At 38.9% G+C, this 72,089-nt stretch overlaps 1 pseudogene; it reads left to right on the forward strand.

The window, feature by feature from the left end:
• Nucleotides 1-803: 803 nt before the first annotated feature.
• Nucleotides 804-48,048, forward strand: LOC133636261 (sorting nexin-27-like; annotated as a pseudogene).
• Nucleotides 48,049-72,089: the final 24,041 nt, after the last annotated feature.

The following is a 72,089-nucleotide window of genomic DNA, read 5'->3' on the forward strand; positions in this document are numbered from 1 at the left end:
ATATATATATATATATATATATATATATATATATATATATATATATATATATATATATATATTATATATATATATATATATATATATATATATATATAATATATATATATATATATATATATATATATATATATTATAAATACTTGATTTCATAATTCTAGCTATATATATATATATATATATATATATATATATATATATATATATATATATATATATATATATATATATATATATATATATATATATATATATATATATATATATATATATATATATATATATATATATATATATATATATATATATATATATATATATATATATATATATATATAGTATATATATATATATATATATATATATATATATATATATATATATATATATATATATATATATATATATATATATATACTATATTCACTACTCATTCATACTATATATATATATATATATATATATATATATATATATATATATATATATATATATATATATATATATATATATATGAAATATATATGAAATACTCGAGTTGGTGAATTCTAGCTGTAAATAACCACGCCCCCAACCACAGCCCCCACTCCCAAGCCCCCCAACCCCCACCCCCCACCCCGGACCAAGCCCCCCACCCCTACCCCCCCACCTCCCGATATTGGAGGTCTCAGGTTGGCAAGTATGCTCATGAATCCCGGCTCCTCTCGGCATTTTCCGCCGCTCTCCGGCCAGTAAACAGCACAGCTGATTAGACTGCTGCGATTAGCATGCTGCTTCTCCCTAGCCCACGCCGCTCTGTCGTCTGTTATCTCGTGTGTTCCTCGCCGCGGCGGATGGCACGGATGTGGTAAACAAATGGCAGATGTCAAGGGACAGTTGGGCTTTCCCTCGTCGCTCCCTCAACACTCGGCGAGTCACGGCACGGGGAGCGGCGATGTTACGCCGGACGCCGGTTGCGGCGGCGGCGGCTTCCGGAGCCCGGGAACCGACGTCACTGCGGGACCGCGCCTCGTCCGAATTGTGAAGTCCGACTCGGGCTATGGCTTCAACGTGCGCGGCCAAGTCAGCGAAGGGGGCCCAACTCCGAAGCATCAACGGGGAGCTGTACGCTCCGCTGCAGCATGTCAGCGCGGTCCTACCGGGGGGTGCCGCCGACAGAGCGGCATATCAAAGGGGGACAGGATCCTTCAAGTGTAAGTGGATTTAATACTTTACTTTGTTAAAAGTGCAGCTTCGGTTTGTGTTTACAGAGTCACGTGATGGCACCGGTGTGTGTGTGTGTGTGGATGAATGCAATGGTTGTACTGGCTTGTTGATAGAGGGCTCGTTTGTTCCCTGAAAGATTGATGCATCATTCATCAGCATTCATCCCACACAGCAAAAACACTCCGCGGCGGATCCCCGCGTAGGTATCGCGCTTTCCGGAACGGAACCGCGAAACGGACCCGCATCGGCGTCCACTTGCTCTTAGGAACGTACGGATCCGCCGTGGCGACGCGCTGCATCCGCTCCGCACCCATGATCAAAGCCTTATTCCGCGGCGGGTGCGCCGTGACGGCGCGCTGCATCCGCTCCGCACCCATGATCAAAGCCTAACCTCCCGCCGCGGACCAGCAACGGACTCATAAAAACCCTGGCTCATCTGGCCGTTTTGGACCCCTTTATCTTATTTTCAAAATCCCTTCTGTTCTTGCTGTAGGATAAAATAGGAAACTAAAAAATTCACTAAGCCCTACTACAGCAATATATGCTTACATATGCATTGCCTTGTATTTTTAAACTAACAATATTGTCAATAGGCAGAAACAGAAAATGGTCAATTCACTCTATAAAGTAAATATATATAATATATATTTAAAAAGTAAATATACGTATTTAATCTATTAGGCTACAACTTCAAGGAAACGCTGCTCCATGCACAGCTAACATATCAGAAAATGAATAACTGGTGAATGACAAGAAGTCCAATAAAAGGTTGTTTATTTATACATATACATCTCTATTCCTCCTGAGGAGGTGGAAGCGGGACTCGTCTCCTCGTTGCCCGATCCCCCGCCAAGTTGAACCACCTGATGGCGTGTTTGGTGACCTCAGCGTCCGTGGCTGACCTTGTCAACACATTTTTACTCACAGCACCTGTAATCAAACAAGATTACAAGACAGATACGTTTATGTTTATGGTAGGAAGCATCCAAAGCCAAGTATGCTTACACAATACAAAATATGTGATAGGTATTAAGGAGATTACATTTGAAAAAAAAACATGACTTAAAGGCCTACTGAAACCCACTACTACCGACCACGCAGTCTGATAGTTTATATATCAATGATGAAATCTTAACATTATAACACATGCCAATACGGCCGGGTTAACTTATAAAGTGACATTTTAAATTTGCCGCTAAACTTCCGGTTCGAAACGCCTCTGAGGATGACGTATGCGCGTGACGTAGACCGGCGAACACGGGTATGCCTTCCACATTGAAGGGTATGCCTTCCACATTGAAGCCAATACGAAAAAGCTCTGTTTTCATTTCATAATTCCACAGTATTCTGGACATCTGTGTTCGTGAATCTTTTGCAATCATGTTCATTGCATTATGGAGAAGGAAGCTGAGCAAGCAAAGAAGAAAGTTGTCGGTGCGAAATGGACGTATTTTTCGAACGTAGTCAGCAACAACAGTACACAGCCGGCGCTTCTTTGTTTACATTCCCGGAAGATGCAGTCAAGATGGAAGAACTCGGATAACAGAGACTCTAACCAGGAGGACTTTTGACTTCGATACACAGACGCCTGTAGAGAACTGGGACAACACAGACTCTTACCAGGATTACTTTGATTTGGATGACAAAGACGCAGACGTGCTACTGTGAGTATGCAGCTTTGGCTTCTAAACATTTGATCGCTTGACCGTATGTGCGCAACTTTTTTTTGCGTATGTACGTAACTTTTTAAAAATATATAAGCTTTATGAACCTTGGGTTAGGTGAACGGTCTTTTGGGCTGAGTGATTGTGTGTGTTGATCAGGTGTTTGAATTGTATTGGCGTGTTCTATGGAGCTAGGAGCTAGCAGAGGAGCTAGGAGCTAGCGTAACAATCACGCAGGTGTTTTTATGCAGGATTAATTTTTGGCATATTAAATATAAGCCTGGTTGTGTTGTGGCTAATAGAGTATATATATGTCTTGTGTTTATTTACTGTTGTAGTCATTCCCAGCTGAATATCAGGTCACCCCGGCTCTCACAGCATCTTCCCTATCTGAATAGCTTCAACTCCACACTAGTCCTTCACTTGCACTTTACTCATCCACAAATCTTTCATCCTCGCTCAAATTAATGGGGAAATTGTCGCTTTCTCTGTCCGAATCTCTCTCACTTCATGCGGCCATCATTGTAAACAATAGGGAACTTTGCGTATATGTTCAACTGACTACGTCACGCTACTTCCGGTAGGGGCAAGCCTTTTTTTTATCAGATACCAAAAGTTGCAATCTTTATCGTCGTTGTTCTATACTAAATCCTTTCAGCAAAAATATGGCAATATCGCGAAATGATCAAGTATGACACATAGAATAGATCTGCTATCCCCGTTTAAATAAAAAAAAATGCATTTCAGTAGGCCTTTAAAGTTACTGGAGGTGGTTAAAATAAGGTGCTTAAACTATGAATTTGTGATCAGGGTATAGGTGTGCAAGAAATCCAAAATCCATCCATAATGTTTAAACAATATCGTTATTTGGTTCCTTGATCAGCGTACTTGTTTGGCTCTGTTGGATGACGGCGGCGGGGGGTTGGGGGGCATAAATAAATATCCATAACCCAACTTTGGGAGGTTGACATTGTTTTCTTATTATATTTGTACTATTGTACTATGTTTGTATTCGTGTAGGCCAGGGGTGTCCAAAGTGCGGCCCGGGGGCTATTTGCGGCCTGCAGGTCATTTTTTAACGGCCCAAGGGCACATTTTTTAAAAATACGATCGAAATAAATAAAAAACATTAAAAGTGGTATTTAAAGAGCAAACAGTTGAAATGTAACAAGAAAATGTAGCAATGTTTACTCTAATCACACAAAGCTGCCATGTAGGCTGTTTCTTTCTTTAAAAACTAATAATGAATCAAAATCAATGTCATTATGAATTATTGACCTATTCAAGGCTTAAGAAGTTTACCTTCGCAATCAGCTGGTCTTGGTTGTGCTTAATAGTTTCCAGCAGGCTAAGGATCTGGGGCCGTACTTATCAAGCTTCTTAGAATTACTCCTAAGAAGTCTGCTAAGAGTTGACTTAAGAGTAAATAAATTATTCGCTGAAAGCTGCACTTAAAAGTTAGTTATCAAGCGTCTTACTCACACTTTCAGCGAAGTGTAGGACTGAATCTTAAGTGTCACACTCAGAGCTGAATTACGACATTACTATGTGCCGTAAACGGAATTTTAGGTGACGTCATTTCTGTGTCCATAGAAATGACCAATCACGGAAGGGAATCCGTTGTCTAAGAATAAAGAAATATCTTGGAAATATTTAAGTGGACAATGGGAGTGTATATTTTGACAATAAACTACAAAATAATACAAAACAAACTAGTCCCCGCCGGCACTCACGCTACCGCTCCCTCTCTTCTATCGCCCACACACTCACTGACGTCACTCACCTCACGGCCACACACATACGCTACTGTCATAACATTTTCTTTCCAATTCATTAATTAGGCAACTAATTTGAAACGGGTGTGGGTGGCTCTATATATACTAGCCCACTGCAGACACATGCAGAAATCAACAAGGAATCGAAAAGTACTAAATCTGTGACAAAAATAATATCCGCTCTGTCTATACGATACCGTTTGATCAGCTGCTCGTCATCAAAAAAAAAAAACATTGTTCCGTTCCCTGAACGTTCGCGCACGTCTCTCTCGCCTCAGTGCCATCCCCTGCTGGCAACTCCTAACCACTTAAGACACCTCTGAAGGTCTCTTAAATATCGTGGAGAGTAGGAGTGATTCTTAGACTTAAGAACGTTGATAAAAAGCTTTTATTCTTAAGTTTGAGAGTAGGACTAAATTTCGCAAATTCTCAGGACTTAAGTGTAAAATGGTAAGTACGGCCCCTGGATTACCTCAGGCGCTGTTGACAAACAGCAGTATAAAATTAACATGTTTCAGTGTTTATCCTCATTACTCATAATCCTGACATTAGCTATTGACCTTAGTTAATGACAAAAGTTATTGACAAAGTTTGAAGAAAATATGTGATTGCTTGTGAATTTGATTTTTTTCCAAAATTTGTGGCACAGAATGACCATCCGGTATTTGCTCACCAGAGCGGGAAATGTTGTCGGCCATTCTTCCCCCTCGCCATGTTGGCCTGTAGGCCAGGCTGGATCCAGGCTCCTCTGTCTGCCACATTTTGAGGGCTGCTGGTGAGGGGGGTGGAGGGAGTCGAGGAGGGACTGCCGTTCCTAGTGAGGTGGGCATTGTGAGAGAGCCATCAGTTAACCATGACTGGTAATACCCAAGGGGCCTATCTATACACTAATATTTCAGAGATCAGTCCCTACCTTGTGTAACTCTCTGCATGTTTAATGCAGGTGCTGGTGAGGGCATATGAATGCGTCCTTCCCCATGGTGAGGTGCTAAGGGAGATACATTGGTATTAAATGGTTGTGATCTGTTAACCATGGTTACTGGATGCTGAGATATTATTTCAGAGATCAGTCTTTACCTAGAAAGTTATCTCCAGTTGAGGAGTCGAGTTGACAAGTACTCATGACTCTTGCTGGCACTCGGCGAGACGGTGGAGCTGGGAGAAGGGATACAAGGAGAGGGGAATATCTTTAGCACTAAGAATGTTAACCATATCTTTAATATTAATGTGGTGGTTTCGTTTTTTTCGATGTTAAGAGATTATTCCTTACTCTGCCTGTGCAATTGGCTTGCCAACCCCAGAGATGCGAGGTCACCATTTCCCGGGTCTTCTTCGCTATCATCCGAGTCCCTGAGACGATGGCTGTTGGGTAACCATATCATTAGGATTATTGCAATACCAAAATTGCCAAATATACATATAGTACAAGCATCTCTGGTCTATTTTTGAATGCTACCGGAAATAACCTTCCTATTACTGTAGAAACATGACAAAAACAAGACGGAACACACTTACACTGGCTTCCTGTTCCTTTTTTCTGGCAGCTCCTCATTCTCTGCCTCAGATTGCAAATCCCAACTCCATGTTCCTCAGTAATGTGACACAGGAGGAAATAGTTACAATCGTGAAAATGTTTAAATCTAAGACTTCAACTGATTGTAACGGAATTGATATGGAAACGATAAAAAAGGTTATTGAAGAGATCTCAGGACCATTGATGTATATTAGTAACCTATCATGTCAAACAGGTAAATTTCCAAACAAAATGAAAATAGCTAAAGTTGCACCAATTTATAAGACTGGAGACAAACATCAATTTACAAATTATAGACCTGTTTCTTTACTTCCACAATTTTCTAAAATCATTGAAAAACTGTTCAATAACAGATTAGAGAGTTTAATAAATAAAAATAGAATACTCGAAGAGAACCAATATGGATACAGAGCTAATGTTTCAACTTCAATGGCTTTAATTGAAATTACAGAAGAAATTACCAATGCAATAGATAGTAAAAAATGTGCGGCAGCAGTTTTTATGGATCCAACTAAAGCATTTGACACAATTAATCACAATATTTTAATAAAAAAACTAGAACGATATGGCATCAGAGGGTTAGTCTTAAACTGGATAAGAAGTTATCTAACGAACAGGAAACAATACGTGAAGCTAGGCGAACACACGTCTACAACGCTAAATATATCCTGTGGTGTACCTCAGGGATCAATATAGGACCTAAATTATTCAATGTCTAGATAAATGACATTTGTAAAGTTACAAAAGATTTAAAGTTAGTATTATTTGCGGATGATACAACAGCGTTTTGTTCAGGAGAGAACACACAGAAGATAATACAAATAATAACATAAGAAAGGAACACATTAAAAAGATGGTTTGACAAAAACAGACTATCTTTGAATCTCAGTAAAACTAAAATAATGCTATTTGGTAACAGTAGAAGAGAAAGTCAAACACAAATACAAATAGACGGAATATAAATTGAAAGAGTAAATGAAACCAAATGTCTAGGTATAATGACTGATGATAAATTGAACTGGAAATCTCAAGTAAAAAATATACAACATAAAGTAGCAAGAAACACGTCAATAGTGAATAAAGCAAAACATGTTCTAGACCAAAAATGACTTCATATTCTCTACTGTTCACTAGTGTTACATATCTGACTTATTGTGTAGAAATATGGGAAATAATTACAAAAGTACACTTCATTCATTAACGGTGTTACAAAAAAGATCAGTTAGAATAATATATAATGTTGGATATAGACAACACACAAATCCTTTATTTATTGAATCAAAGATACTGAAATTCCACGACATAGTGAATTTGCAAACAGCTAAAATTATAAACAAAGCAAACTATAACCTGCTACCCAAGAATATACAACAATTCTTCTCAAAAAAAGAGGAGAAAAATAATCTTATAGAGAAATGTAATTTAAAACATTTGTATGCACGTACAACACTTAAGACCTTCAGTATATCAGTATGTGGAATTCAATTATGGAATGGATTAAGCAAAGCAATCAAACAATGTACTAATATGATCAATTATTTATGCTTACATGTGGAAATAATAATAATAATAGTAAATAAAATAATAATAATAAAAAAAGGTAAATAAAGCATAAAATAGTCTCTAATAAATTAATTAAATAAAAAACAGTATATAAAATATATACATCAGCAAATAACAAAAATATAGATCAAGAAAAAGGATCCTTAATATGTGCAGCAATTTTTCCCACTCACATGACCTCATTTTATATTTTCTTCTACAATTAACTATGCCAAAAAACACAGACACAGCTAGTCCAAAGTAAACAGGATCTCGAGCTCCACTAAAGAACAAAGAAAGAAATAATACACACTCATATTAATAGCAAAGAACGGCTGTTTCCACTCCGTTAACATTACGTTGTTGACTAACGAAGTAACGTTAGCGACCTGGGCCTAAACAACACTGACAATGAAGTAATACACTTTCGTTTCAAGCAGTTGGAAATATGTGGAATATCGTAGCATGTAACCTACACACATTCACAGCGTCTAACAAAAGATAGCCTAAGTTAACTGTATTGAACTTTTTACTCACCGGCTTCACGCGGGAAACTTTCAAATTCTGGAGTTGGGGTCCCCCGGAACACAAAACACAGATAAAAGACAATTTTACAATAGCACGGCCAAAAAATGACCGTCGTTGTGTGGGTTTTTTGACGAATAACACTCTTTTCCACTTTTCTTCGCTCGGGCCTCACCTACTGCGTGCAGCCATTTCGAATTTTTCCTGGATACGTGACGTCAGACGCACGTCCCCATGCAAAGCATTCTGGGAGGCGGCGCTGGAAATAGCCTTTTTTTACAGAATATAAAGTTTTACTGCTAGTCCTAATATCAAACAACGTCATTACAATCATACATAAATGATGATAGAAACACAAAGGCCGATCTTTACTGCGAATGTAGCAATAAATCAATAAATCTATACTTACGTTCGTGTTCCAGCAAAGAAAGTCCAGAAATGATGATCTTGGCTCATGCGCGTACACGCTAGTAGGCGCGTCCACGTCTGCGGGTGCAGACATTGGTCGGCTCAGCGCGCGTAGGCGGAGCCTATAACTCTAGGCGGCGCGCGCCGGTTTAGTTTGTCGCGTCCGCGTATGCGAATCAGACACGAGTCCGCTCAGGATCAGCTGTCTGACCGTACAATTTTCAGAGGCGGAGCTGTATCCTCTAGGCGAAGCCAAAACGAATGTCACAGTAACGCGGGTTGGGCGACTTGAATGCGGATCTGTATAGGAGTCTTCTGCTGTGTGGGATGTCACACTTTAACCTTCTCCATCTTATTTACATCCATGCATCCTGCACTCTCATCAGCATCACTGCCTTTGACTTGCTACAACCATGGAGACCGGCTGATGTTAGCTTCTGTTGCTATGGAGAGGAGCATGTGGGATCTGCATCAAGTGTGTGTGTGTGGGTGGGTGTGTGTTTGCAGTTAAGGTATGCAGAAAGACAGAAGTGTGCTTGCTTCCTTCCCTGATTGGCTTCGCCCTGTCTAAGGCTCCTTCTCATTGGTTGGCTGCTCTTTGCAGATTTGTCGATGGATGGCCCACAGTAACCTGGCAGTTTGGTGACCCCATTATTTCTGTGTCTCATTCCTACCTTTCCCCTGCCAAAACACACATTTGGTAATGCCTTTTCGACTCATGCACAAACTGACTGGAGTGGTTCCGGTAGTATATGTTCATTTGTTTGTAGCGGCCCGTTGCAAGTAAATTTACAACACCGCAAATAGATTTGACACTAGTTGGGCCCTCGCTCAGGTCCCTTCTAAGGTTATCCAGGGTAAATCCCACCTAACCTTATCCTTGTCCACACACACACAATGGTTGTTTAAGACCCTACCACCCTTCCTTCTTGAAAATGGCCTTGCAAATATATGTGTTGTCTTGTCTAATCATAAAAGATGCAGACAAGGCGTATTGGCAGAGTTCTTAAAGTTTACTCCACAAGGTGCTCATCAAAAACATCCCGCTGCCGGCATGGCTAAACGCGGCTACTGCGCATGCCCTTCACTACTGTGGCCTGCTGGGTAGTGGAGTTCTTATGTTACCTAGCTCATAACATCACAATATATATCTGCCTTAGGCCATCTAGAAGGCCTTACTGACAACAACTCGTGATCCGATTGGCTATCGCAACTGTCTATCAACTGTATGTGCCCGTTCACTTATTGACGTTGATTCTGAAGGCTTCGGGCAGATTTGGTAAGCTAACTGAATTTTGATTGGACAAAAACTCTACAACCTAAAAACAACAGTGCTGGATGGAGCATAATAGGACATGAAGATAATATGAATAATTTTAGATTTACAGGGAAAGTAAATAAAAAAATACTTTTATCTTTAATTATGATCATGATTTCTGGTTATGTTAGGCCAGCAGAGAAGGCCTTGGTGACCCTGACGGCACACCACTGGTTTTGACACTATAGTTGGGCCCTCGCTCAGTTACTACGTTTACACTGCAGGCCAAAGTGGCCTAAATCAGATTTTTTTTAAATCGGATTCTTTCCATCTGACTGTTTGCACTGCAAGGAAAATGTGATTTTCATCAGACTCCAGTATAAACGCACACAGACCCCAATGTGGCCTCGACGTCACTTCCATGCGCACTTCAATAAAGTGAAAACAAAGCAAGTTGAGAGGGAGGAAGTCGCTACTACTACAAAATCAAATAAAAGTGGAAATACCTTAAAAATGAGTGTTTTTTTTACATGTAAGTAAATTAAAGTAATATAATGTATGAACGAATGTATGTAATTTAATATATTTGGGAGGGTTGTACGGTATAACGGTATTAGTATAGTACATCAATACTCAATTAATTATATTCGGTACTATACCGCCTCTAAAAAGTACTGGTCCCCTTCCCCTCTCCCTTTTTTAACGGGTATGACGGCGCGTCGTGGCATTGCTGGTTTTACGAGCAGAGGAGCATGTTTGGCAACGCGCAATCACAGAGTACTTACAAGCAGACACGCCTTATCTTGCCTCTGATTGGCCAGTCCGTAATGTTTTGCCCTAACCTTAGCCAATTGTGACTCATCATACAAACACCAATTAACCATGATGGATTTTCTCCGTATGTATGGATGTGCTCATTCATCCAGGTCATTGTATTTTCTCCATATTTTTTTGGGCCTGTTTTCGCAGTCCATTTTCTCTCTTTTTAATTTGTAGCTTTGATGTTAGCTATCTGGTTGAATTCAGGATATAATTTTTGGGGCCATTTATTAAGTAAACATTTTGAAAACAAAAATCTTGTTTACGGTTTTCTGGACAGTACAATGGTGATGCAACAGGGTTTTACAGGGTAGTCACATTATTGTTTGGAAGGGATTTACTAGTATTGACAATCTGCTCTGCATACTTTTGATATTAATATTTGAATATTAGTACTATTTGGTGTCATTTTGAATTTCTGCGGTGGAGCATTGTGATATTTTGTCTGACTTATCTATTTTACATACAGTCCAAGTTAGGGTTGTACGGTACATCTGTACTAGTATAGTATCGCGGTACTAATGAATCGAAAACATATATATACATAACCTATTATTTGTGCACTATTGACAAGCGATGCACCGGAAATTTGGTTGTCTTAAAACATATAAAATAAATAATTACTGATACCGTATTTTTTTATGACCTAATAAAAATAAGGAGCAGTAGAAAAATAAAAGAAATGTAAACATTTTTATTTCAAATGTAACCTTCCTCTGATTATAATCCCCTCAGCTATCAAGTTAGAAAGTAAAGTAAATGTCAACACAAGCATGGAAAACACTCAAACAATGTTAACAAAATTGTAAAGTAGGACATTTAACAATTACCCCTTAAAATGAAAGTGCAAAACTATGGAAACATGTAAGAAATGTGTGATAAAGTGTAACAAAATAGTGCAAAGTGTTAAAAAAGGAAACATAGAGAAACCTCAGAAGAACTACTGTATTGGCTTTTCCAAGATTTCCCAGGTTTTAAACCAAAGGCCGTGGGCTGAGCCAGGACAGGTGGTGCACTTTCAAATGCACTTCTGACTCCAACTTAAGTTTGTCAATAGTAGATATGTTTGCAAAAAGGTCTTGAAGGCCGACTGAAATGATTTGTTTTTATTCAAACGCGGATAGCAGATCCATTCTATGTGTCATACTTGATCATTTCGCGATATTGCCATATTTTTGCTGAAAGGATTTATTAGAGAACATCGACGATAAAGTTCGCAACTTTTGGTCGCTGATAAAAAAAAGCCTTGCCTGTACCGGAAGTAGCGTGACGTCGCAGGTTGAAAGGCTCCTCACATTTCCCCATTGTTTACACCAGCAGCGAGAGAGATTCGGACCGAGAAAGTGAAGATTACCCCATTAATTTGAGCGAGGATGAAAGATTTGTGGATGAGGAACGTGAGAGTGAAGGACTAGAGTGCAGTGGAGGACGTATCTTTTTTGGCTCTGACCGTAACTTAGGTACAAGGGCTCATTGGATTCCACACTTTCTCCTTTTTCTATTGTGGATCACGGATTTGTATTTCAAACCACCTCGGATACTATATCCTCTTGAAAATGAGAGTCGAGAATGCGAAATGGACATTCACTGTGACTTTTATCTCCACGACAATACATCGGCGAAGCACTTTAGCTACGGAGCTAACGTGATAGCATCGGGCTTAACTGCAGACAGAAACAAAAGAAATAAACCCCTGACTGGAAGGATAGACATAAAATCAACAATACTATTAAACCATGGACCTGTAACTACACGGTTAATGCTTTCAAGCCTGGCGAAGCTTAACAATGCTGTTGCTAACGAAGCCATTGAAGCTAACTTAGCTACGGGACCTCACAGAGCTATGCTAAAAACATTAGCTATTCACCTACGCCAGCTAGCCCTCATCTGCTCATCAACACCCGTGCTCACCTGCGTTCCAGCGATCGACGGAGCGACGAAGGACTTCACCCGATCATCGATGCGGTCGGCGGCTAGCGTCGGATAGCGCGTCTGCTATCCAAGTCAAAGTCCTCCTGGTTGTGTTGCTGCAGCCAGCCGCTAATACACCGATCCCACCTACAGCTTTCTTCTTTGCAGTCTTCATTGTTCATTAAACAAATTGCAAAATATTCACCAACACAGATGTCCAGAATACTGTGGAATTTTGCGATGAAAACAGAGCTTTTTGTATTGGATACAATGGTGTCCGAATACTTCCGTTTCAACGATTGACGTCACGCGCATACGTCATCATACATAGACGTTTTCAACCGGAAGTTTCGCGGGAAATTTAAAATTGCACTTTATAAGTTAACCCGGCCGTATTGGCATGTGTTGCAATGTTAAGATTTCATCATTGATATATAAACTATCAGACTGTGTGGTCGGTAGTAGTGGGTTTCAGTAGGCCTTTAATTTCATGTACATCCAACAGTACATCCAAGGTGAACGAAAACACGTTTAACTGCATACAAAGCTATAAACAAAAAACTAAGGCTCAAGTGTTACGTTAGAACTGGTCAAAAACTGTTTTCACCGCCAGTCGCTCAACCCGACATTTACCTAATCAATTTCACCTGTGCGCCCCTATATGCTCTTGTTACAGTTGCTGTAAATTACACAGAATGTAAATGACGGTTTCTAATTCAATAAATTAACTTGCAATATTTTAAAATATATTTTCATGGCAATTATAAAATAATAATAATTTAACTTAATATATGCAGTACTAGAGAAATATAAATAACACAAAAATGGCTACCACAACCATAATGAGAAAAATGTAAGTACAGTAGCACAGTAGGCCAAAGTATTCATCAAGCACCACCACAATGACCAACACCAAAGTGCAGTAGTGCAGTAGGCCTAAGCCATCTTTCAAAAAATGGCTACCACAACTACTCTCTGCCGGTTTAGTGCCAGGAACTTACGGCTATGTAACATTTAATTTGGTCTGTTAATCTTATATAAGTATGGAAATAAATGTATGGTTTGCAGTAATCGTTTTAACTATTATTGGACCAAAATACTATTATTTTTTTAATAGCACATTTGTCATATTTTGTACTTTATTTTATTTATATATTCCTGCACTTTAGTTCCTACCTGTTGTTTTGATGTACCCGACGGAACGGATGAGAACTGAAAAGAAAAGAGGTTAACGCGGCTGAGGACTACGGTCCGTTCGAAAAAATACTGTCGCGGTGACGTTTCATGTTTACATCCACAATTTCTTCGCTCTCTGCAGCAGTCATTTTTACTGCCCTCCATGCAGAGAATAAGCAGGGAGTTAACAAGATGGCGCAACCAAACTTGATAGTTAATACTGTTAGCGTGTCACTCCCACTGATCAGTGATCACTTCCTGCGTTGCTTCGTTACCAGAGAGCGAGTGCCTTTGTTCATGCAATCAACCTTGTCCCGTAACTTCAGGTTTCTTTCGACCAAAATATATATACTTCTCGAACACATTTTCATTGATATTGATGACATGTTTATCATGATATATATTAATATCGTTTTATCAACCCAGCCCTAGATGGTACCGAATTCTGTACTTTTCTGGCACTGACTGAATCCCGCCAGTCTTACCAATTTACGTGAAATCCAACAGTGCCATGTTATGGTCCCTGGGTTGCGTGTGACGTCATGTCCGGTTGCCGACTCTTTGCACTTTGACACATGGCGCTCAAAACGTAAACAGGCTCTACTTTTCCGAAAATAATACATTGGCTTTGCTATTGTCATGCTACTGATAAGGCTTACCGATTTGACATAGCAATTTCAACACCTCCAAATTTGTTAATGAAAACTACAACTAAAATGCACATTACAATTAAACAGCTGGTATGTAATAAGTCCAATACGTACAGTACTAACACTTTTAGGGCACAGCAAAAGACTACAACTGTAATTGAGACTCAGACATGTGATAATAAAACAAGATATAACAACTGGACAGCAGTTATTATAATCAGCTCATTTTTAAATTGTGCAATAAAAAATTATATTTTATTATCAAAAACAATTAATATTCATTAATACACACAAAAGTACAAAAAATTGTACCGTTGAGTATTGGTATCGATTCCCAGGTAAGGTAAAATAAGATAATCCGTTATTTATCCCACAACGAGGAAATTTACAGCATTATAGCAGCAAAGGGCATAGATTGCCAATCAAAGAACTAAGTACACAAATTAAATTAAAATAAGGCTAAATAAAAATAAATATATATATATATATATATACATACAAGAAAAACATTTACTAATTAGATTCAGTGTCTCATTTAGTCATCTGCTTTTAAATTTTGCTTAAAATGTGACTAATCCGTCCAGAAATATTTTTTTTATACATTCATAGACATTTTTTTATACTTTAACTGTGCTGCTCATCAGGCTGTTACAAAAAACAAAATAACTATCATGTTTTTGTCCATTTAAAAGCAAGGACAGGCCAGTGCTGACCAAACAAGTATACTGTTTTATGAAAACAAAGGACAATAGAAATATCAGCAAAAAAACAAACACTGAAGCTATCTAACTTCCTCAAAAAGAAACAAGCATTTTGTGATGATGTGTTTAAAAAGTTGCACACATGTACCGTAATTTCCGGACTATAAGCCGCACCTGACTATAAGCCGCACCAGCTAAATTTAGGGGAAAATACATATTGCTCCATATATAAGCCGCACCCGACTGTAAGCCGCAGGGTTTTGATGTGTAATTACCGTAGTATATAGGGGTTCCTGCTACCACGGAGGGGATTGTCGGGACAGAGACGACTGTTTGGGAATGCAAAGCGTCCCATTTATTAACAATAAATCTTTCAATCATTCAATCAAACTTTCACATCTTTGACATGGCGAACAGCATTCATGCAGAGTACAAATAATACAACGGTACAAAGTAATACAAAGTGCTCGCCTGTACATTATCAAAATAACCAGCCTACCGGTATATGAAAAGTCAGTCTTTAATCATTGTGTCATCGTCTTCCTCATGCGTACTACAACCACCGAAATCCTCTTCGTCGGTGTCGGAGAAGAACAGGCCGTAAATAAGCCGCACCCTTGTATAAGCCGCAGGGACCAGAACGAGGGGAAAAAGTAGCGGCTTATAGTCCGGAAATTACGGTAAATTGTTGATTATTGATTAACTGCTGGCCTTTTAGCAGGTTAATTAAATTGGGATCCCAACTAATGAGTTGTTTATATCTTCTTGTTTAGATGAAGAATTAATCCTAATCCTCACTCAGGTAAAAAACTAAATAAAATCAGTGGCCGCAAACGAGCGTCTTTTTGTGTCATTCTTGCTATCTCCGGGCATAAGTTAAATGTCAAAGTTGACAAACTTCTCCGTTTATGGCCACAACCTTATACTTGGTGCGCCACAACCGCTGACTGTGCTAATAAATTTAACATTTTTAAAAAGTACCTTACACAAGCATAATTAACTTAAAGCACTTATTGATACATGTACACAATTATTATGCTTTGACCTAAAATACTGGTCAAAATTGTCCAAAGATGTACTGCACTAAAAATGTGAGAGATTTTGCATTTAATTAACAAACATTTGATTAAAAAAATTATTTGACACAAAAAGCACACACTCTATGGTGGTAAAATAAGTGTAAAAGGTAAAAAAAAAAATTAAACTAAAGACAAAATATAAAAAATGAATTGTGTTGTTTTTTATATTGCTATTTTTATTCAAATGTATTGTTATTACTATTATTTTACTTGTTGTGGTTTGTTTATATCAGTTTTTTAACTATTTAAAATAGAGTTTTGGTGGAACAAATACTTGTGTTTTCAAATTAATGAATAATCCTGTAATTAATCGTGATTACAATATCAATCATAATAATCATGATTATTATTTTTGCCGTAATTTTCCAGCACTACTACAAAGTAGGGGTACATGTACTTGGAATCAGATGTTTCCGTATGGAACTCTATGATATGGATAAAGTATTGACTAATACACTTCTGTGGGACCTCTGTTGTGTTCGTAATAAAGTAAGATAATAACAACGTTAGTAAGGTTACTTTTACTAGTAACACATTATCTAATTAGTTACCTTTATGTATGTTAGCGATACGCTTAATTTAACATGGTCGGCTTCTCTTGATGTGGTTGTATGTCAACAAGACAGTGTCAGAAGCACGGCAAGTTCAATGCAGGTTTTACTAATGATAGCAACGACAAACATCACCAACAACTTGATATCAAAAAGGAGGCAACATCACACAGCAAACAACACACTTGTTAGTATACACACACATACACACTACTACCACAAGGGAATAATGAACAGCAGATCAATGATTGAAGTGACAAGCCTGCAATCCTACAATACCGGTTTGTGGGCAAGAAGATATGACAGCCATCAAAAGACATTCAATCTCTTTATTAACCAGAGGCAATAACACAATCCAGTAAAAAGATACAACAGAGCTGCCGTCACTGCAGGCAAATTGCCGCTGCTAAGCTAACAAACACAGCTGAGCTAAAATGCTGCTGTAGAAGCTATATATTGGAAGTTATGTTTTTTAAAGTAAGACATTAATTACTTTCCCTAGTAATCAATTACATTTATTAAAGAGTAATTCCGTTTTTTGGTCAAGAACCAGTAACTATAATTATTTGTTTTTTAAAAGTAATTTTCCCGAACACTATATCTTTGTGACTTATTTGAAATTGTTGAAAAATACTACACAATGGGGCCTTTTGAGTTTTGCACTGAGTCATGAATAAGAAACAAAGAAACCCCTGAAAGGTAATGCTCAGCAAATGCAGAAATCATTACCTTGAAAACGGCGATCAACTGACTACATGATGCAGTGGAAAAGACAAAAAGTGCTGAAGCTACTGGACCAAAAGTCACTATATCAGGTGCTTAAAGGGTCGTAAAGGTGCTGCCAAAGTGCTAAGTCTGTGCTTTGCGATGTAACAAGTTTTTTTTTTGTCACTCCACCTGCAAGTTGCCTCACACGCCCTTGCCCGGGTTACTCTGACTTTATTTTCCTATATCCCCACAGAGAGCTTGAATAAACTCAGCAGACCAAATACGACTGACACCAAATCAGCTGCCTGTCACAAGTTCCACTTAGAGCCATTTCCTGTTTGTCTGTGTTCCAGCTGACTGTTGCAAAGTGTTTGCCTCCACACTATTATGAAACCCCAACACAAAACAGAATGATAGTAAAAAAAGGTTTGTTGAGACTTTCTTAAGCATTAGAATGCGAAGGTGCGTCCAAACCTTTAACAGGTACTGTATATACTAGTTTAGGAGGAAAGCATTGCACATGGAAACTTTTACATAATCATAAAACCCACCATGTTTGAACTAACATTTGAACATTCTTAGCTGTCACTTAAGTGTACAAAGAAGTTAATCGCTGTTGTTGGAAAAATATCAATACGTTAAAACACTATTACACACGCAACTTAAGCTGTAGATCAGTCTTCTATTAATAACCCCTGTTAAGGGCTTGTCCATGTTTACTCTGTAAGTGTTTAGCAAAAAAAGCCAAAGAAAAAGCAACATGTTGACACAGCTGCCTGAACACAGGTCCGACGGTGGTTTTGTGTGACTTTAACGCACTGCTTCTCAATTATTATTTGTTACACCCCTTTCCAGTCCCCCCAGGAAGAAGAAAACATTTTGCACCCCTCACTCCACTCTCCGTTGCATATATTAATAGTATAATTTGTCTATAAAATTGTTATAAGTACACATCTGCATAAGGCTGAAACGACGAGTCGACGTCATCGGTTACGTAAATTCGTCGATGCCGTTTTTGTGCGTCGACGCGTCGCATATTTACGTCACACTACCGTCATGGCGAAGCGCAAAGCAGACGATGCGAGCGGTGCGAGCGAGGGAGAAAAATCACGGCAAAAGTCGTCAAAAGTGTGGGAGTATTTCAATAAACGGCCTAATAATGTTGTTGTATGCACGCTGTGTCGAGCGGAAATGGCCTATCATAGCAGCACAACGGCTATGAACGAACGTTTGAAAAGAAAACCATCAACCATCAACTAGTCAATCGTCCGCGCGAGTATACGTTGTCATCATTACACAAAAACATGAATGTGTCATTTGTATCTGCTAGGGGTGTAACGGTACGTGTTTTGTATTGAACCGTTTCGCTACGGGGCTTTCGGTTTGGTACGGGGGTGTACCGAACGAGTTTCTAAGCTAAAGCTAACTTTAGCTGCTAAAGTCTTAACAATAACAAGCTGCTTTGCTCCTTATGCTTCTGTCTCAGCACGCAGCATTGTCCCACCCACACAACCATCTGACTGGTACACACGAAGCATTATCAGCCAATCAGCAGTGCGTATTCAAAACGTTACCAGCCAATCAGCAGTGCGTATTCATAGCGTATGTAGTCAGCGCTTCAGCGTGGAGCAGATAGGTGTTTAGCAGGTGAGCATCAGGCAGCGGACTCTCCCCAAATGATAATAAACACCTCCCAGTCAACTACTAGTAACATCACTATGAGCCCGTTGACCTTCTAGAAACTTAAACTGCAGCTCAGCTCACTCGCAGTCCTGGCTTGAGGTGAAGGCTAATTAGCTCTCAGTTCCAGCCACATCGACCCCTTCTGAGCGCCTATTTTCAGCTGCTGGGAACATTGTAAACAAGAAAAGAACCAGAGCATGTACACATGCTAACCTTTCTTCATTACAACTGTTAGTCACTCACTGGAATGAGTAGAATTGGTTATTGTGTACTGTGTTGGACTGGATGTTTATTTTGCACATTTTAAAAGCAATACTTAATGTTCACAGTGCTCCAGAATATTTAGATTGACACTTTTTTGTATTGGATGTTTATCTTTATTTTTGCACATTTTAGCAAATAAGCAATACTTTCACTTTTGTTGAAATGTTTACACTGTTGTTACAGAATATTTCGTTTTGCACTTTTTTGTATTGGATGTTTATCTTTATTGTTGCACATTTTAAAGCAAAATAAGCAATACTTTTACTTTTAAAATGCTTATACTATTGCAGAATATTAAGATTTGCACATTAAAAAGCAAATAAGCTAATTTTAATTTTGTTAAATGTTAAAAGTTTTAAATGTTTACATTGTTACAGAATATTTAGTCATGTTGTTGTCAATGTTGACTGAGCGGCCATACTTCTTTTTTTTGTAAATAAAAGCCATGCCTTTTGAAAAAACTGGCCTACATTTATTTTTTCATCTTCATTTTGAATAAAAAAATAATCGGTAAAAGGAAAAATAATCTATAGATTAATCGAAAAAATAATCTATAGATTAACCGATTAATCGAAAAAAATAATCTATAGATTAATCGATAGAAAAATAATCGTTAGCTGCAGCCTTACATCTGCATAACATTGTATCCTTGTTAACATTAAATAAAAAGAAATACCTATAGATCAACTCGCGGGTCGGCGTGGTTCGTTTGGGAGAGCGGCCGTGCAAGCAATTTGAGGGTTCCAGATTAGATCCCCGCTTCCGCCATCCTAGTCACTGCTGTTGTGTCCTTGTGCAAGACACTTTACCCACCTGTTTTTAGTGTCACCCACACTGGTTTATATGTAACTTTGATATAATAATAATATGTAAAGCGCTTTGAGTCGCTAAAGAAAAGCGCTATATAAATATAATTCACTTCACTTAATAACAAAGAATAACTTTATTAACAATATTATAGTAATCTGTAACAGAAAATATTTAAAGTGTATTAATTTGCCTGAAAAAAAAAATAGTATCATTATTTCAGCTATAACATTTTTTTGATTGACTTGAACCATTTTATGCCTTAAAATGTAATACATACACTCAATAAATGATAATACATTCAAATTGATCAACAATATTAACCCAGAAGCACAACAGTTGAAGTACTTCAACCAACAAAACAAAATGAAAATTTAATTTGTGATTTATTTACTTTTTTTAAATCAAAATGAGGAAGTCAGGATTAATGGCTATCATGAGCACGTTTTGTAGTGCACAACTTTTCAAAGTGGCGTTTGAAGCATCATACTGATAAAGCATGGTCTTCTGGGTCACACACCCAGGGGGCCCCACCCCACTATTTGCGAAGAACTGCTTTAATGGCATTGTTTCACAATTTTCTGGGGTCAACTTTGAAATTGTACAACCTGAGATGTGTTGGTCAATGGCGGCACAGCTCTATGCGCAACTAAAATAGTAGATACATTATTATTATTTATTCTTTATTTTTTGGGTTAGGGTTAGGCGCTGTAATTACTTTCCGGATGCACTGTATATGTGTACGTATGTATGTATATATCGTATACATACCGTATATACTGTATATATAATGTGTATATATATAAATACATACATACACTACCGTTCAAAAGTTTGGGGTCACCCAAACAATTTTGTGGAATAGCCTTCATTTTTAAGAACAAGAATAGACTGTCGAGTTTCAGATGAAAGTTCTCTTTTTCTGGCCATTTTGAGCGTTTAATTGACCCCACAAATGTGATGCTCCAGAAACTCAATCTGCTCAAAGGAAGGTTAGTTTTGTAGCTTCTGTAACGAGCTAAACTGTTTTCAAATGTGTGAACATGATTGCACAAGGGTTTTCTAATCATCAATTAGCCTTCTGAGCCAATGAGCAAACACATTGTACCATTAGAACACTGGAGTGATAGTTGCTGGAAATGAGCCTCATATACACCTATGTAGATATTGCACCAAAAACCAGACATTTGCAGCTAGAATAGTAATTTACCACATTAGCAATGTATAGAGTGTATTTCTTTAAAGTTAAGACTAGTTTAAAGTTATCTTCATTGAAAAGTACATTGCTTTTCCTTCAAAAATAAGGACATTTCAATGTGACCCCAAACTTTTGAACGGTAGTGTATATGTATGCATATATACATATGTATATTCTCTAGGTCAGGAAAAAACAGGGAGGCTATTTCATCATCATGGCGCCGATGAAGGCTGCCTCGGTGCTTTCGTGCGCTTTGTTTTGTTTGTTTTTGTGCATAAATTGTGTTTCCGGGTGCTCTTACACCCGTGAAGAGCTACTGAACATCAGATCCACCATCCCTATGGACTTGTTACCGGTCATCTTAGCGTCAGCTGCGGATTTGGTCCATTCTGCGATCAAAAGAGGGAAACCGCATCGACGAGGAAAGAGAGCGGGCGCACTTGTCCGTCTTCGCGGACGGGGATTACGCACGCCTCTACCAGGCTTCTTCCTCTCCAACGTCCGCTCACTTGCCAACAAGATGGACAAGCTAGCGTTGCTGATGAGAAGGAACAAGGACTTCTGCTCATCATGTGTGTTGTGTTTCACGGAGACTTGGCTGAGCGCAAGTGTCCCGGACAGCGCGCTTCAACTGGAGGGCTTTCATCTCCTCCGCGCGGACCGAGACACGGCGCTCTCTGGCAAAAAAAGAGGCGGGGGACTATGCTTCTTTATCAACAATAGCTGGTGCACAGACGTGACTGTCATTTTTAGACACTGTTCTTCCTCTCTGGAATATTATTTCATCCACTGTAAGCCCTTTTACTCACCGCGTGAGATTGTTTCATTCATTCTCGTGGCTGTTTACATCCCGCCCGGCGCGGACGTGCGTGACGCTCAGCGCGCGCTCGCAGGACAGATCTTACATGTGGAACGGTCTTTTCCTGACTCTCTTGTTATCGTGCTTGGTAACTTTAACAAGGGAAATTTGAGCCAGGAATTACCAAAGTATAGACAGTTTATTAAATGCCCGACCAGAGAGGAGAACACGCTGGATCACTGCTACACTACACTGAGCAAGGCTTTTCATGCAGTCCCGCGCGCTGCTCTTGGACTATCAGATCACGTGATGGTGCACTTAATCCCTTCATACAGACAGAGACTGAAACTGGCTAAACCTGTTATGAGGAACATTAAGTGTTTCACCGCCGAGTCTGTGGACGAGTTGCGTGCTTGTTGGGAAACGACAGACTGGGAGGCAATTGGAGCGGCCACGAACAATCTGGACGAGTATACGGACACTGTGACCTCATACATACAGTTCAATGAAGCGCGCATCATTCCAACGCGCACCAGGGTTTGTTATAACAACGACAAGCCCTGGTTCACACCCAAGCTCCGACAGCTGCGCAAGAAGAAGGAGGCTGCGTGGAGAAGCGGGGACCGAAGTACATACAGAGAAGCGAAGTACCACTTCACCAGGGAAGTGGAGAAAGCTAAATCTGTGTACTCTAACCGTCTACAGGAACAGTTCCGCTCCAATGATTCTGCGGCAGTTTGGAGAGGTCTAAGGGCCCTTACGAACTATAAGCCCAAAACCCCCCAGGCCCTGAATGACCGGACTCTCGCTCAGGGCCTCAACACACATTACTGTCGTCATGAACGGCCTTCAGCTCATCAAAGCCATGCTCCCCCCACCATCACCCTCCCCACCAATGCCAGCACATCATTAAAGGAGTTAAAGGACTCAAAGGACTCCAATGACATCACAGGACTCCAAAAACATCATAAGACTGTAAAGACCCTCTCCATCAAAGAAGAGGATGTACGCCGGCAGTTCTTGAAGCTGAATACGCGGAAGGCCCCCAGGCCGGATGGTGTCTCCCCCTCCACTCTCAGACACTGTGCGGACCAGCTGGCTCCTGTCTTCACTGACATTTTTAACACCTCTCTGGAGCTATGCCGCGTGCCGTCCTGCTTTAAGACCTCTACCATTGTCCCTGTCCCCAAGAAAGCACGGATCACAGGACTAAATGACTACAGGCCGGTCGCGCTGACGTCTGTGGTCATGAAGTCCTTTGAGCGCTTGGTCCTGCCCCACCTCAAGGACATCACCGCCCCCCTCCTGGACCCACTGCAGTTCGCCTACAGAGCCAACAGGTCTGTGGATGATGCAGTGAACCTGGCCCTCCACTTCATCCTGGAGCATCTGGACTCCCCAGGAACCTGCGCTAGGATCCTGTTTGTGGACTTCAGCTCTGCCTTCAACACCATCCTCCCTGGACTGCTACGAGACAAGCTCTACCAGCTCAGCGTGCCCAACTCCCTCTGCAGTTGGATTAATGACTTCCTGACAGACCGAAGACAGCACGTACGGCTGGGGAAGATTGTCTCGGACAGTCGAACCACAAACACTGGTACTCCTCAGGGCTGTGTACTCTCCCCCTGGCTCTTCTCCCTGTATACAAACTGCTGAACCTCCAGTCACCAATCCGTAAAGCTGCTCAAGTTTGCGGATGACATCACCCTCATGGGGCTCATCTCGAATGGCGATGAGTCCGCCTACAGGAGAGAGGTGGACCGGCTGACGTCCTGGTGCAGCCTCAACAACCTGGAGCTGAACGCCCAGAAAAGAGTGGAGATGATCATGGACTTCAGGAAAGTCACAGCCCCACCATCCCCCCTCACCCTGATTGACTCTCCCACCCCCGTCCCCATTGTGGACTCCTTCCGTTTCTTGGGCACCACCATCACCCAGGACCTCAAGTGGGAGCTGACCATCAGCTCCCTCATCAAGAAGGCCCAGCAGAGGATGTACTTCCTGCGGCAGCTGAGGAAACTTAAGGTGCCGACAGAGATGCTGGTGCAGTTTTACTCAGCCATCATAGAGTCCATCCTGACCTCCTCTATCACAGTGTGGTTCCCCGGCGCCACAGTCCAGGATAAGAATAGACTGCAGTGCATCGTAACGTGCTGCTGAGAAGGTGATTGGCTGCAAGCTCGCATCCCTCCAGGACTTGTTCTCCTCCAGGACCAGGAGGCGTGTGGGTCGGATCACAGCTGACTCTTCTCCCCCTGGACACACGCTATTCTCCCCTCTCCCCTCAGACAGGAGACTACGCTCCATCCTGACCCACACCTCCCGCCACCTGAACAGTTTTTTCCCCTCGGCCATCAGGCAAATTAACAATAACTCCTAACAGCAGCTCCTTGAATTCCTTGAATCCCTTCTAAGTCTATCTGATAGCTCAGTCACAGCTCTTTTTTATACCAAATATGTGTTATATGTGTTTTATGTCGCACGTTTGCACCAAGAAAAATTCCTAGTTTGTGAACCCGTTCTCAAACAATGGCAATAAAACGATTCTGATTCTGATTCTGATTCTGATCCCTACAAGCCTGTTTCGCAGGTTTCCCTGCTCTTCAGGAGAGTTTATTGAAGCGTCTGTGGTTGTTACATATATATAGGGTACATTACATGGGGGTGTGGCCATTGCAATACAGTAGTGCCTTGCTTCTGTGCCGGCATGATGAGACCAGTTTGTTGCGTTTGTCTAATGTGGACATGCTGGGGTGGTATATAATAAAAAAATTTTCTTTCAGGCACAGGTTACATCTTTTAGTTGCAGTGTTGTATGGTGAGATATATGTAACAATTCACCATGTAATAGCTTAATCAATTTTATTGTCTTTAAGAGTCCATATGTATTTGCTCAGCTATGTAGAGTTCTTGAGTTGGGGCCTACGGAATGATGCTGTGTGGCTGTTATAACGGGTTTTAAAGGTGTTTTCTGTGAGTCCAATCTATGTCTCCGTGTTTAAGGTGTCCTTGCAGGTGACACTGGCTTGGTAATCAACTGATGTTTTTAAACGGTTTCCGTTAAGTGTGCAATTAAGCCTTTGTCTGCAATTGCAGTTATGTGTGGAGTTATAGTCGTTAGTGGTTGCTTGTCTGTGTGTGCTCAGTTTATCTATTTTATGGTGAAACGTAGTTAATCTTAGAACCGTAATCCAATGTACACCAAATTATAGATTTTGAATCGAAAATTGTTTTGACTCGAGAATCAATTCTGAATCGAATCGTTACCCCCAAAAATCGAATCAGACCATGTGGTGCCCGAAGATTAACAGCCCTAGAATTTACCTCTCTTGACTGCTTCTCTGTCCTCTTTCAAATAGTAACGGAGTGAACGTGGAGGGCGTGACGCACAAGCAGGTCGTGGATCTGATCAGGGCCGGTGATAGCGAGCTGGTTCTGGCTGTGCTCTCAGTTCCGCCTCAGGAAGCGGACTGCCTGGACCTAGGAGACGACAGCTCGGCCCAGTTCTGCTACGACTACTCAGACAAGCAGGCCGTCCCCATCTCTGTGCCCAGCTACAAACACACTGAGCTCAACCAGGAGAAGTTTGTGGTAGGCGTGTGGCTCTTTTATCACAGAAGACAATGTGATACGTAAACCAGGGGTCCTCAATTACATTAGACCAATGGGCAGAATCTTTCTTGGCAGACACTGTGACAGAAGAAATAAGTGCTTATTAAACTTTAGGGCGTGTTGGTGGAAGCGTGTTACGGCAGAAAGTGAGCAGTTATTAACAGGAAATTAACAAGTAGATTAATAAGAGTTTAGAGCAAAGATATTATGAGGGCAACTAAACACAGGTGCTCTGTTGCTGTGTAGTAGCGGTCCGGCGTACACTTAAGGAGAAGGCGGATTGATCCGTAGTGTCCATACCAAGGGTAGTATCAGTATACAATTGGTACTAGTGATTAGATTGATATTTTCATTTCAGCAAAGTAATTGTTATTATTAATGTTCACAAATTTAGGGGATAAGTCCTTGGACACAGGAGAATTTCTGATTTAAATGAGTAGTAGATGGTCGTTTTTTGCTTTAGAGTTTGTTTAGTTACTGTGTATTATTGTTTTGCTCAAACGATTGTATGTAATAAAAGAGAATAAGGAATAGTTTAAATGTTGTAACAAATGAGAAGAAGGAAATAGTTTAAGGATGGGATAGGATACAATAGACTTTATTTATCCCACAATGGGAAAATTATGTGGTTGCAGTGCAGATACAAAAAGTCCACAAAAAAAATCTAAGGTAAACTCATGAAAACAAAAGGGAAACATCAAAGAACACAAAGGACATTGAAGACATCAAAATAGCACAGAGCTGATTCAACAGGCTGACACTTCAGCGGTCCATTTCTACATACAGCTACAAAAGTAAAACAACAAAAATACTAAAACAAAGACCAATAAATAATGCATATTGCGTGTATATTATTGCACCGTGCATAGATGAACAACAAAACAAAATAAAACAAAACAAAAACACCATTTCAACACCCATATACACCATCGCCTGCTGTGGTGGGTGCAGCACAACCAGTATCAGGAACAGACCCAACAAAGCAACCAAGAGAGCCGACTCCATACTAGGCTGCCCACAAGCTCTCAGACAATTTTCAGTCCACGCAGATGAGTGAGAACCCGTCCAGGGAGACCGAAGTGTCATATAGATGCTCATTCAGCCAGGGCTCTGTGAAGCTCGGTCAACTCGACGCTCAATGATAGCTCCGCTGCCCCATCTTTTCCTCCGTTCTCTCCACGCGGACTCCGGTGTGGCCAGCAGCTGGTCTCTGGTGCAAACAAGGCCATGGCCAAAGGCTCCCCAAAGGCAGATCCGAAAGTTCACAAAAAGCACTGCAGAAGTCACAAAAGTGCCACCCGTTGTTGCTTACTACCGAAGGGGCCCGCACCAAAAGGCATAAAACACATGAAAATAAGAGGGAAACATGAAGAACACAAAAGGGCGTTAGAGGAGGTCACAACTACAGCGTCGCCATCTTGATTTTATAAAAATGTTTTATAATATATTATTAAATAATTTGTTGATAAGGTTACCCTTTTTTCTGATTATCATGGGGATTACAATTCAGAGGTAACACAGGTGATTGGTATCAGCCAATCTTGCTCATGGACGATCGAAATTGGCAGCAAAAAACTGATTGAAACATTCCTGAAGGAACAAAGGGTCTTTTCCCCCTAATCTGTAAAAAACTGATTTTCTTATATTGAGGTCTAGAGCTTTACACATGCAAGTCAGCAGGTGGCGCCCAACGACTACTGGAGTCCGAGCTTTTCATCCTGTCACCCACACAAAACAGAAATTTAGACTCTTAAGTGTCACATAGGTTGCTAGCAAATTAGCAAAAACAGAGGAGGCATTAAGATGCTAACTTGAAGGTAATAGTGATCAACGAAGAAGTCATCGAACAATGATATTTTTTCTACTGCGTAATAATGTTGAATAGTAATATAAAACAAAATAACTAGCGTATTTTCCGGACTATAGAGCGCATATAAGCAGAACCCATTACATTTATAGATTTTTTTTTTTTTCTTACATATACACTGTATTAGCCACACTGGACTATAATTCACAGATATATACAGTATATGTTGCGAAATGAGTTATTTACATAGAAAGACTTTGTAATTATTTATTCACATACCTTAATTGTTTCCCAAAGGTGTCTGTACCACGTTAGTAAAAGGGCTGATCAAACAAAATCATTGTCATGGATCCACCAGCTGCAGAAGTGAGCTCTCTAATCAGCTAAACAGACTCAATAACTCCACGGTGATGTTTTTGGTGAATTTACTAAGGAATTTGGGAAACTGAAACAATTCAAAAATAATGCCCTTGTAAGTTAATAATACTAACACAGACACTCGTAAAACGTGTTCGCATATTAGCTGATGCTAACGACGCTCACCTGATAACCTTATGATAGCACGTACAAATATGCATAAAAACACTTCTACAGACATCACACAAGGGACTGTTCAGTCGCTATGAATTGTTTTAGTTATACTGTAAAAAATTACAAATGTTGCTTGGAGAGATGAATAAAGAATTCATAAGAGTAGAAACGCTATGGTTGATTAGAAGATGGAATGGCACTTGTAGGTGCGGTTCAAAGCTTTAAAGAGCAGGAAACACTGTAGGCATTCACCTAACAGTACCTGTCCAAAAGATGGTGCCATAACACAAACAATAACACACTATTTCAGAGTGTTTGCATGTGTTTCATGAAAACTATCTGCATTATGGACATCAGAAGAAGAAAAAAGCCATACATTAGCTGTACCGTTTTATAAGACGCAGAGTTCAAAGAATAGGAAAAAAGTAGCGGCTTATAGTCCAGAATCCACGGCAATAATAGTAATAAAAAGCAATTGCAGAAATCAAACCCCTCAACCTGTTTTCCTTGATACCGAGTACTCTCTGCGTTTTAGTACACAAACTGCGCTATTGGAGGAAATCGGTGTATATTTATACCCAGGATATTTTCTTCTCCAGGTATATAATGTCTACATGGCGGGAAGGCAGCTGTGCGCCAAACGCTACCGGGAGTTTGTGATTCTTCACCAAAACCTCAAGAAAGAGTTTGCCAACTTCACGTTCCCCAAGCTCCCTGGGAAATGGCCATTTACTCTGTCCGAGCAGCAGCTTGATGCACGGCGTAGAGGCCTTGAGGAATATCTTGAGAGAGGTGAGAAGGCTCCTAAAAAAGAAATCTACATCTTGGTATTTACTGACTGTATTTCTTGTGCTTGTGGTCTGCAGTGTGCTCTGTGAGGGTTATTGGGGAAAGCGACATCATGCAAGAATTCCTGTCTGAGTCGGATGAGGTACGAAGGAATGATGACGCTTTGTGTCTTTAGCTGCTTCCTCAACAAGTCTTTCCCCCCAGAACTATAATGGAGTGTGGGATGTGGAGTTGAGAATAGCAATGCCTGATCAGACCACACTCACTGTGCGGGTTCGCAAAAATTCCACCACAGACCATGTCTACCAGGTACCAAAACAACAACAACAGAGAGTCCTGATTACACTACTTATCAGGGTCATTCTGTATAATGTACTTTCTATCTTTCAGGCTGTCTTCATGAAACTAGGGATGGATAGCATCACGGCTAGCTACTTTGCACTGTTTGAGGTCATCAACCACACCTTCTGTGAGTCCAAACTTAATTGGGCCCCTTTTATATGGATACAATGCAACAGTACATTTGTAATCAGACCTTTCGGTACAAAAACTTTGGCGTTCCTCGTGAAATGCGTAAGCGAACAAAGACAAGTAGGTAAGATGAAAGCAGTGTGCCACCATTGTTCAGTGGAGATGGGAAACTGAACTACAAACCGGAACTACACTTCATTCACTATAATGTCCGATATCGGCGGGAAAAACAAGTATGGATGATATCAACTTGCATCCTAAAACCTTTGATACAAGCAGACCTGCAGCACGTTGTATTTGTGCAAAGCTGGACAGCCGGTTAACATCTAAATGTCCTCCAATAATTTATGTATTACTAAATGTCCTCCAACAAGCACACAAGGTTGATGTTTTCGTCTACGTGTTTTAATTAAGCAATTTACAAAAGGTAAACATGGTAGGCTATGGGCTACTAGGAGCTAGCGGCTATGCAACAGCTAAGCACACAAGCTAGATGTAAGTAATATTTGTATGGAAGTATTATTGTAGCAAAATTATTTGCAAACGTGTATCTCAATCTGTGCGCATATAATCCAATTTGCGAGTGTGTGTACCAATTTGTGTGTCTGTATATCATATGTGTGTTTATTCAGATCCACTTGTCTGTCTGTGCCTAATCAGAAAGAACCCTCGATAGGCTGTCTACTTACACGAGACTTTTGCGACACTTCTGCCGTCTAAGATTTGAGTGCGTGCATCCAGATGTGTGAGCATGTAATACAACTTGTGCGCGCGCATTCAGACGTGCGTGCATGTAGCACAATATGCGTGTACGTATCTGAGGTGTACCGACATTTAACCAACCACGGAAGACACCACGTAATTTAAACCAATCAGAAACCACGTACAGTTGAGGTGTGCGAAAGGGAGACGCCATCCCACCTAATGTTGTTTCTGAATGGTTTAAATTGTGTCGTGTCTGTGGTTGGTTAAATGTAGCCACAGTGGATTGATGGTTTGGTCTTAGATTGGGTATTTCGATCTGTCTGTGCAGCGATTTGACCATGTAAAAAGAGTTGTCTGTCTGGAACTCCCCCTTGCCTTTATTTATACTCGCCACTAGTCGGCGCCTAGCAGCCACTGATCATGTTGTTCTGCATTGAAGTCAACAACAATAGACCACTCTCGTACACTTGCTCAGAGCTGCCAAGCTTCACGCTTTGAGTGTGACAGACACGCAATTTAACCATTTCACACGCTATATGTCACACTTGACATTCCTTACGCTTATATTCCTCATTTACTACTCCAATTTTTTTCATAATGATAAACTTTGGTTCTTGCAGCTTGCCGTGGTTCGAATAACTATGATTGATTGATCGAAATACCCAATCTCAGACCAAGCCATTAATCCACTGTGCCTACATTTAACCAACCACAGAAGACACTACGCAATTTAAACCAATCAGAAACAACGTAAGGAGGGTCTTGGCGTCTCTCTTTTACACGTGACAGCTGTACGTAGTTTCTGAGTGGTTTAAATTGCGTGGTGTCTTCCGTATTTGGTTAAATGTAGGCACACCTTAGATACGCACACGCAGATTGTGTTACATGCATAAGTTGTATTACACGCTCACAAATCTGGATGCGCACGCTCAAATCTTACACGGCAGAAGTGTAGCAAAAGTCACATGTAAGTAGACAGCCTATTGCGGGTTTTTTCTGATTAGGGACAGACAGACAACTTAAAACACATGTACGCGGATCTGAATACACAGAATCAGATGATATACAGACACACAAATGAGTACATGCGCACGCTAATTGGATTACATGCGCACATATTGAGATTAGGGCTGCAACTAACGATTAATTTGATAATCGATTAATCTGTCGATTATTACTTCGATTAATCGATTAATAATCGGATAAAAGAGACGAACTACATTTCTATCCTTTCCAGTATTTTATTGAAAAAAACTAGCATACTGGCACCATGTTATGGACATTGGGGGTGCAGCATACACCAATAATAACACAGAAATGTAACTCATCAGAACTGAATCAGATATTGTACACGTTTCTGTTGTGAATAATAAAGGATTCATTTTAGGCTGCCTCTGAATAATAGCATGAAATATTCCAGCACCTTCATAAGGTTTAGTTATACCAGGGGTCGGCAACCCGCGGCTCCGGAGCCGCATGCGGCTCCTTGACCACTCTGATGCGGCTCAGCTACATACATGCCGACCCCCCCGATCTTCCCAGGAGATTTATGGATCTCAGTGTCTCTCATAGATTACTCCCAGGGAAAAATAATCCTATTTACACTCTAATTACTAAATAAAGGGCGTGCCCTAATTGCACTGCAGTAATTGTCCTCTATAGCATTTACATACAGCCTGTCAGTCCAGCCGCATGTTGTTATTCCTTGCACACACAGGGGACAGCAAAGCATACTTACTCATCAGCCACACAGCTTACACTGACGGTAGCCGTATCAAACAACTTTAACATTGTTACGTTACAAATATGCGCCACACTGTGAACCCACACCAAAAAAGAATGAAAAATACATTTCTGGAGAACATCCCACCGTAACACAACATAAACACAACACAACCATTACCCAGAATCCCATGCAGCCCTAACTCTTCCGGTCTACATTATACACCCCCGCTACCACCAAATCCCCCCACACATCAACCCCCCCCCCACCCCCCCCCTTCCGTGCGTTGGTTGAGCGGAAGAGTTAGGGCTGCATGGGATTCTGGGTATTGGTACCGTCAGTGTAAGATGTGTGGCTGCTGAGGTAGTAGCCTTGCTGTCACTTACGTGAGCAAACTGAAGCTGCATTCTACATGTGGTCAAGCAGGTACACTGCTAGGGCAGACTGTAGAGGGCGCCAATTGCAGTGTCATCACGCTCTGATATTCGGGAGTCTCCCGGGATAAATGAGAGGGTTGGCAAGTATAACATCAAATTTCCACATTAAAGTGCGTGCTGGTGCGTGTGTCGGAGACCCCTGGTTAACATAGCACAAAGCATTTAAGCTTTGTATGCGGTGTTTTTCATTTTAAATTTTAGAAATTTTTTTGTGGCTCCCATTACTTTCTTTAATTTGTGAAATTTGCCAAAATGGCTCTTTGAGTGGTAAAGGTTGCCGACCCCTGAGTTATACTAAAGCGTCACTCAAATCTAAATATATTTATATAGCTTTATCAGCCCGGCTACATTGATCCATTATGAAACCAACCTGAGATATTTCTGTCCGTTACGTTTATTTTGAAATTGGTAACCGTGCGTTTTCTCTCTCAAAACGGAGTCAAATGTGCCGGAGACACATTATCAGCCCCGCGTTGCAACAAAGGCATAACTTTAACGTTACTCACAAAAAAGCTGAACTCATGAATGCTTGTTGCCACTATGGACTTAAAAAGTTACGTACTGTGAGTTATTCCCTTCATCCATGGCTCCAACATGTTTCTTCTTCAGGTGCTCCAGAAGCTATGTTGTACTTCCGTGCCATTTTGCAGGAAACGGTCTTCTTTGAAGTCTTTAAAGTAAAGTGTTCCCACACTTTTGATGACTTAGGTCGTACACTTTTCTCCATTGAAGCAATAACCTCAAGATGTTTCTCCGCTAAACTATCGGTAGTGTTTTCCTGTGGCATTTTTCAAATTTTTCCAGCAAAGGAGACTCCGTCGTCACGTGAGCTGCACATGACACATCATTGGCTAGCTTACGCCACCTCATGAGACGTAGCCTAACCGCCGCCCTGGCGCTGTTTTGTACTGTTTTTGTACTTATTTTGATTATTGTTTCTCAGCTGTTTGTAAATATTGCAGTTTATAAATAAAGGTTTATAAAAAAATAAATAAATAAAATAACCAAAAAAATAAAAAAAATAAAAAAAAAGCCTCCGGGCATGCGCATAGCATAGTTCCAACGAATCGATGACTAAATTAATCGCCAACTATTTTGGTAATCGATTTTAATCGATTTAACCGATTAGTTGTTGCAGCCCTAATTGAGATACACGTTTGCAAATAGTTTTGCTACAATAACACTTCCATATAATTGTCCTAAATTGAACAGCTGTAGCCTAAAACACACTATTTGCAAATAAAGAAAAAATATGAAATAATTATGGTTGCGTATTACTTATACATACAAAGTCTCCAAAGTACATGCGTTATAGAAAGTGTCCAGTAACAATCGTGTCCGCATCACTCCACTAACTGAGTGATGAGTTTAACTTAATCAATTATTGTGACCTTTATGTGTCACCAATAACAAATTACCACTTCACTTAAAAAGCATGAGTCTGTTATTAGTTTTTTTTTTTTTATACTTACCATTTTTATCTGGGCGATTTCACTTGATCAAGTTTTTTTTAATATTGTATACTACAAAATATAAAAGTATGTTGACTCATGCTGATATCGCATTGGATTAATATCAATATCGGCCAATACTCAAGGCTCCACTTTCGATATCGCATTGGAAGTGAAAAAGTATCTTTATCTTTGGCTTTGTTCGCATTGCAGGTCAATTCCGATTTTTTTTCCCATAATTGCCCTATATCTGATTTTTTTCATGTCAATGTGAACAGTACAATTCTGAGTTTTTCAAATTCGACCCGGGCCTCTTTCTTATGTGGACATCAATCGGATATGTGTCTCCGACCAATACCTCATCAAAAAGTGCTACGCTTCATATTGCACACCCAAAATAGACGGTTGCAGAATAGTTAACAAATGAGCAAAAACAGGCGAAAATAATATCCTTTAGGAACTCACGTCTGTGTTCCACCATTCCTGTCTCTGACTGCTAGCCCACACACTCTTCGGAGCAGACATCGAAGCAAATGACTCGCAAACTCCGTAACTAACTATCCTGTAAACGTAGCAGCACCTGTGACGTCATGACGTTTGGTTTCATTACATTTGGACTATCGCAACTAACTTTGTTGGAGTGACCCAGGCCTCACTCGCTTGATTGCAGTTTGTCCAAAATGCTGCTGCTCGCCTTTTAACTGGCACAAAAAACCATAAACACCATACCCCCATTTTAGCATTGTTTCACTGGCTCCCAGTTCATTTCAGAATTCATTTAAAATGCTATTGTTTTTAAATCTCTTAAAGGATTAGGACCACAATATATTTCAGACCATTTAAAAATCTACTCCCCAACAAGGTTTCTGAGGTCTGATGAACAATTGTTGTCCTTGTTGTCCCAAAAACCTGATTAATATCCAAAGGGTATGTGCATTTTCGGCTTTGACTCTGAAATTTTGGAAGGATATCCTTCTGGTTATTCGGACGTCTTCCTCTGTAATAAGTGTTAAATCATGTCTTAAAAACATTTTTTTTAATCATTGGCTTCTAAACCAGCATGAGAATGCTGCATGTGTGATCTTAATCTATTTTATTTTATTTGTATGTATTTTATGGGTTTTTTCAGTTAAATGTTTCCTACATTTGGCTGTCCTTAATTTTTTATCCTGCTTTTATGTGTGTTTTAACTACTGTGCAGCACTTTGTGAAACCTTTATTGTTTTTTTAAATGTGCTATATAAATAAAATAGATTGGATTGGATGACGTCGTGACTTCATGCGGGTCAGATTACGTTCACAATAGACATCGCATTTTTCTTGTAATATGAACGATTACATAAAAAGATCGGAATTGGGAAAAAATATTCATATTGGACATCCTATAACCTGCAGTGTGAACCTAGCCCAAGGGTCGGCAACCCAAAATGTTGAAAGAGCCATATTGGACCAAAAATACAAAAAGAAAATCTGTCTTGAGCTGCAAAAAATTAATAGCCTTATATAAGTGTTATAATGAAGGCAACACATGATGTGTCTGTATTAGCTATAACAGCCTACTATGTGTCGCAGGCTGACTCAAATCTTCATTCACAGAAATCTTGAAATGTAATATTTATTCTACACATTTTTACAACATTGGAAAACCTTAGTAAAACGGAGGCTTTTCAGAGGTTGAGATAACACCTGGAAATGACTGACCTAGAATGGCCAAAAGTATAGATGTGTGTTTCCAAGTTAATGGAAACGGCAGGCTGTTTTCTTCAAATGAATGCATTACAATCTTTGCAAGCCGGGTAACGTTTGCTGTGGTCTATAATGGCACACAAACAACTATTAGAAATGCAGTCAATATTACATACAGATATGTCATGAGACATGCAAATATAAATTAAATACCCAAAGGACATTAGTAAAGGAAATTAAATGAGCTCAAATACCTACAAATGAGGCATAATGATGCAATATGTACATACAGCTAGCCTAAATAGCATGTTAGCATCGATTAGCTTGCAGTCATGCACTGACCAAATATGCCTGATTGGCACTCCAACAAGTCAATAACGGCAACAAAGCTCAACTTTGTGCATTCACGCACAGTATAAAAATTTGGTGGACAAAATGAGACAAAGAAGAAGTGGTATAAAACACGTCTTACTGTGGCAGCATCAGAGAAAGTTGTACATGTAAACAAACTACAGTGAGTTCAGGGGCCGCCTAAATTAGCTTGTTTTATGTACCCTGTGCAATGTTTAAAAATAAAGCATGAATGTGATGTTCGTATTGCTTAGCGTATATTAAGCTACATCGGATTGTCTTAATAACTAAGTGGCCGAATATATTTTTCTCTACGCTAGTTTCTTTTTCTTTCCATTTCATGATTTTGTTCATTCTCATTTTAAATCCTATTAAAGATGCTTACACAAAAGCATAGCAGTTTCAGGTTTTACATTTTGTTCTCCTACTGTACAGATAATGAGCCAATCCGATATGAACCAAGATTACCGGGTAACGTTGCAACGCTAACCCGTTTTTTTGCTGTTGGTTCAGTACGCAAACTCGCCCCCAATGAGTTCCCCCACAAGCTGTACGTGCAGAACTATACCTCGGCAATCCCAGGAACCTGCCTCACCCTGCGGAAGTGGCTCTTCACTACGGAGGAGGAGAGCTTGCTCAATGACAACCAACTTGCCGTCTGTTACTTCTTCCACCAGGTGTGTGTCTGCATGTGTGTGTGTTTGTGATTGTTTTTCTCTCCATCTGTAAATAGATCCTATATCATTTTGCAGGCTGTGGAGGAAGTGACGAAAGGTTCCGTCAAAGTGGAGCAGAAGTCCTATCAGCTACAGAAGCTGGCAGAGCAGCAGAAGATGTCCATTGTAAACACTAAAGACGTGAATAACGACTACTGCAGCTTTTAATGTCGGCTCCACCTTATTTATGATTTGGAATATGTCATCCTGCAGTCCCTTGAATGACAAGCTCGTACTATTTATGACAGGCAAAGCAGTACTGCACTGTAATTTTGAGTATTTGGCAAAAAGTACAGAAGGTCTTGCTGTTTTTATGCACATTAATACACGACTCACAAAATGTTAAGCATATTCAGTTATCGGGTGGAATTTCAGGATTAAGATCAAATGTATAACAAGTTAATTTGACCTATTCTAAACTTTTCAATGACCACGGTTTGTGTTTCAGTACTTTTTGCACTACTCGATGTTTTAGGATCTGAGCTGCAGAATGCACATCAGGTGATTTATTTTATTTATCATATTCAATAAGTCGCTGTGTATTTGGGTTGCAACCTGCCCATGACTCTAACACTCTGAGCTCAGTGGGTGAGGTAATGTCGACAAATTAGGTGTCGTCTTGTCAAAATATAAACAGCATGATGAACATTATTGGCCCATTCATGAATCACACACATGCTGTGCATTTTGCTATTCAGCTCCATGGAACTTGAAAAGACAGCTTTTGAGCGCCTCTTGTGTCAAAAGTGGAACAAACAAGTAAGGGATATAATAAGAGTTCCATTACGTTTGGCTAGGGATAGAGATGGGTACCGTTCACATTTAAACCGATACGGTACCAATTCCCTGTACACCTAGTAGCGCTGAAATCTTTGGGCACCACACGATTCGATTTGATTCTTGGGGTTAACAATTCGATTCAGAATTGATTCTCGATTAAAAAAAATTCTCTATTTAAAAAAAACAATACTTTAATAATATTGGGTGTCAGTTCTATGATTAACTATATTCCTCCATAAAATGGGTAAACAGCTGTAATAAAAGTATTTCTTAAGAAAAATAAATCTGGTTTTGTTTTAATGAAATTCCACCCAAACATGTTATAAAGTCAAATACAAATAAAGCAACAAGAGAAGTTTTTAACACAATTTTTTTTTTAAATACATTTTGGATTTAGTTTTTTAATCGAATAAGAATCATTACAAAAAAGAATCGCGATACCTTCAAAAATCTTTTTTTTTTCACTCCTAACATTTGGAAATCGATATCTCAATGGTACAAATTTTTGTTACTTTTGTGTGTGTCATTATTTTTGTTTTTGTTTTTGGTAATAATACTTTTTTGTATTGCAACATTAAAAATAAGCTTGTGTAACTAAGCAAATATTTTCAAGTATATTTCTGTCATAGTGTTTTCTGACAAGTAAGCATGTAAACAATTACAGTGTGAGGAACTAATAATTGACGCTAATAATGAAGAAATTATGAAATAAAAGAAATCAGAGGAGGGAAATTGCGGGGACAAATGGGGGATAAGAGAGAGACAACAACAATAACAACAGAAGAACATCAGCAAATACGATATGTACAAATATAATACCAAAAATTATAGCAAAGAAGCAGTTAATGAAGTAAATATTAATAACACAGAACGGAAAATTAACATAATTGCACTACAGATGGAGCAATAAAAATACCAATAGAAATAACACTATTGGTAATAAATAATAATAATTACCTCTATTATCAACCATACAATTTTTTCAAATGCAAAAATACATACATGCAATGATAACTTTTATTACAAAAGAAAGCAGACTAATTGAGGGGAGAAAAAAAGAAGCAAACTATATTAACCTTGTACATTGTTATAGTACCAATAGGTTAAGCTTTATCAGTGTGCCGTGTTTTACCCAGCATTATTTGATGGTTAACATGCCTGTCAGAATGTGCTTCCACTATATGATGTAAATATTAGCCATTCTACAGTGGCAGCGTTTTTTTAATGTCTAAATTGACGTTTCGAAAGTTAAGGTAGCATATTTTGACAAGACTCCGCTATTATGCAATTGGTAGCTTTTTTTCGACGAAGCAGCTCATTTCGACAGAACACCGGCAAAGTTAAGTTCATTTTAATTAATTGTTCATTTAATCGACTTAACTATCAGCAGGCCTACAATTTTATGACTTTTTAAATGCCTGATTAATTTAAAGGGGTCCTGTTATGCAAAACCAACTTTCCGTACCTACAGGTACCTGTTTTTGTGTACTTAGGATCTGCATGAGTCCCGAAAATTTGAAATGAAACCTTCCGGGAACATGTCACTATTGGATTTTACGTGAATCAGTGCCTGGTAGGACTGGCGGGATTCAGTCGGTGCCCAAAAAAAATACCGGATTTAGTACCCTTCCCTAGCTAGTGGCACATATTACTGTAGTCACATCGTTAAACAGTAAATTTTGCATAATAGATTCACTTTAAAGCTGAAATTCAGTACTTATTTACATTTAGATATTTCAAATCCATAGTGGTATGGAATTAAACCTTTTTGTCCAAGACTTTTTGACATATGGCATGCAGTGATTTCAATGCTGGTTTAAGATCAGTGTGTGTTTTAAAATGGAAAATCCAATAAATGTTTTTGTGTCTTCTAGTATCTGAATCTGTTGAGGGGCTGCGAAGGCTACAATCAAATCTTGTTCCCTCACTGCTCCTGTGACTCCAGACGCAAGGGCCACGTCATTGCGGCCATCAGCATTCAGCACTTCAAGCTGCATGCCTGCAACGAGGAGGGGACACTTGAGGTAAGGGCAGCTGTTTCTTTAGGTAGTGTGCGACACTAAAAATCTATTTAACTATTGGTCTTCCTAATATTTTGACTTCAGCTGCTAAATAATACTATGTTTGAGGAAATGTTACACTGTAAAAAAAAAAAAAAAAATCTGCACAATTTATGGTTAAATACTGGGAGTTGTGGGCAGCACGGTGGAACAGGGGTTAGTGCATGTGCCTCAGAATACTAAGGTCCTGGGTTCGTTCCCGGGGTCTTTCTGTGTGGAGTTTGCATGTTCTCCCTGTGACTGCGTGGGTTCCCTCCGGGTATCCCGGCTTCCTGCGACCTCCAAAGACATGACCCACTGTATCTAGTATCTGCAAAATGCCTGTGTTTCCGAGACATGTGAGCGGTCCGTGAGGATTTCAACTTGAAAGTATTGGTACAACCTTTCACTAGACAACTCACAACATGGCCTTCCGCAACAAGTTCCTTCAAGTGAGCTGTTAAAAATTAGCCATTAATGTTCCGTATCTGCTTGCAACCAGTTCCAACACACTTAAACTCACAGTGTGGTTCTTTTCCATGCAGTTTACAATGAAGCACATAGACATACCCTCTCAATGTCGAAAACCACTTGCCACAAAAATACAAGAAAACATGTTGTTAGCCAAAAGTTAACTCGGCTAATGCTTGAACACAAACCCTAAAACAATTAAGGTATGCAGTAAATTGAAATGTACAATCGGCAAAATATTTTATTTAGACAGAATAATAGCGCAATTTTTTGAGTATTTGTATGCTTGTGACATTACAGTATTTGTAAGTGGTTTGTACAATTGTTCATTATTTTCACAGTAAAGTCATGTGTTTTCTACATATTATAACCATAGTCATTTAGGTTATCTACTGTTTCTTGGTTTGCAGGAATCCACTGCATTTACTACTGTGATAAACTATTTTTGATTTTACGGTGTTTTACTGTTGCTATTTAGCAATTGCTTGCTGCAGTTTTTACGGTAATTTTTTTACAGTGTAGCACTGGTATCGATTTACAAACCCAATTGGTTCTTGGACAGGGTTCAAAATAAAAAAGTTTGAATATTGAAGCAAATTTCTCCATTAAAAAAAACTATGTAAATATGAAAAAATGGGTTCAAGCCTCGACAAAAGTCCATATTTCGGTAACAGTTTGTACACTTTTAACACAATAGAAAGCGGGGGAGGTGGATCCACTCATTTGTAGCCGCCATGCACAAATATTGTCACTAGCCCTGTGGTGCACTCACAGTTTGAAATGACAAAAGTCCTCAACTTTGATAGCCAGGCCGGTACAATGATTAGAAATAAAAAATAAAATCCCCTTTTAACTTGTTGGTTCATTTTCTTCAAGTGTAGCGGAAGAAAAGGGAAGGGGAGGTCAATGTCGACACGCTGGTGATGCTTCCTGGATCTTTCAAACCACACATCACTTGTGCATTGTTTTCTTTTGACTCATATTAAGCTAGCACAGCTAGAAACATATTGGAAAAAAGGCAAAAATGCTAAGCACACATCTAGCACAGTAGCTAACAGCAATGGATGTGCTGACAGGCACAAAATGGCTGCCGAGTTGTATGAACCTACATAAATCGAGGTTCCACCATATTGCAGTTTTATGCAGCAGTAATTAATGTTATCCAATGGGTTACTATGTCATTACAATAGAATGGATCAGTCAATTTCACGGTTCCTTCTGTCCGTTTGTCAGACACAAACGAACACACTCTAATGAGTTTATTGTGTTTCAGAACCAGGCGATAGCCTTTGAGTGGGGGGAGATGCAGAGATGGGACACGGACGAAGAGGGCATGGCCTTTTGCTTTGAGTATGCGCGCGGGGAGAAAAAACCACGCTGGGTGAAGATATTTACACCTTATGTGAGTAGACGGCTCTAAGGTTTTGATCTTTTTTTTTTCTGTCCTACATCTAGAACCGACCTCTGATTTGTCCTTTTAGTTCAACTACTTGCATGAATGCTTCGAGAGAGTTTTCTGTGAGCTAAAGTGGAAGAAGGAGGTAAGAACAGTCCACTTGTGACACACAGTACTGGCTCTCATTTACACAGAACAATTCCCGAATATATGGCAATGCAGTGGCGCTCTGCTTATGTCGACAGTCAATATGTCGGCTATCTTATAAAGTCTTGGTTAGGGATGTCCCGATCCAGGTTTTTGCACTTCCGATCCGATACCGATGTTGTTTTTGCACTTCCGATCCGATACAGATACTGGCCGATACCGGCCTTATCCGAGCATGTATTAAAGTTTAAAGTTATTTAGCCTACTTAGTTGTCAGATTCATGTTGAAAAGGGTTTTAGTACTCTTGATAACAACTAGCCAGCTGAATTAGGTGAGTTTGAATAATACACAATGGAGATGTTGACGTGCAGAGTTTCAAGCACGCTTCATTTTCTAGCAGGGGACTTTTCAAATGATGCTACATATTAGCAGTAATGCTACTTTTTATAGCAACGCTTTTGCCCCACACTTGACAAATTACGGTTGTCTGTTCGACATATTCCCACTTGAAGCCAAACCACTGCCAGACGATAGACCCCCTGCTGTTTTTTGGGGGAATTAATTAATTCTTCCTTCATTATTACCGCTCACACGGCTGCGCTAGCATCACAGCTAACTTTAGCCATGCTGCTACCTCTCTGCTCCGCGAGGGCGTATACGTACAGTATGTGACGTATGACGTGACAGTATGTGACGTATGTAGAAGGTGCGCTTGTCTGTCTGTGAGAAGGAGACACAGGAAAGAGCGAGGAGAGCCTGTAGTGTAATGCCAGCAGCTAAAAGCAACTGCGTGAGAACGTATACTCGAATATCACGATATAGTCATTTTCTATATCGCACAGAGACAGCTGACATTTTTACCGGTAACTTTTAATTCACATGGCCGTCTTAACGGTTAGGACACAGACCTGTGTATGTGTTGAAGGTGTGCTGGAAAATGCGGAACGGAAATTAGGGAGCAGCAGAAAAGTGGAATGTATTATTTAAATCGGTGCGTTGGAAAACACGGACCATTTTTTTTTTTAAACTGGATCTGGATCGGCATTTTCCCATGCCTTGCCGGTACGCATTTTTTGGCAAATATATCGGTGGCTGATCCGATCCAAATATCGGATCGGGACATCCCTAGTCTTGGTTCACCGTGGTCTTAAAGGGGATGATTTTCCACTTTTTCTGACTGATAAATGTTACAATTTTTACATGTTAAAAAATACCAAAACATCAGAGTAAGTCTCTGGATACAAGAAGGCTTTGAGGGCAAAATACAACTTATTTAAATGGAAGCCAATAGTAGGGATGGCTACACGGGCATCAATTCACTTAAAACCAACAGTGCCATGTTACGGTTTTGGGTTGTGCATGAAGTCGTGCCCGGTTTTCAACTCAGCCAGTATTTTACACTGTGGCATTTGGCGATCACTCGAGCAGAGCAAACCTCGAGGTAATTTTGCAAATGCCAACGCCAACAAAGAAATTGACTCAAAAAACGCTCCAACGTAAGTAAACTAAAACGTATCTTTTCCAAAAATGCGCTACCTTGATGCTAATAATAATTGACGTTGCCATTAAAACTTTACTGATTAGCATTAGCGATTTTATATGGCAATTTTAACACCTCCAAATGTGTTAATGGAAACTTTAACTAAGATGAACGTTAAAATTAAACAACTGGTGTGTAATCAATAGAATACTTACAGTATTACCACTTTTTAGGGTGCAACAAAAAAAACAGCATCAATTTATCCACCACTGCCATCAAACGTCTTGGAGTTGCAACTGTAATTGCAATGTATTGTCATACTTGCAAATGATAAAATGATGATAATAAAACAAGATAACTGGACAGCAGTTACCATAATCCGCTCATTTTTAAATGGTGCAATAAAGAAATTAGATTTTATTATCAAAAACACACAAACAAAAGTACCGAAAATTGGTACCTTTTCATTATACATTATCGGTTCAAATGTAAACGATATCCATCCCAAGCCAAGAGTACCGTAGCTTTTGTTTTTTTTAGTTATTGTGCACACACTACTTGATTTTGTTAAAAAATATATTGTATTTAGCATTCAATACCATAAATTTAATACACAATCTGATTCACAATACAAGCAAATTCTAAATTAAATACAGTATGCCAGCCGGTGTTTCTCAAACTTTTTTCACTTTTTTTCACTAAGTACCACCTCAGAAAACACTTGGCTCTCCAGGTACCACATAATGATCAACATTAAAATACAGTAGCGTAGTAGGCCTAAAATATTAATTAAAAACAAGGCAGAGGTTTTATCTAACAAGTATACAGTATTTCATAGTTTGGCCATGTAACATTACACACAGTTTGAAAAGTAAAACTGTGTTTGAACGTTCAATTAAGTGATAATTTGGCGTACCGCTAGGTGGAGCCCACGTACCACTACAGTTTCAGAATCACTGCAGTAAGCTTTCTAAAAATATTTTATGTTTTATAATCTACTTTCAAATAATCGGATCGGGACTGGAAATCGGATCGGCTCCGAGGCCTAAACCGAGATATCCTTAATTCCCTGGTATCAGATTGTCTCACTTGGAACAGTGACTGAAATAGAGGTTCTACAAACAGTATCTTTTTTTGTCTATGGACAAGGGAAAGGATCCACGGTGAGCTAATTAAAAAGGGAGTCATCATACTGTAGTTAAAAAATAACCTGCTCGAATAAAAGTTATAGTTGTCCACAGGTGGAGGAGGAGGCCACAGACCAAGACAACAGGAACTGCTCCAACGATGGCATGTGCGGCAAGGTAAAGCTCTGCATTTTTGTAGGTTACAATGCCCTTTACGGCACGAGAAGGACACAGTCCTATTTATGTTTGTGAGAGAGCGAACACACCAAAGTAAAACAAAATTTTAAAAATTGGAGCAAAATCGTTTTGTGGCGGTTCAAATTTAATTGCGGCAGGCCCCCACAAATACTGTACATGAGTCTATGGAAAACAATGCCATTTCCCCCAATTTAATTGATCTCTGCTTAGCGCTCGAACACAAACGTCAACCTTCTAATCAAAATGTATGATAGTTGTTTGTGCAGATGAAACAGGAACAATAATGTGAAACAATGTATTAACGTTTTACTGCTTAGCCAACGTAATTGCCGTCCTCTCACGTAGCTCAGACCTACTTCCTGTTCCAGTCTACATTCTGGGTGATGTAGTATAAAAATATTTACGTCTTTGTTTACCTGTATTAATATATTTATTCAGGGTAAGGCATTTGGGAAAAGATTCTCATTTGCAATGATGACCAAGCAAAGAGGCAACATTTTCATGTTAGATGTTGACGTGTGATGATAATCTCTCATCATCTCTCATTTACCAACAAAAATGGTGGGGTTTCTTTCTGAAATTACAGTATAATCAATTATTACTATTATTAGTTATGATGAATTAAAACAGTACAGTCATTTACCAATGTGCTGCTTTTACTGCCATCCAGTGTCTACTTTTAAATCTGTGTGGCATAAAATGTCAATACAGTATTGGTATTCCGATTTCTGTTGAAATACTGTGTTTTTTTATGGTTAAGGTTACAAGGAACTCTATAGACAGGAGTTCTTAACTTTTTTTTTTTACCTCGGGCCCAACTTTTTAACTACAGAGAGGCCTGGGGCCCACTCAAATATTAACACTAAATTAGTTATCTTAATAATAATTATATCTGATTATATCTTGTCAAATAATATGAAAGCATTTGTTAATCAAGTCTTAGGTCAGACTGATTACAAACATAAACACAATCAAATATACTGCATAAGAAGGGACTCATAAAAGCTGATGAACAAAAATAGATTTACATTCAATTATGCAGTGCTAAAATAAATAAATTCTGAATAAATGAATAATAAATGATAATGTATATCTTTCTTAACTGAACTGTGCAAATTAAAATACAGCTTCACCACTTTGGTCATAATTTTTGCGCTTAAAAAACTTTTCTATGACTTTAACTCCAGACTTATTTTGTTTGTTTGATATTGTCATTACTGCCACAAGTGGTGGAAAAGTGTATCACAACTGAGCACCGCTGTGGCGCATACAAACCACAGCTTAGAAACATATATTTTTTGGCGGCCTAACCCTATGGTTAAGAAACACTGACTTAAAAGGGCTGTTTGCAACATTTACACAGATGCCTAGAGGGTGCTAACTTTCCAATGTATTTGACACAGTATATTCCACCCTCTTACAGCTTTTCGTACGTATTGACGTAATGACGTACGTACGTAACATATGCTTGCGCTTTAGCTTTAGGTGTTGTTGGCTAATAATATAAATTTGGATAGCTAGCGTTAGCTGTCATTGAATGAATATATATCATGACAACAACATTACTACAAATTGTTCCTTGCCTGGACTGCTTTTCTATGTGTGCACATGTTGACGAGACCGAGTGAGTGACCGGCGTAAACACCAATTATTTTATTCAGGCCGGTAAAAAAATGTATTACGTAAACTTTGTGATTGTGAAAAATATAGACAATTGTCAAACAAGTGTGTTCTGTTGAACCACTAATGGTAACATAAGCTAGCCGGTGGTGTTCTTGTTATATGTTTTTTTTTGAAAATGTTACAGTGAGCAAGTTGCAAACATTGATAACAAATTCATAAAATCAGAAGTTAATTCAATATTATTAAAACAAAATAAACCGCAAAATATGGCAACTTTTGTGCAACTTTTGCGCAACTTTCCAAAAAAGCTGCTGTCATTTCAACCCTGTTTAGACCACAACAAATTCTAGAGGCACTAATTGTCGGGTGCTATTAATGTGTATTTCTGGTCTTGTCATCCTCGTCTGGACGGAAGAGTGACACGGCAGTGTGGCTGGATCAAAAGAGACATCGGAGACGCTTTACTGAACCAAAAGTTCCTTTATTACAAGCGAGGGTCATTATACAGGACTGCAGTTCCTGGAGGAGGTCAGGTCAAAAAATTAGGCACTCCTAACTTGGAGTAGCCAAACCATCAGTTTTATATTCCTCCTTCCTGTCTGTGGGTGTGTGCTAAGTCAGGACAGCACACCCTGACCATAAAAGGAGATGTTCGTGTGTAAGTGTCTGGAAAGACAACAGATGCAGGTCGTATCTTAAATGCTGGCATTAAGCCCAACATGTAGTCTCTTCTCACGGATAGGGCCATCACCTTTGCATATCAAGGTCCAATTTTATTGCCTTTTCTTCCGCGAGAACTAATCCAATCCACACACAAATGTCAATACTAAAGGACCCTATGTTATTATGTGCCCAAACTGAAATACTTACCATTTAAACTGGTGGTTTGCCTTCTCTCAGATTAATATAAACATTCACCATATGCAAAACATAATATGAGTTAATTAATTCACTTCACTATTTACAATGTTATTTTTATCAACCAAGCTACCGGTACATGTTGTTACTACACCTGAGCATGGCGACAATAAAGACTTTTTAAATCCTTCTACCCGTTTGTTTGCCGCAGAATATCTTCCAGCTGTTGAGGCATCGAAGGGATGGAGGCGCCCGGCGAGAGAGATTGTTACCTCTTGACCACACGCCAGCATCCCCCACTCTGCTTAGCCCGGCACTTCTGTAAAAACTCAAGAGACATACAAGTCAGCATTTACGCTCCTCTCCACTCCACATTCATGCGAACATCTGCAAAAGAACAAAGCATATAGTGAACTCCTGCACATAGTCAGGAAGGACTTGAGTGAAACATGGACAAAGCGAGGTAAGTCAACCTCATAGACTAAAACCACAGTCCTTACTGGATGGAAAAAGGGAAACAGTTGACAAGGAATCATCAAGCAGCGGAACATTTTGTCAATCATTTGTTTAGTTGTGTATTGTGTATAGGAGAAGATAGGAAGATGTGAGCACACAGACCTCTAAAATGGCGCCACACTCTATCTACAAATGTTTAAAACCTACAAATGTGTGAGGTGACATTTGTGATGGTTATAGTAAACGCTTTAAAACTTTTTTTTTTAAATGCACCCCCTAAAAACTGCTGCCCTGGGCAATTGTCTAGCACCGCCAGTGCGCATGAATATGCACACCCTATACGACTGAAGCACCTTTTGGCTCACAACAAAATATTATTTCACATGGACTTAAAGGTTTCATATTACAGTATTTTTCAGCAATGTTAAGCAAGTCTAAGAAGTCACACAGGATTGTATTGTCCAAAATGTCTTCTTGATGCTGGAATTTAGACATGTTGATAGTGCTTTAGTGTGTGTCTTTAGCCTTAATGCTAATGCATTGTTTGTCCACGCCTGTCTCCAAGAAGCACTATTGTGCACTTTATCCACTTTTGACATATACACTGTAACTCAGCACTTAAAGGGGAACTGCACTTTTTTGTGGAATTTTGCCTATTGTTCACAATCCTTGTGAAAAACATGTTGTTTTTTTGAAATTGTTTAAATGCATTCTAAATAGTAAATAAATGCTTTCAAAAGTCCGCTTACAATTGAGCCTATAGGAGTCGCCCTTAAAAAAACATTCAGACACCTCCAATAAGGTTTTATATACATGCTGTTAGTTGGCACATTATAGTAACATTCACTTTTTTAGAATCACTGATTACTGCTCACTGCAGACTTCATTAGAGCCAACAAACATAATAAAACATCACTTACTGTACAAGGTCTGCTGTCATTAGGATGCCGACTGATAGATGTTCATATATTCCTATTTACAAACCCCTTTTCCATATGAGTTGGGAAATTGTGTTAGATGTATATATAAACGGAATACAATGATTTGCAAATCATTTTCCAACCCATATTCAGTTGAATATGCTACAAAGACAACATATTTGATGTTCAAACTGATAAACTTTTTTTTTTGTGCAAATAATCATTAACTTTAGAATTTGATGCCAGCAAGACATGACAAAGAAGTTGGGAAAGGTAGCAATAAATACTGATAAAGTTGAGGAATGCTAATCAAACACTTAGTTGGATCATCCCACAGGTGAACAGGCAAATTGGGAACAGGTGGGTGCCATGATTGGGTATAAAAGTAGATTCCATGAAATGCTCAGTCATTCACAAACAAGGATGGGGCGAGGGTCACCACTTTGTCAACAAATGCGTGAGCAAATTGTTGAACAGTTTAAGAAAAACCTTTCTCAACCAGCTATTGCAAGGAATTTAGGGATTTCACCATCTACGGTCCGTAATATCATCAAAGGGTTCAGAGAATCTGGAGAAATCACTGCACGTAAGCAGCTAAACCCGTGACCTTCGATCCCTCAGGCTGTACTGCATCAACAAGCGACATCAGTGGGTGAAGGATATCACCACATGGGCTCAGGAACACTTCAGAAACCCACTGTCAGGAACTACAGTTGGTCGCTACATCTGTAAGTGCAAGTTAAAACTGTCCTATACAAGGCGAAAACCGTTTATCAACAACACCGAGAAACGCCGTCGGCTTCGCTGGGCCTGAGCTCATCTAAGATGGACTGATACAAAGTGGAAAAGTGTTCTGTGGTCTGACGAGTCTACATTTCAAATTGTTTTTGGAAACTGTGGACCTCGTGTCCTGCGGACCAAAGAGGAAAAGAACCATCCGGATTGTTATAGGCGCAAAGTTGAACAGCCAGCATCTGTGATGGTATGGGGGTGTATTAGTGCCCAAGACATGGGTATTTACACATCTGTGAAGGTGCCATTAATGCTGAAAGGTACATACAGGTTTTGGAGCAACATATGTTGCCATCCAAGCAACGTTACCATGGACGCCCCTGCTTATTTCAGCAAGACAATGCCAAGCCACGTGTTACATCAACGTGGCTTCATAGTAAAAGAGGGTACTAGACTGGCCTGCCTGTAGTCCAGACCTGTCTCCCATTGATATGGGAAGAGGCACTTTTAAAAAGAGTTGTAGTTAGACATTTGACACACCGAGCGAGCAGCAGAGAGTAGCTATCGTTAGCTTCTGTGCTAAGCCGCTAACAGTAGTGAACAACATTAGCAGAGGAGATTAGTGAGAGTCGCTACAATGAGAGCTATAGGTTCTAAAGCAATTTTGTGTAAGTGTAAATAAAGCTGTAGTAACTCACCAATCGCCAAATGAAGTCGCTTTCCAAAGCATTGCATAACACGGGAGTCGAGAAGTTGGCATTTGACATTGACATTGACAAGTTGACATTTTTTTTTTTTTTAACTTTGATGCACGTTATCATCAGACAAGCCGCCGTAAACACGCAAGGGGCGGGGGTGAGCCAAAGAGGATGCCCTGTGCTTCGCCTTTCAAGCGCAGAAAAGAGCAAACGGCCGTAACAAAGGCACATCAAAAATACCGGTTTGGCAGTATGATCTCAAATACATACCGCTTTCTAAAATATACCGGTATTAACTATATTACCGCCCAGTCCTAATTTTTGATTTATAATAAAGTTTGACTAGCAAGAAAACGAGGAAGCAGCTCATCAGTCACTTATTCACAAGCTCGCGACCAGGGCGCCGCTATGAATAGTTTGTCTGCGTTAGCGCTTATGATAACAATATCACTAATACTTGGTTAATATTCAAGTCACAAAATGTAAATAGAGCTTTGTTGGCTTTTTTGGGACGTCTTTTATTGGGTTTTATTGGCAAATTTAGAGTACCTCCCATTGGCTCTGCTGTAAGCAGACTTTTATTTACAAGTTAGGAAGTTATGAAAAAAAAAATTTTTTTCTTTTTAAAATACATTTGTCGCCATGTCTTTTATAATAATTATGACAATAACCAAAATTCTCCAAAAAGTGCAGTTCGCCTTTAATAAATGTCATATATCGCATACTAGGGCTGTCTTCAAATAGTCAAAGACTCTATTTGGAGAAGTCTGATATTGAACCCCCCCAGTCCCCTCAGTGGAAGGAGGGCAAGTTAAAGGGGAACTGCACTTTTTGGGGGGAAATTTGCTGATTCACAATCCCTTTGTAATATACAGCAAATACAAGGTGACTAACAATGCAGTAATTGGAGTACACTATTCCTCCCATAAAGCCCTCCCCCCAAAAAAACCCCACCAACAATACTCTATTTACATCTCATGATCTGAATATTAATCAAGTATTAGCGATATGATTCATGTAATCATATCGCTAATACTTGATTAATATTCAGGTCATATTCAGCGCTGCGATCACAGAGAGCTAACTATCTTATGCTGCTATATTGACATACTAAACCCTGCAGCACGTCTGAGTTAGTAGAAGTTAATTCTATATGATAAATTATGCCTCTCACCTGGATAGTAGAAGGATGTGGCCGTAAACCGAGTGGTTGGTCAACTTTGACATTCAACTTTGACCCAGAGATGGTGAGAAAGACATGAAAAGTCGCTCGTTTGTGGCACTTTTAACCCTTCGTGAGGATTATGATTAATTCTTCATCTAAATGGGAAGATATAAACATCTCATCAGTCAGCATCCCAGTGAGATCAGACATTGTACAGAAAGTGATTGTTTTATTATGTCCGTAGTATGTATTTCTTGTTCAGCACTCAGCAATACTGCTACACAATTCTTAGTGTTTGTCGTTGAAGGGATAAGCAAATGTGATGCGTCTGTAAAATTAATACCGCCATTCTGCTTAAATTAGCAAAATATGTAAATATTACATTTTATTATGAAAGTTACTACATACATTTTTTACTTATAGCATTTATATAAAACAATAATGGAGGCTTTTGCATGTTTTTAGAGAGCTTTGTAGGCGGAATAGAGGACCTCCCATGCGTTCCATTGTTAGCTGACTTTTGCTAACGTTTATTTACGAGTAAGAATGCAAAAAAAAAAAAAAAGGACGTGTTCTTGTCCTACATATGAATTGTGAATGATAAACAACATTCTAAAAAAACTGCAGTTCCCCTTTTAAGTGCCTACTTTCACTGCTCTTTAGTTTGCAAGGGTAATGATCCCTCCACAGTTTCACATACGGAAATGTTGTTACTTTCGCTATTTAGTCAAGTTCTAGGTCCTCTTGGTGCTGCGCCAGAGCAAGATTCTCACAAACTTTTTTTTAAGTGGAAGAAGTTGCAAATCAGATCTTTGTTCACCTTTTTTTTTTAAAATAATTCCTTTTACAAATATATGTTATTATCTTGGAATATCCAGCACCCCTTGCGACCCCGAAAAGGACAAGCGGTAGAAGATGGATGGATGGATGGATGGATGGAATATATACACATGCTTGAGCGCATCCATGTGACTTTACTGACACGTAGTGACCAGTCAGTATACACCACTAAAGGGATGTCCTACGTTTTTCCAAATAATAGCGTGCAGGGGCATTTTTTATATTTTTCATTTTCAAAACCAATACAATATATGTATATACCGTATTTTTCGGAGTATAAGTTGCACCGGAGTATAAGTCGCACCGGCCGAAAATGCATAATAAAGAAGAAAAAAAACATATAAGTCGAACTGGAGTATAAGTCGCATTTTTGGGGGAAATTTATTTGATAAAACACAACACCAAGAATAGACATTTGAAAGGCAATTTAAAGACCTACTGATTTAAACGGGAATAGCAGATCCATTCTATGTGTCATACTTGATAATTTCGCGATATTGCCATATTTTTGCTGAAAGGATTTAGTAGAGAAAATCGACGATAAAGTTCGCAACTTTTGGTCTCTGATAAAAAAAAAAAAAAGCCTTGCCCCTACCGGAAGTAGCGTGACGTTGTCAGTTGTTCACTTCCTCATATTTTCCTATTGTTTTCAACGCAGCTAGAGCTATTCGGACCGAGAAAGCGACGATTACCCCATTAATTTGAGCGAGGATGAAAGATTTGTGGGTGAGGAACGTTAGAGTGACGGACTAGAATGCAGTGAAATAGATATCTTTTTTCGCTCTGACCGTAACTTAGGTACAGGCTGGCTCATTGGATTCCACACTCTCTCCTTTTTCTATTGTGGATCACGGGTTTGTATTTTAAACCACCTCGGATACTATATCCTCTTGAAAATGAGCGTCGAGAACGCGAAATGGACATTCACAGTGACTTTTATCTCCACAACAATACATCGACGAAGCTCTTTAGCTACTGAGCTAACGTGATAGCATCTGTCTCAAATGCAGATAGAAACAAAATAAATAAATCCCTGACTGGAAGGATAGACAGAAGATCAACAATACTATTAAACCATGTACATGTAACTACACGGTTAATAATTCTCAGCCTGGCAAAGCTTAACAATGCTGTTGCTAACAACGCTAAGGCTAACTTAGCAACTTAGCAACCGGACCTCACAGAGCTATGATAAAAACATTAGCGCTCCACTTATGCTAGCCAGCCCTCATCTGCTCATCAACACCCGTGCTCACCTGCGTTCCAGCGATCGACGGCGCGACGAAGGACTTCACCCCAACACAGATGCGAAGGCGGCTAGCATCGGCTGGCGCGTCTGCTATCCAAGTTAGTCCTTCTTGTTGTGTTGCTACAGCCAGCCGCTAATACACCGATCCCACCTACAACTTTCTTCTTTGCAATCTCCATTGTTCATTAAACAAATTGCAAAAGATTCACCAACACTGATGTCCAGAATACTGTGGAATTATGAAATGAAAACAGAGCTACCGATACTCCTGTTTCACTGGCTACGTCACGCGCATACGTCATCATCCAAAGGCGTTTTCAACCGGAAGTTTAGCTGGAAATTTAAAATTGCACTTTATAAGTTAACCCGGCCGTATTGGCATGTGTTGCAATGTTAAGATTTCATCATTGATATATAAACTATCAGACTGCGTGGTCGGTAGTAGTGGGTTTCAGTAGGCCTTTAAAATAAATAAAGAATAGTGAACAACAGGCTGAATAAGTGTACGTTATATGACGCATAAATAACCAACGGAGAACGTGCCTGGTATGTTAACGTGACATATTATGGTAAGAGTCATTCAAATAACTATAACATATAGAACATGCTATACGTTTACCAAACAATCTGTCACTCCTAATCGCTAAATCCAATGGAATCTTATACGTCTAGTCCAGGGGTCGGCAACCCGCGGCTCCGGAGCCGCATGCGGCTCTTTGATCACTGATGCGGCTCAGCTTGTCACGGCCAGGGCGCAATGGAATACGGCCAGGGCGCATTGGAATGCGCCCTCATCCTTGCGCTCTGCTAGTCAAACCTCGGGACACGCCCACGGCCGCGCACATCCAGGGACGCGCTGCCTCGTCTCCGTCCTGCAGCAGCCGCCAGCTGCAATCATTCACCGGCAATCAGCGCACCTGCCTGTAATGAGGGAGCTGCCTTCATAAGCCTGCTCAACCTGCCATCACGCGTGGGGATTTAGTCTTCTGTACTGTAAGCCGACACAAGCTTTATGCTCTCTCACTCGCTTGCTCTCTCTCTCTCTCTCTCTCTCTCTCTCTCTCTCTCTCTCTCTCTCTCTCTCTCTCTCTCTCTCTCTCTCTCTCTCTCTCTCTCTCTCTCTCTCTCTCTCTCTCTACGTGTCCACCTGATCTTGAGATGGAACTGGCTGACAACCGACAAAGACATGTGGGTGTCCAAGTTAACAGCGGACCTTGAAGATGTTTCACGCCAGAAGGCTGTTCTTGCTCAGAATCACAAATGGTGTGATATTGAAAACCTCCCCAAACCAGACAAGCTTGTGTTCGAAACATGGAACGCTATCCCCCACTTTTATGTGAACATGAAAAAGTATGCACTTGGAGTCCTGTCGATCTTTGCACCCACATATGTATGTGAGCAGGTGTTCTCCAACATTAACTTTATTAAAAACAAACATCGCACACGCCTCACAGATGAGAGCTTACAATCCGGTGTGAAGATAAAGGTGACGTCATACAGCCCTGATGTGGAGACAATGTGCGCTGCGGTTCAGGAGCAGAAATCACTGTATAATCATACTTGCCAACCTTGAGACCTCCAACATCGGGAGGGGGGGGGTTGGGGGCGTGGTTATTTACAGCTAGAATTCACCAACTCGAGTATTTCATATATATTTCATATACAGTATATATATATATATATATATATATATATATATATATATATATATATATATATATATATATATATATATATATATATATATATATATATTTTATTATACATATAAATAAAATAAATATTTGAATTTCAGTGTTCCGGTGGCTATCCAGTAGATGGCAGTATTGTCCTGTTTAACTTCTCCGTTCATGATGAGTATATCATTTCGGCCACCGTGTTCAATGGAGAAGTCTGTTCTACAAAATTTATAGTCAACATACACCTTCCCCTTCGAACTGTCCTGGATGAACTGAAATTCTTGTTTCCATTCGTTTTGGAACTTGCAAGCGTATTTCTTCATCTTGCTCGTCGACGGCGTCGCCATGTCTGTAACTTCGTCGTTCTTCTGCTTCGTCTCCTTGTTGTGTGCGCAGTTGTGCACTCTACTCTCTAAAAGCCCTAGATGTTATGACGTCATTGGGCAGGCAAGCTGTCTATATTGTGGGAAAGCGGACGTGAGAACAGGCTGTCCCCACTCAGGTCCGCATTGAGATGGAGGGGGCGTGGCCTCCAGCTCCGGCTGAATACCGGGAGTTTGTCGGGAGAAAATTTCTGCCGGGAGGTTATCGGGAGAGGCGCTGAATACCGGGAGTCTCCCGCTAAAAACGGGAGGGTTGGCAAGTATGGTATAATAAATATTTTAATTTCCTATAATTTTGCATATATTCACATTTTTTAATTGTTCAGTGAAATAGACATTTTATTATTCAAGTTGGCAGCTGACTGTCAAAGGAGGCCGGCACAGAGAGAGAGGACGGCATTTTTGGTTCTCTGCCAGTGGATAATTTAAGTTCGGCGTTTTGTTTTTTCATTACTACAAGGAGGACTTAAATTGACATTAAGTATTTTACTTAACCTTCAACCCGCCGTCTTTTTCGGAGTTAAAAACGTTTTGTTGCATGCAGAAATTGTATTATATATTATATATCTCTCATTGATTTCATAAATGTAACCCATAATAGTTTGTTTATACATAGCACAAAGCAAAAAAAAAAAACGTTATATGCAGTGTTATTTCATTTTAAATTTCAAAAGAGTTTTGTGGCTCCCATTGTTTTCTTTAATTTGTGAAACGGGTCAAAATGGCTCTTTGAGTGGTAAAGGTTGCCGACCCCTGGTCTAGTCTCTTACGTGAATGAGCTAAATAATATTACTTGATATTTTACGGTAATGTGTTAATAATTTCACACATTAGTCGCTCCTTAGTAAAAGTCGCACCCCCGGCCAAACTACGAAAAAAAACTGTGACTTATAGTCTGAAAAATACAGTATATATTTTTCCTAGTTTGCTCCCTGGGATCAGGAATAAAATTTGATTATATATAGTTTTTCAAATACGTCATTTATTTTCCATTCAACATTTAAATCACTAGACCAACTTCAGGTCTGTTGATTTATAGTCCTTGTTTTATATTTTATGTTTTGTTTTTTTTACCTTGTTTTTTATAGCAAACACACAAAATATGCAACATTTTCCCCAAAAAATATTTTATAGTGGAATATATGATGTGAAGTAATTGGAGCCCTAAATAGGTCAATAATTAACAACGACATTGATTTTAATTCATTATTATTTTTTGAGCAAAGAATAATTGACCCTAACGGAAGATTTATTTTATTAAATGGTCACATTACATCCTACCCAGTAACTTTTTTGAATATCTATGGACCAAACACCGATGACTCAAACTTTTATCATAGAGTCTTTGGTCTACTTCCTGATGATAGCTCCTCTCATATCTACATTGGTGGGGATTTTAACTGCCTTTTGGATCCCACTTTAGATAGATTGTCAACTAAATCTCATGTAATTGCTAACTCAACTAAAACCATTAATAATCTTATGAGATCAAGAAATATCATAGACATATGGCGAACAAAACATCCTAATAAAAGGGAGTGTTCATTTTACTTCGCTGTACACAATTCTTACACAAGAATCGATTACTTTTTAGTGGAAGCCTCTGCCCTCTCCAATGTCAGTAATCCTGAGTACCACAGTAGAGTCATCTCAGATCACAGCCCTGTGAGTCTGCAGATCCAAATTGATCTCCTTAAAACCAAACAAAAATGGAGATTTAATCCACAATTATTGTTATATGAAGATTTTAAAGAGTATATGAACAAGATTATCCAAGATTTTATTGAGGTGAATGATAACGGAGAGGTCTCAGACTGTACATTGTGGGAAGCCCTTAAAGCTACTGTGAGAGGATATAACATTTCATTTGAAAGCTCAAAACAAAGAGAAGCAAAAAAAAAAAAAGGCAAAAAGAAATGGAATAAATTCATATAAATTCTGTTTTGCAGTCTGACTACAATAAGATGCTGAAACTGAAAAATGAATACAACTCTCTTCTTCACGGGGAAGTATCTAAACTCTTACTGAAAAATAAACAAAAACATTTTGAAACATCTGATAAACCACAAAAACTTCTGTCTAGACAGCTCAAAGGAGATCAAGCCAAAGCTACTATCCACAAAATATGCTCAAAAACAGGTGAAACATGTACAGATTTACAGGATATCAATAATGTTGTCACACCTGGGTGAAGTCTTGTCTGGGTTTTGTCTGGTTTCATGTTGTCTTGTCATTTCCTGTTTTATTTTGAAAGGTTAACTCTCCCTCTCGTTTCAGGTCACTTGCCCTTCCTCCTGTTTCACTGGTCTGTCTCTCCTGATTGCCTGATCGTGTCCACCTGTGTCATCCACCCTCATGTGTATAAATGGCTCGTCTTCCTTCTGTCCTGTGCCAGAGTTTTATCGTATGTTTTGTGCGAACCTCCAGCGGTCCATGTTCACAGTCATTGCCACGTTCTTTGTACCCTTTTTGTCAGGTAAGATTAGTTGTTTAGAATTGCCTCCCTTGGAGCGCCTTTTGTTGTTTTTGCATATTGTTCTCTTTGCAACCTTTTTCCCTCCGCAGCTGGAGCGTTTTGAGTTCATTGAGATTTTGTTAGTTTAGAGATTAGGTAAGCTCGGCTTTTGGTAGCCTGTTAAGTTTCTTCCCTTTTTGACCCTTTCCCTTGTTTATAATAAATATTTGTTGTCAAACTCCTGCATCTGTGTCCAGAGTCCTGTTCCGGTCTTGACAAATGTCTTTAAAGGCCTACTGAAATGAAATTTTTTTATTCAAACGGGGATAGCAGATCTATTCTATGTGTCATACTTGATCATTTCGCGATATTCCCATATTTTTTGCTGAAAGGATTTAGTATAGAACGACGATAAAGATCGCAACTTTTGGTATCTGATAAAAAAAGGCTTGCCCCTACCGGAAGTAGCGTGACGTAGTCAATTGAACATATACGCAAAGTTCCCTATTGTTTACAATGATGGCCGCATGAAGTGAGAGAGATTCGGACCGAGAAAGCGACGATTTCCCCATTAATTTGAGCGAGGATGAAATATTTTTAAATGAGGAAAGTGCAAGTGAAGGACTAGTGGGGAGTGGAAGATGCTGTGAGAGCCGGGGGTGACCTGATATTCAGCTGGGAATGACTACAACAGTAAATAAACACAAGACATATATATACTCTATTAGCCACAACACAACCAGGCTTATATTTAATATGCCAGAAATTAATCCCGCATAAAAACACCTAGGTGTTTGTTATGCTAGCTCCTAGCTACTAGCTACTAGCTCGAGCTAGTTATAGCGGGTAATATGGACGGGATCCCGTATATATAACCCGCCAATACAATTCAAACACCTGCATAACACACACACTCACTCAGCCCAAACAACCGTTCACCTAACCCAAGGTTCATAAAGCTTATATATTTAATCAAAGTTACGTACATGACCCGCACGTACGGGCAAGCAATCAAATGTTTGGAAGCGCGCGGGTGGGACCTGATATTCAGCTGGGAATGACTACAACAATAAATAAACACAAGACATATATATATATACTCTATTAGCCACAACACAACCAGGCTTACATTTAATATGCCACAAATTAATCCTAATGCTAGCTCCTAGCTCCTAGCTACTAGCTCGAGCTAGTTATAGCAAGCGATCAAATGTTTGGAAGCGCAGCGGTGTACTCACGTTATCGCAACTGTGTATCCAAATCAAAGTCCTCCTGGTAAGAGTCTCTGTTGTCCGAGTTCTTCCATCTTGACTGCATCTTTCGGGAATGTAAACAAAGAAGCGCCGGCTGTGTACGTGTTGTTGCTGACTTCCCTCGCAAAATAGACACTTCGCACCGACAACTTTCTTCTTTGCTTGCTCAGCTTCTTTCTCCATAATGCAATGAACAAATTGCAACAGATTCACCAACACAGATGTCCAGAATACTGTGGAATAATGAGATGAAAACAGAGCTATTTCGTATTGGCTTCAATGGTGTCCGAATACTTCCGTTTCAATGATTGACGTCACGCGCATACGTCAACCCTCAGAGGCGTTTCGAACCGGAAGTTTAGCGGGAAATTTAAAAATGCACTTTATAAGTTAACCCGGCCGTATTGGCATGTGTTGCAATGTTAAGATTTCATCATTGATATACAAACTATCAGACTGCGTGGTCGGTAGTAGTGGCTTTCAGTAGGCCTTTAACTACTTTTATTCAGAATTATATAAATCTAGTTCAGCTATATCGGTTAATGATTTAAATGATTTTTTTTACTCCATTAAACCTACCTCAACTGAGTCCAAATCATCAGAACTCTTTAGACCAGGGGTCCCCAAACTACGGCCCGCGGGCCGGATCCGGCCCCCCAGCATCCAAAATCCGGCCCACAGGAAGTCCCAAGTTAAAAAAAAAAAAATATATATATATATATATATATATATATATATATATATATATATATATATTTTTTTTTTTTTTTAAATATTTCCTTTCTAATCCATTTTCTACCGCTTGTTACTCTTGGTGTCTCCTAGTCGCTCAGGCAAATCATATTGTCTAAAAATGAATTTTCCCATCGATAACGTGACAATGTTAAATGTTGATGAACATCAATGTTAATTGATGTTAAATGACAAAACGGATTATAAAGACAATGTATATATATATATATATATATATATATATATATATATATATATATATATATATATATATATATATATATATATATATATACACAGTCTGGCTCCCAGCCAAAATTTTTTAACCCAATGCGGCCCCCGAGTCAAGAAGTTTGGGGACCCCTGCTTTAGACAATACTATTTCAACTGAAGAACTGCTAAAAGCACTGAAATCTTTCTCCGTGAATAAAAGCCCTGGTCCAGATGGATTTGGTGCGGAGTTTTATCAAGCTTTTAGTGAAATACTGTCCCCTATAATACTTAGAATGTTAAATGACTCTTTCGTAAACAATAAACTTCCAAGCTCCTTGTATGAAGCTCATATATGTATATTACCAAAAAAGGGAAAAAATCCACTCGATCCAGCCAATTATAGACCTATCTCCCTGCTCAATCTAGACCAGGGGTCACCAACGCGGTGCCCGTAAGGACCAAATGAGTAGCCTGCTGGCCTGTTCTAAAAATAGCTCAAATAGCAGCACTTACCAGTGAGCTGCCTCTATTTTTTTAATTGTATTTATTTACTAGCAAGCTGGCCTCGCTTTGCTCGACATTCTTAATTCTAAGAGAGACGAAACTCAAATAAAATTTGAAAATCTAAGAAAATATTTTAAAGACTTGGTCTTCACTTGTTTAAATAAATGCATTATTTTTTTTACTTTGCTTCTTATAACTTTCAGAAAGACAATTTTAGAGGAAAAATACAACCTTAAAAATTATTTTAGGATTTTTAAACACATATACCTTTTTACCTTCTAAATTCCTTCCTCTTCTTTCCTGACAATTTAAATCAATGTTCAAGTAAATTTATGTGTTTTATTGCAAAGAATAATAAATACATTTTAATTTAATTCTTAATTTTAGCTTCTGTTTTTTCGACGAAGAATATTTGTGAAATATTTCTTCAAACTTATGATTAAAATTCAAAAAAATTATTCTGGCAAATCTAGAAAATCTGCAGAATCAAATTTGAATCTTATTTCAAAGTCTTTTGAATTTCTTTTAAAATTTTTGTTCTGGAAAATCTAGAAGAAATAATGATTTGTCTTTGTTAGAAATATAGCTTGGTTCAATTTGTTATATATTCTAACAAAGTGTAGATTAGATTTTAACCTATTTAAAACATGTCATCAAAATTCTAAAATTAATCTTAATCAGGAAAATTTACTAATGATGTTCCATAAATTATTTTTTTAATTTTTTCAAAAAGATTCGAATTATCTAGTTTTTCTCTTCTTTTTTTCGGTCGAATTTTGAATTTTAAAGAGTCGAAATTGAAGATAAACTATGTTTAAAAATTTAATTGTCATTTGTTTCGTGTTTTCTCCTCTTTTAAACCGTTCAATTAAGTGTAAATATCATTAATTATTAGTAGTAACATAGAGCTAAAGGTAAATTGAGCAAATTGGCTATTTCTGACAATTTATTTAAGTGTGTATCAAACTGGTAGCCCTTCGCATTAATCAGTACCTAAGAAGTAGCTCTTGGTTTCAAAAAGGTTGGTGACCCCTGATCTAGACCATAAGATTCTAACTAAGGTACTCGCAACAAGGTTAAGCAACCACATAACAGAAATTATTCATCCAGATCAGGTCGGTTTCATCCCGGACAGACCTTCTTTTGGCAATGTACGGAGATTATTGAACGTGTTGTACTCTGACTGCAAAGGAAACAAAAAGGCAGCCGTCGTGACTCTGGATGCTCATAAAGCTTTTGATTCAATTGAGTGGGCTTATCTATTTCATGTTCTCAAATTATTTGGGTTGGGAGAAAATTTTATAAAATGGGCTAAAATAGTTTATTTTGCACCAAAATCATATGTCATAACCAATAATGTAATATCGGATAGTTTTGAATTGTATCGCGGCGTGAGACAGGGCGACTGCCTTTCGCCCTTACTTTTCAATTTGGCCCTAGAACCACTGGCTATTGGTTTAAGAATTAACTCTAATATTAAAGGGTTTTCAGTGGGCACATCACAGAGTCTCATCTCACTTTATGCAGATGATGTACTTGTTACATTTACTGAGCCAGAAATAGCATTACCACTTCTTTTAGAATATGTAGACTCTTTTGGTAGAATATCTGGTTATAAAATAAACTGGTCCAAAAGCGAGCTTATGTTCCTAGGAGATAATGTTAAGATCAGTCAAAACCCAGTTAAAGTTGCAGAAAACTATATATCCTATTTCGGCTTAAAAATATCTAAAAATTATGAATCATTACTAAAATGTAATTTTACTGAAGCCTTTGAGAAACTGAAAGTGTGTATAGAGTATTGGAAGACCCTACCGCTCTATGTTAGGTAAAGTGAATGCTATCAAAATGATTACCGTGCCAAAATGTATCTATCTTTTTCAAAATTTACCAATTCTAATTCCTGCAGATTTTTTCCAAAAACATGAATCTTTAGTTCTAGATTTTGTGTGCGGATATAAAAAACGCAGAATATCCAAAAAGCACTTATTCAGATCTACGAAGGAAGGGGGACTGAGTCTTCAATGTTCAAAAATTATTATTGGGCATCAAATCTGAACGCATTGATCTATTGGAAGATGGGGTTCCCAAAGAATGAATCACTTAATTCTGCTCCCTTGTGGCTGAAATTAAAACTGCAGTCATTAGTTAAACCTTACACATCATTGCCATCTCTACTTTTTACTAAACCAGTCTCTTCTATTAAATCAACAAGCGTAGTGTAGTAGTAAGAAATTCTATCAAAATTATTTCTCAAATTAAAAATCAATTGAATATTTCCAATGTAACTATTCACCACTGTGTCACAATCATGCATTTATTCCATCGATAACAAACAGAACATTTTTTAACTGGTACTTAAATGGGATTAAATGCACAAAAGACATTTATGTCGAGGACAGTCTTGCGTCATTTGAGCAAATTCAATTTGTCCCAATTCAGTTGGTTTTGCTATTTGCAGCAGAGGTGTGGACTCGAGTCACATGACTTGGACTCGAGTCAGACTCGAGTCATGAATTTGATGACTTTGGACTCGACTTGACAAAATGTAAAGAGACTTGCAACTCGACTTAGACTTTAACATCAATGACTTGTGACTTCACTTGGACTTGAGCCTTTTGACTTGACATGACTTGCTACTTTCCCCAAAACCCAAAGATTAAAAAGTTATTTGGGAGCGCGCCGCTCCGTATTTTTCATTTTCTTCGTCTGTGTCTATCAGCGTGTTGTTCCTGTCAGCTGGTGTGCTCTCAGTACAACAGCCAATCAAATTAGATCTACGTTGTTTTCATCACACAGCATTCAGCCAATCAAATTGCAGGACAACCACCGAACAAGAGTTGTCAAACAATGCGGCAGTGAGAAACAATTATGCCAAAGTTCATTTCGTTCGGGTATTAAAACTACGACTTGGTCAACAAAAAACGAATTGCTGTATGCAAATCACGCAGTTCGAATATTACAGACGGAGACGCAACAACTTCCAACTTCGTTCGACATTTGAAGTTGCACAAAGGGTAAGTTTTGAATGTAAGATAACGTTTATTGGCTAAGTAACGTAACTTTTATTTGCTGTGTAGTTAAATCAGTGAGGCTGTAAACTCACTGCTAACGTTATAACCTTAGACATCTTATAAGGGTACGCAGCATCGAGCGCTACTGCCTACAGATGCAGACGGGACGCGGGGCCGCCATCTTGGAGTGGTGATCCGCTCCACTCAGCGCAATTCATTTGGCAGGAGCAATGAACTGTCAGCGCATTTATTCATCTTACCTCACTGAATACCACTCATTTTCACGTGCTTTTTTGTCATACGTGTAGCTATGATAAAGGAAACATGTTTTGGCGTGTTTTATTATTCATAGTTTGCTTAACAGTAATATAATATTCTTATACGCTATAAGTGACCAGACGTCCGAGATCAAAACTGGGAATATAATCCCAGAGAAAGGGGAAAAAAACGGTCAGCTATTTTTAAATTGAAGAAACAATATGATTAGGTTATGTATACATGCGTATATCCTACATAAACAATGTATGAATAAATTACATATATATATATATATATATATATATATATATATATATATATATATATATATATATATATATATATCTTATAGACTGTATCTCTGTTGCTGCAGCAGCAGAGAGTCTGTCTTGACACTTTGTATTGATATTTTGTATTACATTCTTCCCTTAAATGATCATGTTTACAGTCATTGTTTTATATGTATTTTTTATGTATGTCGCTTTGGATAATAGCGTCTGCCAAATACTTCAACATAAACATATATAAACACCTGAAAGTCTTTATCAGCTAAAACCACCAATCTGTTTCACTGGATTCAGAATAAAACCAAATTCTGTCTTACCCAACAATGTTAGTATTTGAATATTGTTACTTGAAGACTTATTCCTGGTTACAATTATACTGTTAAGAAAGTATTGTCTTATATTTTGCCTAAAATGAGAAGGCATCATAATCAGTGGCGGCTGGTGAATTTTGTTTTAGGTGGGGCTGAAAGTTTGTAAACCAAACCCCTGTAGGGCAGTCATCCTCCCCCAGAAGATTTCTTTGTGATTTTCACATACAAATATTGAAGATCTTTGCTCCTTCTCAACTCTGTGGTAATATTATTTTCAAAAAATACAACCAATAGTACATTAATGTTAAATCTTACTTGTGAAAAGTAATCCCCCGATTCCTATTTTCAACAGTCTGCTCATTTGAGTAGGAAAACGCTGAACACCATCTTTATTTTCTACCTGTCAACTGTCACTACTTCAAGATGGCGGCCAAATTGCTCGCGTCACAGCAAACAATGCTGCTTCTACTTATAAGATGTCTATGGTTATAACGTCATTGCAAACACGGCAATCTGTTGCGTCCACTGCAGTTCGCTACCTTATTCATACTTTTTGCCAAGTGATTTTTTTAAACAGGGTTGCATGAGGTACCTACACTAAACGTTACGTTAGTCAATGTATCACACACAGTAACGTAACGTTAGACGGCAGTCAGCAGCACTGCGTATTTTAGCCACCTACAAAAACACAAACATAGTCAAATAAAGGTCAGTTAAAATGTATACTATATTAACAATATGTGTACATATTGCATAGGGCCCTGACATCTAAAAAGTACAACTCTGTTCATTGTTTTGTTCATGTTTTTGTTATGTTTTTCATATGTACGCACACATAAACACACAGACAGTACGAGATGAGATCAATGAGATAAGGTAAGAACAGAATAGAAACTGCTGTGGAACTAGTTATAATGCAATATGCCATGGAAATACAATGTTAACACTTTTGTGCAAATAAGTACAGTTGCACTTGTTTTTTCAAATGTGTTTATTCTGTAAAAGAATGAGTTAAATGTTTAAAATTACTGGATAATAGTGCTATTATGAAGTGCAATGTCAGCACTTTTCTTTCCCTGCAATTTCAAATGCACTTGTTTTAATAAATAAATACAGCGTTTTAAAAGCATACACAATCTGTGTAAATATATTAGTCTGTGGTTAAAAGGACTTGAAAGGACTCGAAATTCAAAATGCAGGACTTGGGACTTGACTTGAGACTTTCCAGTCTTGACTTTGGACTTGACTCGGGACTTGCCTGTCTTGACTCGAGACTTGAGGGCAAAGACTTGAGACCTACTTGTGACTTGCAAAGCAATGACTTGGTCCCACCTCTGATTTGCAGGCAAGAACATTTATTAAAGAAAACATTTCAAGGTCTCAGCTGGTAAATGAAAAACACCCTCTCTTAGAATTACTAAATTTACCACCCACAAGTAATAATCTTATCGCCAAATTTGCCAGCTGCTTCATTATGCCCATGACATCAGCAGACGGTGTTAAAAGAGCTTGGGAACAGGAACTAAGAACAGCAATACCCAAACAGCAATGGGAATGGACACTCTCTCAAATTCACAATTGCTCAATTAACAGCAGACTTAGGCTCATGCAGTTTAAAGTGATTCATCGTTTTTATTACTCCAAAGTCTTATTACGCAAATTTTATCCTGATACATGTCCACTTTGTGATAAATGTAAATCTGCTGAAGGATCACTGTCTCATTCGTTTTGGGAATGTCCAATCATTCAATCATTTTGGTCCAGCATTTTCTTTTTTTACTCGGGGGAATATGAGAGAAAACTTGTCCCTGACAGGGATATAATCTTGTGTGGGTGGTCTTCAGAAACACAAAAACTTCCAAAATATATTACAGCTGTGTTGCTGCTCGGGACGGTTTTGGCCAAAAGAATCATTCTGAAAGACTGGAAAAGCCCATCTGCACCCAACTTCAGGAACTGGTTAAATGAACTTGTGAATGTAATGACTCTTGAAAAAATAAGATTTATAAACTCTACAAATATGAATAAATGGGAACTAACCTGGAAACCTTTACTGACATATATTGAATCATAACTTATAGACATTTAAAGACAAAAAAAACTGCCATATTTTTCGTAGTTGTATTCCTTTATTATTATCTTTATTTTTTGTATTGATCCTACACTACTATTGTTTATTTTTTGTCACTTTTGATATGTTTTTGTCACAGTTTACCTGCTTATTTTATTTTATTTTTTTGTGACTTTTTATTTTATATTGTTTTGCATCTGATCAAGCCCTGTGACTTTCCTTTTTTAAGCATGAACGGTGGAGAGGTCCTCGGGAGGTGATCTTGTGATCACTTCCTGAGGATCCTTGATGCCGAGGAATATTCATCCATCTTGTTATGATCTGGATAGCCTGCTGATCCTGAGCCAGAGCGGGATGGATAGATATATATACAATATCTGGGTATTTTTTCTAATAATGTCTATACTGTAAACCTTGAGTTGTTAAAGTTCAAGTGCACCTCTCTCCTCAAGTGTGCATGTGAGTGTGTATGAGTGGATGTGTGCTTGTATGAAGGGTTTGCGTGAGCAAAGTATGACTGTTAAATGTGATTTTAACTGAAAAATTCAATAAAATATATTTGCAAAAGAATGCTCCTTGTAGCGAAGGTCGCGACACCAAAAAGTAGGAGACCGCAAGCAATGCAGTAAAATGGGTATTTAATGTCAAAAGGTCCAAAAATCAATCAATCAATCAATCAATCAATCAATGTTTATTTATATAGCCCTAAATCACAAGTGTCTCAAAGGGCTGTTCTAAGGTTGAATGCAACATAGATATGCACAAAGCAAGCACAGGGAAACTGCAAGAAAAGACTAAAGAGAGCACACTAGCAAGAAATATTTAAAAAATACCGTATTTTTCGGAGTTTAAGTCGCTCCGGAGTATAAGATGCACCGGACGAAAATGCATAATAAAGAAGGAAAAAAACATACATAAGTCGCACTGGAGTATAAGTCGCATTTTTTGGGGAAATTTATTTGATAAAACCCAACACCAAGAACAGACATTTGAAAGGCAATTTAAAATAAATAAAGAATAGTGAACAACAGGCTGAATAAGTGTACGTTATATGAAGCATAAATAACCAACTGAGAACGGGCCTGGTATGTTAACGTAACACATTATGGTAAGAGTCATTCAAATAACTATAACATATAGAACATGTTATACATTTACCAAACAATCTGTCACTCCTAATCGCTAAATCCGATGAAATCTTATACGTCTAGTCTCTTACGTAAATGAGCTAAATATTGAAATTTTACGGTAATGTGTTAATAATTTCACACATAAGTCGCTCCTGAGTATAAGTCGCACCCCCGGCCAAACTATGAAAAAAACTGTGACTTATAGTCCGAAAAATACCGTAGTTGAAAAATGCCACAAACCGTGACAGTTACTCCGAACACCAAGACGCCAAACATTTGGAACGATCCCACAACCAACAAAGAAAATAGACCAACACCATCAACGCAATCAAGCCACGGTGCTCAGAAAAAGAGTAAAGCCGGGCCAAACGGAATACAAACAAAACAGAAACTGGAACCAAAATAAGAGCGTAAAACAGGAAGTGAAGCCAAAAACCAAAACACACCCAAAAACAAAGAATGGACTGGCATAACAGGTTGTAACAGAAGACACTGTTTAAACATCACAAAACGCCACAAATTCAGTCAGCCATTTTGAATATTCTGCTCCAATTTCCATAGACTCTATATCACTGTAACAACGCTCCTGCACTCCCACCTTGTTATCAGATCAGTCATACCGGAAAGACGCAAAATGTATAAAGAGATGTGCTGTCAATGGTTCACAATTCTTATGTAAGAACACATTTGCTTGGCTTTTTTAAGCATTCAAAATCATAAATAGCTAACAATTGAGTCAACAGTTCGAGGGTCCTCTGTTGCGTTCATTATACTCTCTCTAAAATGTTTTAGAAACTCCATTTACATGTGACCTAAAAATTTACCAAATATGAGTGATATTCTTATTATTAGCACCATTTTTTAGCGGCACATTGATAGCAGTGAGCTAATGCTAGCTTAAGCTGCTGGTGTTGACAAACTGAGCCGACGACTGCTTCTGCTTCATCTCAAACTTGCTAAAAGTAAATTCTAGAATATAATTCATGCACCTTCACCTTCACGTCCCTGAGGTGACGAAATAGACCCCACAAGACGCTTCCTGCAGGAGCTTTTTTTTTAACCCTTTTTGAGGATTGCGATTAAATCTTTACGTAAACGGAATTATGTGAACGTTCCGTCGGTCGACATCCCAGTGAGAGTGGAAATATCACAGTAAGTGCTTGTTTTATTCTGGTTTGTTATTGTTAGTTTGTATGTTTAGCACCTAGCAATGCTGCAGATGCTAGTATCACAATAAAACTGCATCCTCTTTGTGTTTGGGCTCAAAAATATAAGGTTTTGGATCATAATTTTTCCCAAAGTATTTGTTGTTGGCTCTCAAAAAGTCTGCTTGATTAGCATGGTTGTTAACGGAGAAGGGATCTGTGGTATCTAATGCTACGTCACGGATCACCTGACGGGCTTCCTCATTATCTCTCAAATTGACTCGAGAATCTCAGTGAGATTCATACTATTTTGATCATATCTATTTATCCGCAAACTTTGGAAGACTTTTAGTGTCATAAATCAGATATATATAATAATAGCTTCAATATAAAGGCAACTTGTTTTTCCACTCTACTGCTACTTTAACTCTCTAGATCAACTTCAGGGGCCGTACTTATCAAGCTTCTCAGAATTACTCCTAAGAAGTCTGCTAAGAGTTGACTTAAGAGTAAATAAATTCTTCGCTGAAAGCTGCACTTAAAAGTTAGTTATCAAGCGTCTTACTCACACTTTCAGCGAAGTGTAGGACTGAATCTTAAGTGTCACACTCAGAGCTGAATTACGACATTACTATGTGCCGTAAATGGAATTTTAGGTGACGTCATTTCTGTGTCCATAGAAATGACCAATCACGAAAGGGAATCCGTTGTCTAAGAATAAAGAAATATCTTGTAAATATTTAAGTGGACAATGGGAGTGTATATTTTGACAATAAACAACAAAATAATACAAAACAAACTAGTCCCCACCGGCACTCACGCTACCGCTCCCTCTCTTCTGTCGCACACACACTCACTGACGTCACCCGATCACCTCACGGCCACACACATACGCTACTGTCATAACATTTTCTTTCCAATTCATTAATTAGGCAACTAATTTGAAACTGTTGTGGGTGGCTCTATATATACTAGCCCACTGCAGCCACATGCAGAAATCAACATGGAATCGAAAAGTATTAAATCTGTGACAAAAATAATACCCGCTCTGTCTAAACGATACCGTTTGATCTGCTCGTCATCAAACAAATCCAGAACATCGTTCCGCTCCCTGAATGTTCGCGCACGTCTCTCTCGCCTCAGTGCCATCCCCTGCTGGCAACTCCTAACCACGTAAGACACCTCTGAAGGTCTCTTAAATATCGTGGAGAGTAGGAGTGATTCTTAGACTTAAGAACGTTGATAAAAAGCTTTTATTCTTAAGTTTGAGAGTAGGACTAAATTTCGCAAATTCTCAGGACTTAAGTGTAAAATGGCACTCTAAGAAGCTTGATCTGTACGTCAATTATATGTTTTTATTATTTTTTCATGTTTTTGTTTTGTCAAAGAAAACTTTGTTTTTTATATGTATCTTATATTGATTATAGGTATGTTTTTTTATTTGTTTTATGCCCTTTTTGCAAAAGAACATTTTTAATTTTCAATACAGCAAACACAAAATATGCAATATTTTCACCAAAAAATATTTCAAAATGGAATTTTTGATGTGAAGTAATTGGAGCCTTAAATAGGTCAATAATTCATAACAACATTGATTTTTATCAATCAATGTTTACTTATATAGCCCTAAATCACGAGTGCCTCAAAGGGCTGCACAAGCCGCAACGACATCCTCGGCTCAGATCCCACATCAAGGCAAGAAAAAACTCAAACGAGAGAGTTGGGTCAAAGATAATACCCTAGCGGCAGCATGTAGAGGCTGAAGAGTGCAGGGCCAAGAACCGAACCCTGGGGAACTCCACACGTTACCTTAACATACTCCGAGGTCACATTGTTATGGGAGACGCACTGCATCCTGTCAGTAAGATAAGAGTTAAACCAAGACAAGGCTAAGTCTGACATACCAATGCGTGTTTTGATACACTCTAATAAAATATTATGATCAACGGTATCGAAAGCAGCGCTAAGATCAAGAAGCAGCAACATGGATGACGCATCAGAATCCATCGTTAGCAATAGATTATTTGTCATTTTTGCGAGGGCTGTCTCCGTAGAGTGATTAGCCCTGAAACCGGATTGAAAGGGTTCACAGAGATTGTTAGACGATAAGTGTTCATTTAGCTGTTGTGCAACACTTTTTTTAGAGGATTTTCGAAATAAACGGAAGGTGGGACACCGGCCGGTCGTTTACCATGAGGTCAGGATCGAGGTTAGGTCTTTTGAGCAGAGGATGAATAACTGCTTTTTTGAATGCTAGGGGAACAGTGCCAGAGGAAAGTGATACGTTTATAATATTTAGCACTGATGGTCCTAATATTACAATTACAAACAGTTCCTTGATAAGTTTCCCAGGAAGTGGGTCAAGTAAACATGTTGTTTGTTTGTGTGTGTGTTTGTATATATATATATATATATATATATATATATATATATATATATATATATACATATATATATATATATATATATATATATATATATATATATATATATATATATATATATATATATGTGTGTATGTATATGTGTATGTATATGTTTATCAGTTTGAACAACAAATATGTTGTCTTTGTAGCATATTCAACTGAATATGGGTTGAAAATGATTTGCAAATCATTGTATTCCGTTTATATTTACAAACCCTGTTTCCATATGAGTTGGGAAATTGTGTTAGATGTAAATATAAACGGAATACAATGATTTGCAAATCATTTTCAACCCATATTCAGTTTAATATGCTACAAAGACAACATATTTGATGTTCAAACTGATAAACATTTTTTTTGTTGCAAATAATCATTAACTTTAGAATTTGATGCCAGCAACACATGACAAAGAAGTTGGGAAAGGTGGCAATAAATAGTGATAAAGTTGAGGAATGCTCATCAAACACTTATTTGGAACATCCCACAGGTGTGCAGGCTAATTGGGAACAGGTGGGTGCCACGATTGGGTATAAAAACAGCTTCCCAAAAAATGCTCAGTCTTTCACAAGAAAGAATGGGGCGAGGTACACCCCTTTGTCCACAACTGTGTGAGCAAATAGTCAAACAGTTTAAGAACAACATTTCTCAAAGTGCAATTGCAAGAAATTTAGGGATTTCAACATCTACGGTCCATAATATCATCAAAAGGTTCAGAGATTCTGGAGAAATCACTCCACGTAAGCGGCATGGCCGGAAACTAACATTGAATGACCATGACCTTCGATCCCACAGACGGCACTGTATCAAAAACCGACATCAATCTCTAAAGGATATCACCACATGGGCTCAGGAACACTTCAGAAAACCACTGTCACTAAATACAGTTTGTCGCTCCATCTGTAAGTGCAAGTTAAAGCTCTCCTATGCAAAGCGAAAGCCATTTATCAACAACACCCAGAAACGCCGCCGGCTTCTCTGGACCCGAGATCATCTAAGATGGACTTGTGCAAAGTGGAAAAGTGTTCTGTGGTCTGACGAGTCCACATTTAAAATTGTTTTTGGAAATATTCGACATCGTGTCATCCGGACCAAAGGGGAAGCGAACCATCCAGACTGTTATCGACGCAAAGTTCAAAAGCCAGCATCTGTGATGGTATGGGGGTGTATTAGTGCCCAAGACATGGGTAACTTACACATCTGTGAAGGCGCCATTAATGCTGAAAGGTACATGCAGGTTTTGGAACAACATATGCTGCCATTTAAGCGCCGTCTTTTTCATGGACGCCCCTGCTTATTTCAGCAAGACAATGCCAAGCCACATTCAGCACGTGTTACAACAGCGTGGCTTTGTAAAGAAAGAGTGCGGGTACTTTCCTGGTCCGCCTGCAGTCCAGACCTGTCTCCCGTCGAAAATGTGTGGCGCATTATGAAGCGTAAAATACGACAACGGAGACCCCCGGACTGTTGAACGACTGAAGCTCTACATAAAGCAAGAATGGGAAAGAATTCCA

Source organism: Entelurus aequoreus, linkage group LG20 (genome assembly GCF_033978785.1).
Source record: "Entelurus aequoreus isolate RoL-2023_Sb linkage group LG20, RoL_Eaeq_v1.1, whole genome shotgun sequence".
NCBI lineage: Eukaryota > Metazoa > Chordata > Actinopteri > Syngnathiformes > Syngnathidae > Entelurus > Entelurus aequoreus.